At 40.9% G+C, this 72,089-nt stretch overlaps 2 protein-coding genes and 1 long non-coding RNA gene across 5 annotated transcripts; 2 read left to right on the top strand and 1 right to left on the bottom strand.

Annotated features, from left to right (window-relative positions):
* Positions 1-18,902: 18,902 nt before the first annotated feature.
* On the top strand, positions 18,903-23,495 carry LOC122564790 (V-type proton ATPase subunit G 1). Its single transcript, XM_043720025.2, has 3 exons — positions 18,903-19,057; positions 19,532-19,632; positions 22,545-23,495. The coding sequence occupies exons 1-3, from the start codon at positions 18,976-18,978 to the stop codon at positions 22,716-22,718; spliced, it is 357 nt and encodes a 118-aa protein (XP_043575960.1). The 5' UTR covers positions 18,903-18,975; the 3' UTR covers positions 22,719-23,495.
* A 152-nt stretch (positions 23,496-23,647) lies between these two features.
* LOC122564788 (transmembrane protein 268-like) lies at positions 23,648-56,807 on the top strand. Of its 3 annotated transcripts, none has more exons than XM_043720024.2 (8): positions 23,648-25,839; positions 33,209-33,318; positions 33,780-33,887; positions 36,271-36,417; positions 37,554-37,664; positions 46,264-46,350; positions 52,896-52,976; positions 56,426-56,807. In XM_043720024.2, exons 1-8 carry the CDS (start codon positions 25,761-25,763, stop codon positions 56,600-56,602), a joined length of 900 nt encoding a protein of 299 aa, XP_043575959.2. In that variant the 5' UTR covers positions 23,648-25,760; the 3' UTR covers positions 56,603-56,807. The 3 variants fall into 3 exon arrangements, with proteins under 3 accessions (XP_043575959.2, XP_043575956.2, XP_043575958.2); XM_043720021.2 differs by having other exon boundaries at positions 52,896-53,076; XM_043720023.2 differs by having other exon boundaries at positions 52,896-53,087.
* A 7,055-nt stretch (positions 56,808-63,862) lies between these two features.
* Positions 63,863-69,834, bottom strand: LOC122564791 (uncharacterized). Its single transcript, XR_006316000.2, has 4 exons — positions 69,816-69,834; positions 69,339-69,442; positions 67,919-68,020; positions 63,863-65,232 (listed from the first exon to the last, which is right to left on the bottom strand). It is a non-coding gene; the product is annotated as an uncharacterized LOC122564791 (long non-coding RNA).
* Positions 69,835-72,089: the final 2,255 nt, after the last annotated feature.

Here is a 72,089-nt window from a genome sequence, read left to right as displayed (position 1 = left end):
AGCTGTTAAATGTTCTTTTAAAACAATCACGACACATTTACACAGCATTGCATTACTTTTTTTTACTCTGTCCATAATTTAAATTGAAAGAGAATATTTTCAGTTTAGCAATGAATAATCAATTGGAGTGATTTGGTTGCCATTATTTGAAATGGTATAAAATGATTTTGACTGGGACTGTTCACTTCTAGATGGAATTGAGATATATGAATATTCCCTGACCATGTGTTGTGTGTGGAGGCAATCTTTGGTGAAGTTATAGCTCACAGTAACTGGCAATTTGTCTCACTTTAACATAGATCTCCCTGAGGAAGAAAAGATAGATTGAGCAGCTTCAAGTATCACATATGTGTGATCTCTCCACAAAGTTGCCTGCTACCTCATCTATTACCAACAAGCAATGATCTCAAAAAAACCTTATTAAACATCTTCTTTGAGAGAATGAAATTGCTTATATTGAAACTGTCTCCTACAAAAGCTTTTATCTGCACTGTTTAAAGCTGCCAATCTTGATTCATTTGGCATGATAAGAACAATAAATGAGGATTGGCTGTCTGACAGAAGGCAGAGAGTTGGGATAAGAGGTTCTTTTTAGGAATGGCAGCCGGTAACAAGCGGTGTCCCACAGGGTTCAGTATTGGGGCCACAGCTGTTCACGTTATATATTAATGATCTGGATGAAGTCACTGGGGGCATTCTAACGAAGTTTGCCGATGATATGAAGTTAGGTGGACAGGCAGGTAGTACTGAGGGAGTGGGGACGCTGCAGAAGGATCTAGACAGTTTGGGAGAGTGGTCCAGGAAATGGCTGATGAAGTTCAATGTGAGCAAATGTGAGGTCTTGCACTTTGGAAAAAAGAATACAAGCATGGACTACTTTCTAAACAGTGAGAAAATTCATAAAGCCAAAGTACAAAGTGATCTGGGAGTGCTAGTTGAGGATTCTCTAAAGGTAAACATGCAGGTTGAATCCGTGATTAAGAAAGCGAATGCAATGTTGTCATTTATCTCAAGAGGGTTGGAATATAAAAGCAGCGATGTGCTACTGAGACTTTATAAAGCTCTGGTTAGGCCCCATTTGGAGTACTGTGTCCAGTTTTGGGCCCCACACCTCAGGAGGGATATACTAGCACTGGAGCGTGTCCAGCGGAGATTCACACGGATGATCCCTGGAATGGTAGGTCTAACATACGAGGAACGGCTGAGGATCCTGGGATTGTACTCACTGGAGTTTAGAAGGTTAAGGGGAGACCTAATAAAAACTTACAAGGTAATACATGGCTTGGAAAGGGTGGACGCTAAGAAATTGTTTCCGTTAGGCGAGGAGACTAGGACCCGTGGGCACAGCCTTAGAATTAGAGGGGGTCAATTCAGAACAGAAATGTGGAGACATTTCTTCTGCCAGAGAGTGGTGGGCCTGTGGAATTCATTGCCGCAGAGTGCAGTGGAGGCCGGGACGCTAAATGTTTTCAAGGCAGAGATTGATAAATTCTTGATGTCACAAGGAATTAAGGGCTACGGGGAGAATGCGGTTAAGTGGAGTTGAAATGCCCATCAGCCATGATTAAATGGCGGAGTGGACTCGATGGGCTGAATGGCCTTACTTCCATTCCTATGTCTTATGGTCTTATGGTCTTATCATGTCTACTCTGGACTCCAGGAGAGGTGGGGGAGGAGGCATAGTGGCATTATTACAAGACTATTAATCTAGAAACCCAGGCAATATTCTGAAGATCTAGGTTCAAATAGCAGGTGGTAGAGTTTGAATTCAATAAAGAAATGTTTCTGGAAGTAAGAGTCTACTGATGACCATGAAACCGATGCCATAGAGTCATAAGAGTTGTACAACATGGAAACAGACCCTTCAGTCCAACCTGTCCACGCCGACCAGATATCCCAACCCAATCTAGTCCCACCTGCCAGCACCTGGCCCATATCCCTCAAAACCCTTCCTATTCATATACCCATCCAAATGCCTCTTAAATGTTGCAATTGTACCAGTCTCCACCACTTCCTCTGGCAGCTCATTCCATACACGTACCACCCTCTGCGTGAAAAAGTTGCCCCATATTTTTATATCTTTCCCCTCTCACTCTAAACCTATGCCCTCTAGTTCTGGACTCCTCGACCACAGGGAAAAGACTTTGTCTATTTACCCTATCCATGCCCCTCATAATTTTATAAACCTCTATGAGGTCACCTCTCAGCCTCCGACGCTCCAGAGAAAACAATCCCAGCTTGTTCAGCCTCTCCCTATAGCTCAAATCCTCCAACCCTGGCAACATCGTTGTGAATCTTTTCTGAACCTTTTCAAATTTCACAACATCTTTCCGATAGGAAGGAGATCAGAATTGCACGCAATATTCCAACAGTGGCCTAACTATTGTCCTGTACAACCGCAACATGACCTCCCAACTCCTGTACTCAATACTCTGACCAATAAAGGAAAGCATACCAAACGCCTTCTTCACTATCCTATCTACCTGCGACTCCACTTTCAAGGAGCTATGTACCTGCACTCCAAGGTCTCTTTGTTCAGCAACACTCCCTGGGACCTTACCATTAAGTGTATAAGTCCAGCTAAGATTTGCTTTCCCAAAATGCAGCACCTCGTATTTATCTGTATTAAACTTCATCTGCCACCTCTCAGCCCATTGGCCCATCTAATCAAGATCCTGTTGTAATCTGAGGTAACCCCCTTCGCTGTCCACTACACCTCCAATTTTGGTGTCATCTGCAAACTTACTAACTGTACCTCTTATGCTCGCATCCAAATCATTTATGTAAATGACAAAAAGTGAGTTGTCAATTGTCAGGAAAACCCACCTGGTTCGCTAATGGCCATTTGGAAGTAAACTGTTGCTCTTACCCAGTCTGGCCTACATGTGACTCCAGACCCACAGCAATGTGGTTGACTGTTAACTGCTATCAGAACAATTAGGGATGGGAAATAAATGTCGACCTACTCAGTGATGCTCACATCTCATGAATGAATTTTAAAAAACACACAAAGTGGAAAATGGGTTCATCTGTTGCCCAATTAATTAATGTTTTAACATCTGGTCAAATATATTTGGTACTAGAAGTTTTGAAATCTTATCATTGCATCTTAAATAGAACTCATAACAATTGTTTGATAAGGCAGAACTTCAGAATTGCTGAGAGAAAGACATTTTGTTAAGGTTTTTCATTCATCAGAAAAATTTTCAAAAATATCAATTTAAAGGAGAAGTGACATCTATACTGTATGAAAGGAGAGTGCCTATTGATTAGCAAGTATACACTGAGTGATGGAAAGGTTTTCATGCAGAATGCACCAGTTAATGATGACTGACAGTTATCATGGGATCAATGACAGAGCTACAAAAACAGATGGAAATGCTCAGCTCAAACCAATTTGATTTTTCTTGTCTGCACATCATGCAGACCCACAGCAGATTAACTGCCAGGCAAATTCACATTGTATGCACACAGCACATGGAGTCCTGAAATGTGAACTCTTTTAAAGGAAAGTCACATTTAATAGGAGTGCCAGTAATGATGGTGCTTTTGAATCCTTCTCCAGGGGAGAATGGCTGAGTTTCCTTGTGTTCAAGCTAGAAATTAATGGGTATTGTACTCAGACCATAGGTCCATAAGGAACAGAGTTAGGCCATCCCGGCCCATCTAGTATGCTCCACCATTTGATCTTGGTTGATAAGTTTCGCAACCTCAGTGGTTAGCACTGCTGCCTCACAGCGCCAGGGTCCCGGGTTCAATTTCTGCCTTGGGTGACTGTCTGTGTGGAGTTTGCACATTCTCCCCTTGTCTGCGTGGGTTCTCTCTGGGTGCTCCGGTTTTCTCAATCCAAAGATGTGCAGATGAGGTGAATTGGCCATGGTATTAGGTGCATTAGTCAGGGGTAAATGTAGGGTAGGGGAATGGATCTGGGTGGGTTACTCTTCGGAGGGTTGGTGTGGACTTGTTGGGCCAAAGGGCCTGTTTCCATACTGTAGGGAATCTAATCTAAACCTAATCAGGTGCCTTCTTCCCATAACTCTTGATCCCCTCACTAAACCTATCTGTCTCTGTCTCAAATGTATTCAATGAGTTGACTTCCATCTGCCTCTGTGGCAATGAGTTCCACAGATTAACTACCCTCATCTCCTCATCTCAGTTCTAAAAGTCATCCCTTCACACTGAAGCTGTGCCTTTGGGTCATTGCCTCTTCTACTAATGGAAGCATCTTTATCACGTCTACTCTATCCAGGCATCTCAATATTCTGTAAGTTTCAGTGAAATCCCCCTCATCCTTCTAAACTCCATTGAATACAGGCTAAGAGTTTTCAACTGCTTTTCATATTACAAGGCTTTCATTCCTGGGATTTTTCTTGTTCATCCCAGTTCTTCCTGTCATACCCTTTAAAACCGTTGTACATTTCACTGAGGGCACCTTTGGTTCTTCAAAACTCTGAAGAATACAGCCCAGTCTACTCAATCTAGAACAATCCTGCCATCCCAGTGATTACACTGCTGAATCTTCTTCTAGGTGTTCCTTGGATCAAAAGACCAAAACCAAACACAATATATAGGTACAGTCCCACACAAGTTTGGTACGTTCATATAAGACATCTATATTTCAATCCCCTTGCAATGAAGGCCATTATATCATTTTGCATTGATCTGTGAACAAGAACGCCCAGCTCCCTTTGAACAACAGCAGTTCGCAAACTCTCACCATTCAAGAATTTTTTTAACTGAAGTGGATAACTTCTCATTTATTCATATTTATTCCATTTGCCACGATCTTGCATATTCACTCAGCAAGTCGACTTGAAGCCTCATTTTTTTCACAACTTACATTACCCAGTGTTCAGTCATCAGCAATTTTTGACATACTGTATTTTGTTTGCAGCCCAACTCCCCCCACTATCCGAATCATTTACATAATCATTCAATAATGTGGAGTAACTGTATCAAGCATGGCATGAGCTGACTCTTCCCTGCAGGTGCTTTTGCTGACATTGTTGACATCTACTATTACAAAGGCAATCGTTGAAACACTGATGCAATTCTGGCATTCCAGTAGTTGCAAATTTATCCTGTTTATGTAGCAGAGCAACTTCAGGAGCAAATAAACAATTAGCGGCATGCTCTTTTATTCTGGCTGAGCTTTCAACAGAGCCAAGGTAAGGTCTGTACATGCCAGGAGTAAAAGAAGCACAGCATACACCAGTGCAGGCAGATGAGTGTCTCAGCTGGTTATGATGTGGAGGTGCCAGTGCTGGACTGGGGTGGGAAGGTCAAAGGTTACATGACATCAGATTATAGTCCAACTGGTTTATTTGAAATCACAAGCTTTCAGGATGCTGCCTCTTCGCCAGCTGAAGTGACTTCACCTGACGAAGGACCAGTGCTCTGAAAGCTTGTGATTTCAAATAAATCTGTTGGACCTGGTGTCATGTGACTTTTGACCTCAGCAGGTTATGTCCAACATCAAGCACTGTGAGGATTTAATAACAGTGGACCGTGTCAAGAGAGAAGGTGGAGGGGTAGAGCTGGGTGTCATCAACATGCATATGGTGTTCAGGGTTGCTTTTGCTTTTACTGGGCGGCAGGGTGGCACAGTGGTTAGCACTGCTGCCTCACAGCGCCTGAGACCCGGGTTCAATTCCCGCCTCAGGCGACTGACTGTGTGGAGTTTGCACGTTCTCCCCGTGTCTGCGTGGGTTTCCTCCGGGTGCTCCGGTTTCCTCCCACAGTCCAAAAGATGTGCAGGGTCAGGTGAATTGGCCATGCTAAATTGCCCGTAGTGTTAGGTAAGGGGTAAATGTAGGGGTATGGGTGGGTTTCGCTTCGGCGGGTCGGTGTGGACTTGTTGGGCCAAAGGGCCTGTTTCCACACTGTAATGTAATCTAATCTAATCTGAGGGGCAGCTTGCAGATGAGAAATCAGAGGGGACCGTGAGGGATGACAATGCAAGAGTGAGAAGGCAAGCCATTGTGGCTGACGCTTATACATTTTGATGGATTGGATTAATATCTCTCATGTAAAACCAGAGAATAAAATGTTATTATTGTTGATCATGCCTACAACTTTTCTCTATGTTAATAAATATTTCTGCAGTATTTAAAGATTTGCACCCAAACTACATCCAACAAGTCTCTCCAAAGCTGACATTTGTGTAAAGGTTCAGGGTACTCTCAGATTGCAAATCATCAAAATCTCAAAAGTCGTGTTTGTGGAGTAACATTTTATCACAATAAGGTTAATTATACCCAGCATCTATTATATTCTCAACTGTAATCCTCAGGAACTCCAGTAGGGATTAGGGATCAGGTGCAAGTTTGAAACACACAATCATTTTAATCACTTGGAGACTGAATTTCCATATGGTGAATTGCAGTACTTTTACAACAATAATTTTAAAAAGATTTGCACCATCAGTTTCCTGACTTGGGCTTATTTGGAGACTGAGAATCACAGAATAGTACTTCACAGGAGGCTAGTTGGCATATTAAGTCCGGACTAGCTCATTTGAAAAGCACCCTTCACCCACCCTTCACCACCCCCCCCCCCCCCCCCCCCCGATGTTAAATGGGTGTTAAAGAGTTTTGTTGAAGTTAAAGTGAGACTTTTGAAAGGTGTTTCTGCTTGAACACATCAGCAGCAGACTAGGGAGAGAGACAAAAAGGACTGCAGATGCTGGAATCCAAGGTAGATAAGCAGGAGGCTGGAAGAACACAGCAAGCCAGGCAGCATCAGGAGGTGGAGAAGTCAACGTTTCAGATGTAACCCTTCTTCAGCACTGGGGGTGGGTGTCAGGGGAGCTGCAGATAAAGGGGTGGGGGTGAGGTGGGAGTGTGTTTGGATGGGGAAATGGGCAGGGTGGTGAGGTAGGGATAGGTGAACATGGGTAGAGGGTATGACCTGGTTGGTTAAAGGGAGGAATGAATCCAGTTGGTAGCTGGAAGGAAGGGTCAGTCAGATGAATAGAAGGGTGGGGGAGGGCTGGAAAGGGATTCAGGGGATGAGAAGGGAGGATATTTAAGATTGGAAAAATCAATGTTGAATCCTCCGGGTTGTAGGCTGCCAAGGCAGAAGATGAGATGTTGTTCCTCCAATGTGCAGTCTGATTCACTGTGGCAATGGAGGAGACCAAGGATTGTCATGTCGGTAAGGGAGTGGTTAGGGGAATGAACTGGGTGGTGAATGGGAGGTCCCATCGAACCCTAGGGCCCGGTTGAGATGCTTGCTGAACCATTCACTAAGTTTACATTTGGTCTCTCTGATGTAGTGAAGACCACATCAGGAACACTGGATACAGTAAACTAGGTTGGAGGAGAGGCAGGTGAATGTCTGCCTCACCTGAAAGGACTGTTTGGGGCCCTGGATGGAGGTGAGGGGAATGGTGTACCGGCAGGTTTGGCAATATTTCCATTTGCAGGGGAAGGTACCTGAAGGTTTGTTGGGGGGTTAATGGGGAAAGTAACACAAACCAAGGATTGGCGAAGGGAATGGTCCTTGTGGAAGGCAGAACGGAGTGGAGAGGGGAAGATGTTCTTAGTGGTGGGGTCTAGTTAGAGTTGGTGGAAGTATTTAAGGATGATACGTTGGATATGGAGACTGGTGGGATGGTAGGTGAGGACAAGGGAGACCCTATCTTTACTGTGTTTGGAGGGGGGTTGGATTAGAGCAGTGGAGTGGTGAATGAAGGAAGTGTAGTGGAGGGCTGTCTGGATGACAGAGGAGGAAAAACATGTTGTTCAAAATATTTCCCACCTCTAATCGAGACAGCCCTCTACCACACATCCTTCATTCCCCGTTCCACTGCTCTAAACCTCCCTGCTAAATGCAATAGAGACAAGGTCACCCTTATTCTCACTTACCACCCTACCAGTCTCTGCATCCAACGTATCATCCTTAAACACTTCCACCAACTCCAACTACACCCCATCACCAAGAACATCTTCTCCTCTCCACCTCTCTCTGCCTTCCGCAAGGACCATTCCCTTCGCCAATCCTTGGTTCTCGCCACACTCCTCCACCAACCCCCCCCGAACCACCAGGTACCTTCCCTGCAACCGGAAAAGATGCAAAACCTGCTGGTACACCACTCTCCTCACTGTATCTAGTGCTCCCGATGTGGTCTTCTCTATATCGGAGAGACCAAACATAAACTCTGGGCACATTTTGCCGAGCATCTCAGCTGGGACCGTAGGGGCCAAGTGGGCCTCTCAGTCACTGCCCACTTTAATTCCCCTTCCCACTCCCTTTCCGACATGACCATGCTTGGTCTCCTCCATTGCCACAACAAACCAAACCGCAAATTGGAGGAACAACACCTCATCTTTCACCTGGGCAGCCCACAGGCCAGAGGACTCAATATTGAATTCTCCAACTTCAAATAACCTCTCTTCCCATCTCCCGACTCCTTTCCCAGCCCTTCCCCCTCCCTTCCATTTCTTTGACCAATCCTTTCTTTCTGCTACTGTTATGAAGGTGCAGAGGTGTACTGTACCTTTAAGAGAGAGAGGAAGCTAGCAAGGACTGACTGAAAGCACAGAGTGTCCTGAACAAGGTAAGAATGTAACACTCGGTCGACACAAATAGCTGGAGATGTGTTGCCATAGAACAAAAACAAATTCAAATTTGGCCAATCAGTTTAAATTATGCCCTAGATACCAAAATCCAATCGAATGTAAATTTTACTGTTTGAGATGACATCAAATCAATGAAATGATCTGATGTTTTGAGGTATAAAATCAGACATTTTGAACAGTTAGGGAGATAACTGCCAAATCACCAACATACAGACTGCCAGCAGAGCAGCTCTCTGCAAGATACTTGTCTATAAGAAATTTGTGCAGCAGAACACCATAGTTGACCAAGGGGAAATCTACAGAGAAGGTTCGACATCTGAAGACTATACCTGGGTTTGAAATTGATTTTGCTGTAAATTGTAGAGGAATTTATCAGACCAGTATTGTAGAGTGGGGGGTAAAAGATAGGTTTAAGAGAAAGGAGTGGGACAGAGCTGGTGTTTTAATGTTCTCTGTTGGACATTAAAGAATAACATTGTTAATTTTTACTTTAAATCGTGAAATCTGGGATAGTTCTTTGCCTCTTGAAATTTAACAGATTGTGGTGTGAAGTGAGCTTCTCTGTGTGTCGGGTTTAAATTAGCAGAGTGGTTTACCCAATGTTGTAACACTACCAACCGGATTGATCCTCCCATCAACCAACTCGGTCATACCCTCTACTTGTGTTCATCTATCCCTACCTCATCACCCTGCCCCCTCCACATCCAAACCCACCCCAGCCCTTTTATCTGCTGCTCCCCCTACACCCACCCTCAGTCCTGAAGAAGGGTTACCCCATAACGTTAACTTTTCCACCTCCTGATGCTGCCTGGTTGCTGTGTTCTTCCAGCCTCCTGCTTGGCCCCCTAGGGATAAACAGACAATTATGGGTTTCTGATGTGCTTCTAAAATGTCTTATAAACTTACCATTGGAACAACTCACATTTGTGTCTGCAGGCTTTGTACAGCTAATTTTTCTCATTTCTTTTCTGATTGCCTTATTTATCCATTAGGGGCTTCTTTTGGGGCTTCCATTATTAATCTACAATTCTATTTGTCTTTATTGTGCCTCACTGGGCTTTTGACAGTATCCCATTTGTCCTGAGCTGAGGTGTTAATAAACAATTTCCCAAGATAATTTATTTCAGCTATTCCTGCATCAATTTCTAGTAGGCCTTTTAAAAATTGTATTCAATCACTGCGATTGCTTCTGAAAGTCAATATGCTACACACCACATGCATGTGTTGCTGAATTCCCAGCGGTTTTTCAGGACAGACTATAGATCTATTTGATGCATCCTTTCAGTAAAATATATTCATGTCAAACTGTTGTATTCCTTAGCTGAGAACTACTACCACCTCCTGGCGGGATACACAACTTCTACTTTAATATTGAGGAATGGTAACAAGTTACAGAGTGTTTAGTACATGAACTTAGATAAACAAGTTTTCGAGGAGAAGGAGAAGGAAAATGTTCTACTAAGTCTATGTTTATGATGCTGGTCTCATTCTGTCTGAATGGACATTCAATAATATTTGCCATCACTACCAACCTGTTGTCGTATTCTTGTAATTCATTTATCAAGTCTCTATATAAAAACAGTCTCCAATCAGAACAGATCTTCATAGGAAGTCAGATATCTTATGTACTCCACATATCATCAAGTCATTTCAGAAAGTGACATATATGTGAAGCAGCACTAAATATTCTTGTACTGTTCATTACTTCTCTAGAAACACATTCCATTATTAATGACAATCTCCATGTATTGTGAAACTGAATGAATTTATATTTACTAATAAATGGGTTGGAAGTTATGCCTTGTCCTTAGATTGCAAAAATGATGCTATTAAATGTTATTACTTTTTAAATATCTTAATTTATAGACTGAACTGTGAATGATTTTCAATTAGTTGCCATTCAGTTGATAGCTTGTCTTCCTGATTATGAAATATTCTGCCAGGGTTGCAAGTCATCTTCAGAGTTCATTAAATTTGCTTCAATGTGAAAACCAATAATATTCTAATCTAATGTTTACGTTAAACCCTTGACAGAACTTGTACAAACTGCTTCATATTGATTCTCAACTCCATGGGGTTTAGTTTGTTGAAAAGCTGAAAAAGGGAGTTTAATGGGTGCTGATTAAGAAGACATGACCTGCTTTTATGTGATTTTAACCCTACTTGTTGACTATCAATTTTAACTTGCCTGGAAATGCAGGTTAAGGTTAACTGCTCTGCAGAAGGATCATTGGACCTGAAATGTTAACTCTGTTTTCGCTCCACTGATGCTATGAGATCCACTGAATTTCTCCAGCATTTTCTGTTTGTGTGTGTTTTACAGGCTAAGTAGACATGGTTTCCAAAGAGTAGTTTATGCAAGTTCCAAGCACTCACTTTAACTGAAGTTTGTGAAGTGGGTTGACTGACACAGCATGGCAGGTTTCAAGGTGCCCCAGGGATCAGGTGAGAGGGCACACAAGTTTGTTGACAGTGCACTGCAGTTGCTGGTGGAGAAGGTCCATGTAGCTGGGAAGGTGTCCACTTCCCGATCCTGTGTCTCCCTCCTGCAGAAGCTAGTGCTACTCTCCTGGGCTGGTGTCCCCTTTCAGATCAAGGACAATACCTACCAAGATACCCATGATCAAGAACTGCCTTTTTCTTGGAGACTCCCATAGGTGTGTACTAAAGAAGATTAGCACAACACTTTCTTGTTTGAGGTGAATTCCTCAAAGAATTTTCATGATAGATGTTGATAGAGAGCTGGTAAAATCTTAATGAAGTTGCCCATCTAGTCTCCTTTAGTGTGTTCAACCCTCAAACAGCAAATCAATGGTGAAAGTTATTGTTGCTTTAATAGCATTCAAAATTCTCAAAACAAAACTTCCAATCTGCTGGTTGCTGTTAGGAATGGGGATTTAGCCTAACAATGTATAAGGGCTCTCGTGCTCTGACGTAGGCTCAAATTCCTCCTGCCCTAGAGTTGTTAATGACATTCCTGAACAGGTTGATAAGAAAATATCTCGTCAAGAAGTGTATCTCGTCATGCAGCCCTATTAATGAATGCTAGTAGGCGATTTAAAGTGGCAATCGATTCCTTAACAATATTTTACGTGGCAATTTCCACCCTTTTCACCACTGGGTGAAAACCAGTGTTTCAGCACAGTATATAGTTAGACCACTAGAGCCTCGAACACCTTAAATATCCAGGGGAAAATCTCCTTCTGACACATTTTAGTAAGACTAAAAACTCAACATATAATTATTTAAAACTATGGTTACATGTACTGCAATGAAAGGTTAACAATGCCCATCAACAATACAAAAAAATATTGATTTGCACAGAATGGTTTCAATATTTTTGAATGTAAAAAACATTCCCTTGAGTGTGGAACCAGGCCATTCAGCCCCTCCAAAGACTTCCTCAGCCAGAGCCACTTCATCCCTGCATTTCCCATGGCTAACCTACCTAGCTTGGAGGAGAAAGTGAGGACTGCAGATGCTGGAGATCAAAGTTGAAACTTTATTGCTGGAACAGCACAGCAGGTCAGGCAGCATCCAGGGAACAGGAGATTCGACGTTTCGGGCACAGGCCCTTCTTCAGGAATGAGGAAGAAGGGCCTGTGCCCGAAACGTCGAATCTCCTGTTCCCTGGATGCTGCCTGACCTGCTGTGCTGTTCCAGCAATAAAGTTTCAACACTAACCTACCTAGCTTGCACATCTCTGGATACTATGGGAAACATACCACCGCCAATCCACCTAACCTGCACATCTTTGGTCCGTGGGAGGAAAGAAGACCACCCAGAGGAACCCCACACAGATATGGGGAAAATGTACAAACTCCACACAGCCAAATACTAGAGGATGTAATCAAACCTGGGTCACTGGGGCTGTGAGGTAGCAGTGCTAACCACTGAGCCACCGTTTCACCCAGTCTTTAGTAAGGCTTCAGATCCAGTGCACAATGTCATACAATGCCAAAGTTATTGAAAGAAACACACCAAAGTACTACACATCAAAGCACGAGAGTTCAAGGAAAAATAGTTTAGCAATATACACTTTCAAACACCTTTTCACCAAATAAACAATTACACTCGAGAGATCAAATAAGTAAGAGAGATCCAATGCCAAAATAAATTGGACATAGCTTTATTCCCTGATTTATTATTCAAACAGAATTAGGATCAAGTGTGAAAAGGCTGGATGAAAAGAATCATAAATGCTTTAGTTAAAATGTGATATATTTTATAGATAGAGTTAAAGTTAGGATGGATATCGCTATTGGCAAGGTAGGTTTTTGTCAGAGCACTTTAACATCGCACTTGTCAGTAAAAAATTCTTTCAGAACTTCAAAAGCTTTGTTACTTTTGCTAGTCCAAATCATCCGAGAATTATAGTTCAAAGTGGGAGAGAGGCAGAAGCAGAGTAAATGAACAATAAGAAAATTTATAACTTAGAGCAAATTAAAAATGAATATGACCTGTGAGTAATTGGCATAAAATCATCATAATATCTCCTGAAAAGTAAGTTGTAATTGAGTTATATTAACTTTGAATCGAAAACAAATATCAAATACATACACAAATACAGAAAATAATGTTTTAAAAGAGAGAGGGTGGACAGAAAGGTGATTAATACAGAAAAGGATAATAAAAGCAAATGCAACTACAGATCTTAAGAGCTGCTTGTGTTATGAGAATGAAAAGAGTTCAATGGTTTTGCTGCTTTCTTGATTCCTCTGTAATGGTGAAGCTTCTGATCTCCTGAATTGGAGTTCTCTGTAAATGGTTGTTGTTGTTTTGAGTTGCTTTTCATCAGCCAGTTTCTGAACTTATGAAATTGAGAGGCTGGGAGGTAGAGAAGAGTTTTCAGTATCTTGCTGTTATCAGTCCATAGTGATTTCTCTATCTTTGTTTTGCTTAATGGCTACTGTTTAAATACCATTCCTTTGTATATTCTGGTATCCATATCATCGTTTCATAGTCATAGAGCATGGAAACAGATCCTTCGGTCCAAGTCGTCTGTGCCAACCAGACATCCCAATCTGACCTATTTGCCAGCATTTTGCCTGTATCCCTCTAAAGCCTTCCTGTGCATCATATACCTACTTAGATGCCTTTTAAACATTGTAATTGTACCAGCCTCTACCACTTCCTCTGGTAGCCTGTTCCATATACATACCACCCTCTGCATGAAAAAGTTAACCCTCAGGTCCTTTTTAAATCTTTCCTCTTTCAACTTAAACTTATGCTGTCTGTTTTTGAACTCCCCCATCCTGGGAAAAAGACCCTGGCTATTCACCCAATCTATACCTCTCTTGATTTTATGAACTACCATAAGGCGATTCCCTCAGATTCCAATGTTCCAGGGAAAAAGCCTGGAACATTTGCCTATTCAGCCTCTCCCCATAACTATTTTGATGTCAGCTGCAAACGTACGAACCACACCTCCTGTATTCACATCCAACTCAGTTATATAAACAATAAAAAGCAGTGCACCTAGCACCGATCCTTGTAGCACACCGTCACAGGCCCCAGTCAGAAAAGCAACCTTCTACCACCACCCTTTGTTTCCAACTTCCAGCCAATTTTGTATGCAATTGGTTGGGTCCCCCTGGATTCTGTTTGATCTAACCTTACTATGTCTACCATACAGAACTTTGTAAAATGCTTTGCTGAATCCGATATAGACAATTTCAACCCTAAGCTGGACAAGTTGGAGGCAATCTTTCATCTCTTAATATAAGCATTTACCATTTAAGTGTAAATAAATCAAATGATGCACATTTCTTGATTCCTATACTATGGCTTTAAGAGATATGTTTTGTCCTTTTTTTAATAAGAAAGGTTGAGACAGAGGTGCTGAACAGTATGTCCAAGCCAATAAACAGCTTGTGATCCTTTTTTAAAAGTTGAAACAATAGAAACAGCCTGAATGGGTGCTGACAAGCTCCTACAGAACCAGGATTTTAGTTTAACTTTCAGCAGTTACTGGGATCTTGAAGCTGGATGTGGAAGCTCCTATTTCTCTCTGTGTTATAGCTAAAAGCTGGGGTTCTCTTCCTCCTGCTAGAATTGCACGTGAAATAATCTACTTAACTAAAAGTACCTTTGTTGAGGGTGTGTTTATGAGATGTTATTATATTGGAACAGCTGCTGTTTAGTAATTAAATAATCTGTTAAGCTATTGTTCTGTTAAATTTTCCAATGGAGTTAAATATTCCAATTCTTTTTTTTCTTTTGTTTGTATTTTAACTGTAAAGTCATAGAGTCATTGAGTTTTACAGCACAGAAACAGACCCTTTGGTCCAACTCATCCATGCCGACCAGACATCCTAAATTCATCTCATCCCATTTGCCAGCATTTGGCCCATATCCCTCTAAACCCTTCCTATTCATGTACCCATTCTAATGCCATTTAAATATTATAACTGTACCAGCTTGCACTACCTCCTCTAGTAGATCATTCCATACACATGTAACACTCTGTGTGAAAAGGTTGCCTCTTAGGTCCCTTTTAAATCTTTCCCCTCTCACCTTAAACCTCTGCCCTCCAGTGTTGGACTCCCCCATCCTGGGAAAAAGACCGTGGCTGTTCACACTATCCACATCCGTCATGACTTTATAAACCTCTGGAGGGTCACCCCTCAACTTCTGATGCTCCAGGAAAAATAGCCCCAGCTAGTCAGCCTCTCCCTAGGCTTCATCCCCACCAAGCCGAAACTGGATAGAATTACAGAATCATAATTTTGTGGGTCCTATGTGGTGCCATTGGATTCTAGTGAAAGGCTTTTGTCACAAGAATCAAGGTCTTTTGGCCTTACACTGTAGCAATAGGACAATAACAACAGGCTGCGTTCATACATTTCTGAAGATGGGTCACTGAACCCGAAACATTAAATCTGCTTTCTCTGCATGGACCTCCTGAGTTTCTTTGTTTTTGTTTCAAATTTTCAGCATCTCCAGTTCTTTGTTTATATTGTTGCATTCATATATTTAAGAAAGAGAAACAGTTTCAACATAGTTCACAGAGGTGTAAGTAATGAGTAAATGCTGAGCCAAAAGAGGAGATGATAGAGAAATAAAAAAAAATTGCTAAACAAATAGATAGGTTTTTAAGTAGAGGGAAGTGAAGAACTGGTGGAGTTCAGGAAAGCAATTCCACTGCAAAAGGCAAAAAAACTTTGAGAAAGTTAAGAAGCCAGCCAGCTCAAAAAGAAAAGGAAATCTGAAGCAGCTGAGCAGTGGTTTCTGAAATGGCTTGAGCTCTGCACATCGTAATTGATTAAAGCTAGGAGGTTCAAAACTCAAGAAACCTGGCAATTCCTGTTTTGAAAGTCACAAAGAATATCCTGTCCTTAAAATGTGACTGATTGGCTAAATAAGGTCATTTACCATTGTTTAGAATATTAATTAGAGCAATGCATTGCATTTCTGGAAAATCTATACACAACTCATTGCTTGTTAGTTATTCATTGTCATCTGGGATTACAGCAAGAAACTTGAAAGGGTTCAGAAAAGATTTACAAGGATTTTGCCAGGGTTGGTGGATCTGAGCTACAGGGAGAGGCTGACAGGCTGGGGCTGTTTTCCCTGGAGCATCGGAGGCTGAGGGGTGAACTTATAGAGGTTTACAAAATTATGAGGGGCATGGATAGGATAAATAGGCAAAGTCTTTTCCCTGGATTGGGGAGTTCAGAACTAGAGGGTATAGGTTTAGAGTGAGAGGGGAAAGATATAAAAGAGACCTAAGGGGCAACTTTTTCACGCAGAGGGTGGTACGTGTATGGAATGAGCTGCCAGAGGATGTGGTGGAGGCTGGTACAATTGCAACATTTAAGAGGCATTTGGATGGGTATATGAATAGGAAGGGTTTAGAGGGATATGGGCCGGGTGCTGGCAGGTGGGACTAGATTGGGTTGGGATATCTGGTCGGCATGGATGGGTTGGACTGAAGGGTCTGTTTCCATGACTCTCTATGACTCTAAGATATTCTTGACCATGCCAAAGCAATCAAAGTGTAAAAAATTCCTAAAGCAAGTTAAAGCAATTACTTAAAAAAAATTAATTCCAAGCGGCTGTGCAACACCAAAGCACATTGCAAAGCAAGACTAGAATTCAAGAGGGCTTTGAACTCAAATCATTCCTAAAACATTCAGGGTAAGAATAAAGTGTGTTTTGCTTCAAGCCTGGTAGTCTGACCAATCAAATTGCAACCAGAAGACAATGTCTTACACTGGCCTTTAAAAATGTAGAGTTTAAACCTTCTTCTTCACATATTTTCAGGGGGTTTGGTCTGGTCCATAACACAGTGAATCCTAACTAAAATGAATGCTTCTGACGCAGCCAGTTGATGCACTCCAGATGGGTTGGCTGGGCTTGTCAGATGATCACTGCAGCCATTTTTGTTCAGCAGTGTCCTTCTTAAAGCTATTTCTAGTCTGTAATATTTCAAGTATTAAAATTAAATGATCAAAGTTGAATACAATAGTTCATTTTCACTATAATTGTATCACTAATCAGTATCCTGCTTGCAGGCTGACTCAACAAAAACTTGCCCCTGTGTTTTTCACAGCCGCAGCATTTTCTGTTTCTCTCTAAATGTCTTTGTGTTTGTATGTCTCTGGGTTAATCAATCTGGAAAAATGTGGAGGTTTTAGAGAGTGCTCAAAAGGCAGGAACCCAGTAGGCTGAGTCATCTCTTTCTGAGCTGTAACCATAATACGCTTTTAGAATATCAAAGATTTAACCTTTTAGTCAGGTTTCTATATTCCCTCTCTCTCCTTTATAGAGCATGTGTTAATCTGCCATAGTCAGTTTAGATTTTCACATAATTTCTCCTTCTTCACCTTGTTCTATTCCTTTGACACCAACTTACTTTCCCTTTTGTGCTGCCTTCTCCATTGCCATTGCTACCACCTAACATTATCTCTTTAATAAAAAGCACATTGCTTTAAACCCTAACCACTGTATCAATAAGACATCCCATCAGCACATTAGTCCCAGTTTTATCCCTTGTGCTCAATTAAAAAATGAACATTCAGTGATGCTTGATGCTGTACCACAAGGTACAAAGTATTTTGTGCACCTTAATAATAGAATCTAATTTTCATGGGGATGTTACCCTTTTCTGTTAGTAGCATGCATTGCTTCTTTTAGCAATTTATTGAGTGGAATTCAGGCAGGACTTTATAGTTGGAAGTGTTACCAAACACAGAGACCTTGGGATACAGGTTTATAATGCCTTGAAAGTGGAGTTGCAAGTCAACAGGACAGTGAATGAGGCTTTTGGTACACTTGCATTTATTGGTCAGTGCATCGAATATTGGAGTTGGGAGGTCATGTTGCAGCTGCACAGGACATTGGTTATGCTGCTTTTTGAATACTGCATTGAATTTTGGCCTCCCTTCTTTCGTAAAAATGATGTTGAACTTGAAGTAGTTCAGAAAAGATTTATAAGGATGTTTCCAAGGTTAGAGGGGTTGATCATAGGGAAAGGCTAAATAGGCTGGGGCTATTTTCCTTGGTGTGTCAGAGGCTGAGGGGTGACCTTATTAGAGGATAATAAAATCACGATGGCGTGGATAGGCTAAATAGCCAAAACGGTCTTTCGCCAACAGGGAAGTCCAGAACTAGAGGACATAGGTTTAAGGTAAGAGGGGAAAGATTTAAAAGGGCAATGTTCTCACAAACAGGTGGTGAATGCACTGCCAGAGGGAGTGGTGAAGGCTGATGCAATAACAACGTTTAAAAGGCATCTGGATATACACGAAGAGGTTTAGACAATTATGGGCCAAATGCTAGCAAATGGGAAAATATTAATTTAGGATATCGGCAAGAATGAGTTGGATCAAAAGGGTCCGTTTCTGCGCTTTACATCTATATCACTCTATGGCAATTCTACATTGACTAGAGGCAGATTTTGTTTTCTGACTCGACAACGCTCCTTTTGGAGGCAGCATTTGGAGGTGCTGGTGTTGGACTGGGGTGGACAAAGTTAAAAATCATACACCACCAGGTTACAGTCCAACATTTAATTGGAAGTAGGAGCTTTCAGAGCGCTGCTTCTTCATCAGCTAACCGACGAGCTAGTGCTTCCAAATAAACCTGTTGGATTATAACCTGGTGTTGTGTGATTTCTAACTTCTCCCACCCCAGTCCAACACCAGCTACTGCACCATCATAATAGAGACCAGCAGGGCCTAAGGCACCGCTTCCGCATTCAGGGGAAGGGCGGAGCCTGAGGCACCGTGGCGTCACATGGGGGGGGGGGGCGCGAGCTGTATCACGTGGTACACGCGAGGGGCGGACGGTATCAGGTGGTACAGTCACCTTGGACGGACGGTATCACGTGGTGCAGGCGGTAATAGTCACGTGGGGCAGTGTCCGGGACGCTCGAGCGTAGCAGTTGGAAATGGCGAGTCAGTCGCAGGGGATTCAACAGCTGCTTCAGGCCGAGAAACGGGCGGCGGAGAAGGTGGCTGAGGCTCGGAAACGTGAGTGTCTGCTCTCTCCTGCAAACTACCTCAGTACAAAGCCCCGAGGAGGGGAGGGTCATTTTATAGAAATAAAAACACACGGGGGGGGGGTGTTTGCTGAGGGGGCGGGCTCGGACTCGGTGCCCGAGCAACCCAATCCCCCCCCCCTGCCTGCCTCAGGGCCAGCTATATCCCAGCGCACGCTCTCACTCACTGCTCTGTCCTGTAACCCCTAACCTTCATAGGGCTTGTCCCCTCCTCGCGCTGTTACTCCCACTGCAACCCCCCCCCCAACCCGATTGTCACCTCTACCCTTTTCCCCCCTCTGCAGCCTCCTCTCTTTCTCCCCCATCCTATTCTTCCGCCCCGCCCTCCTGCTGTCTTTCTCCCCCACCCCATTTTCACCCACTCTGCTCAGTCTCCTATCCCCACCCCACTTGTTTTACTTGTTTGAAAACTGATGGAACTGTGTACGCTGCTCTTCAATTATAGGAAAGAATCGCAGATTGAAGCAAGCAAAAGAGGAAGCTCAAGCTGAGATTGAACAGTATCGCCTGCAAAGAGAAAAGGACTTTAAAGCTAAGGAAAATGATGTATGTAATATAAGTATTGTTATTAAACTTTAAAAATTGCTGCAAGTCAACTGAAATCTGCATCCTTGCACAACTGATGCAATGTTTTCTAACCTTAGTGTGCTCTCACTCTGGGGCTAGTAGTAATCATAATGATTAATGAAGTTTTAAACTTGTTAATTGTCACTGATTTCTTGAGGAAACAAATGATTGACTCTTGACCTTTTGTGGGAATCAGTTAATTTTGACTGCCTTTGTTTAAAACTGAATGAGGCCCACCATTGTTTCCAAAGCACCATTCAGACTTTATGCAAGTGTATTATTGATTGGCAGGTTTTTAATTTTTTTTTGACTTGGCTGATTTAAAATAAATTTTGGGTTTGGCTAGTAATCTCATCGCACTTAATTTTGTTACATGATAAATAGCATGTTTCTGAAGAAAGGTTCTTCATGGCATTCCATCTTGCTATATACCCTGATCCTGAAACTAAAGCTTTGAAATGAAATATTTCAAGATACTGGTGAGAATAGGGCATATATCCAGATGCTCATTTGTACAGTATCAATACCTCTGGAGATCCTAAGTATCCATAATCTGTGAAATTCTGTTTCTAGTGTAGTTATACTAGAATAGGAAGAAGTCACATAGCCACTTGTGCCTGTTGTACCATTCAAGAAATGGTACCTGATCTGTTACTACACTTTATCCAGAACTTCCACCTGAGTTAGAAATCTTCTCCACTCACTTTAATCCCTCTCCCTTTTGTTTATTGCAAGCAGAATAGAATACAAGATTTCTTTTAGCTTTCCTGATTATTTTTCTATCTGCATTGTAACCACCTGTAATTCATGTTAGGTCACCCAGATCACACTGCATCTTTAATCCCTTTCAGTTGAGGCTGTATGCTTTTTTTTATTCTTCCCAACAAAGTGAGCAATTTCACATTTTGTTGCCTTTTACACTTTTCTAGATCTTTGCCCACTTAACCTATCTATACCCTTCGTAGCCTCACTATGTTCTCAACTTTTGTTTTACTTTGGGTCAGCTCATTTAAGACCTATAGAGAATCAGACCCTTCAGTCCAACTTGCCTATGCCAACCAGATATCCTAACCTAATGTAGTCCCGTTTGCCATAGTTGGCCCATATTCCTCAACCTTTCGTATCCAACCAGATGTTTTAAGTGTTGTAATTGGCTAGGCCAGTTTTAGAGGCTGATACAATGTCCTGTACAGCTGCAACATGACTTCTCAACTCTTATACTCGATGCTCTGTCCAATAAAGGAAAGCATACCAAACACTGCCATCACTATCCTATCTACCTGCGACTCTACTTTCAAGAAACTGAATCTGCACTCGAAAGTCTTTGTTCAGCAACATTACCTAGGACCTTCTCATTGAGTGTATAGGGCCTGCCCTGATTTGCCTTTCCAAAATGTAGCACCTCACGTTTATCTGAATTAAACTCCACCTGCCACTCTTCAGCTCATTGGTCCATCTGATCAAGATCCTGTTGTACGCTGAGGTAACCAGCTTCCCTGCACCTCCAAATTTGGTGTCATCTGCGAACTTACTATCTCCTTTGTTCACATCAAATCATTCATAGAAATGATGAACCTTGTGGCACACCACTGGTCATAGGCCTCTAGTCTGAAAAGCAACCCTCCTCCACCATCCTCTGACTGCTACCTTCAAGCCAATCCTTTATCGAAATGGCTAGTTCCCCCTGTATCCAATCTTGCTAACCAGTCTCCCATGAGAAACCTTGTTAAATGCCTTACTGAAGTCCATATAGATCATGTCCACCACTGTGCCCTCATCAACTTTCTTCGTTACTTCAAAAAACTCAATCAAGTTTGTGAGAAATGATTTCCCACGCACAAAGCTATATTGACTATCCCTAATAATCCCTAATAAGTCCTTGCCTTTCGAAATGCTTGTAAATCCTGTCCCTCAGGATTCCCTCCAACAACTTGCCCACCACTGATGTCAGGCTCACCGGCATTCTGTCCTTTTCATAGTCACTTATATAAACTGTAAATGTTGAGGTCCTAGCACTGACCCCTCTCACACCACTTGTTATAGTTTGGTAACCAGAAAATGATCCATTTATTTTTACATTTTATTCCCTGTTGGCCTGCAATCTTCTATCCATGCCAAGTGAAACTCCCTACATTGGATCAAAACTTAAGAATATTGAACAATAACAAAGCAATCATTCCTTACCTGTCTAAACTCCAAGGATTACAATTTTGTATCTTTTTTTTCTATTTTGTCTTGTGTTCAGGTGTTATCTAAGTAATTCCATGGAATCTTCCTCTAAGGCTCAATTCCTTTTCTAAGATACGTGCAGAACTGCTCACAGTATTTGGTAAAATGATACTGCTTTGTATAGCTGTAACATAATTTCCACACTATAAAATTTTTAACCTCTATATAAAGGCTAGCATTCCATTGGCCTTTAAATTATTTTATTCACTTTTTTTATCTACCTAGTCCTCTTCAAGACCCTGTTTCTAGTTTTCACTTTTAGAAGCTAACCTTTTTAAATACCAAAGTTGCCTGTACTGAAATGCATTTGTTATGGCTTTGTCAGTATAATTAATCAATATCTCATAATACCTATGCTTATATCAAGTCACTTCTATTTTGTTACCTGTGACATATCCTATTTGAAAGCTTTGTTATTTGCTTAGTTAGATCTCAGTCTAGGGCAGAAGTGAAACACTTTAATCAGAAAGGAATTGTTAGGCTCTGATATTAAAAAAAATTCATTTGCTGGCAAATTTTAAATGCAATTTTATGTTAGGACATGTGATGGCTATGACCTTTGACAATCTGTAAAGCTTTCTGAAAGGAATGTGACTTTATTTCTTCAAGATGATTTCTTGTTTATAGAATTGAACATGCTTGATGTTTATATTCCCTTTCAGGCACTTGGTTCACATGGTAATTCTGCAACTGAAGTTGACAAAGAAACCCAAGAGAAAATTAGGAAAATTGGAGCAAGCTATGAAGAGAGCAAGGAAGTTGTCTTGAATACTCTTCTTGGTTTGATTTATGACATTAAACCAGAAATTCATGTAAACTTTCGCATTAATGGTTAGAACTGCAATGTAGTTTTGCCTTAAGGAATAAAAACAACTGTTGGAATAGCAATATTTTGTAATATTACCATGATTATGCAAACTTATTTGTGCAGCACTTCTCAATAAAATCTGCATCAGATGAACTTTGAAAAAGGGCAGTTTGAGTTTCTATTATAAAGTGTCCTTATTAATGCTGAAACCAAGTATTCCTTGTTTCTATTAGATTTTTCATTTAAAAACTAAAGGTGCTATAACTGTCATTAAGCAAGATACTACCTTTAATAACAGTAGTAATTTTATGGTGGGTTTACATGAGAACAAAAACCCATTGTGTGCACTAGAAGTATTGCATCTAAAAACAAATGCTGGACATTTTCTAAAATTGAGAACAGGGAATTTATTATTACTTTGTCAATTGGTTCTAAATTGGTGGACCAAGTTGCAACTGAGTGAAGTCTTCTGCAATTGTGCATCATTTAATGTTCCAAAAATGGTATAACTGTTCTTGATGGAGCAGTGTACCTGTCATTAAAATCAGATTTAAAAGTAAGGGCTTGCTATATTGAGTTTTCTTTCAGAATCAAAGCTGTTTAACAGTTCAAATGTCTTCTAGGTTGTATCGGTGTTTGATTTAGTGTTATGCAGTGTGATGTTACAGCGCAGTAGTTTGGATCAGTTCTTTATAATTTCATTTGAACTACCTCCTTTTTGTATGTTGTGCTACCTTTTTTTTGTTTTCTGTAAAATTTTATTCAAGTATTTTAGCTCCAAATAAATCTATAGAATAAAAGTCTTCTCCATTTGTATGTATAGATTTGTTTGCTCGAAGGTATTTATCAATAAGTTTTTTTTTTTGTGATGCCCTGTTGTAGTATCCCAACCTAGACAAGAACTACAAGTGACTTACCCTCAAGTCAAAAAGTTTTTTTAAAAAAACTCTTACAGTCCCATGGGAAAAAAAAACTGATGGGACTGTCATTTGCCCATGGAGCCACAGCATAGCAAGGAGAGGGGGGTGGGGAATCATTATTGAAATGAAGTTTATACCTTGTTATTGTTACTAACTGCTTTCTGCAGTAAAATATACTGATTTTAGAAACTTTAGTCTGCAAATACCTTTTACAGTGTTTCTTCACTTTTTTTTTGAAAACAACTTCCCTACGTATGACTGCTGTTATCATTTCTCTCAATTGCAGACACTAGTTATAGAACAAAATTAGGCTATTTTGTCTATTGTGCATGTCTCAGGCATTCAACCACAAGTTGAAATAGTTCCACACATCTTACTCCACTGTCTCATTCTTCCTCTTTTTTTTTTCCCCCCCTCAAAACAAAAGTTTGTATAGTACTTGACAACTGTCTGTGATGTTCTCAAATGTTGAACACATTAGCCCCTAATACCTTCCACATGTTAATAATTTATAAAAGGTACTCAAACTAATGAACACCCCAGGCGTTCTACAATGGTCCTAGTATTCCAGAATAAGACTATTGTATCCAGCAGCTTTATTAACTAAACAATAGTAGCTCACTCTAAAGAGATAACATGATTTAGATTAAGGAGGTTTTGGTCAGATTGCCCTATTTGCTCCTGGCAACTTATGAAAGCTGTCTTGATTGATTTTTACATAGCAGGAAGTGGGATGGGGGCCAAGGATGAATTGTTACCTGGCAGTAAAGGAGGAAAGCTGGAGAGTTTGAATTGTACCTGTTACAACCAGGTGACTTGCTTGGCTTTTTAAAAAAGCAATTAAGTGCATTTGAATTTTACTAAATGCCTATGTAATTCTCCAAGTGAAATCTAACGTCTGTTAGAATGCAAGTAATGATGTTTGGCTTGTCACAAGCACTTGCGCGATATTCAGTGGCAAAACCTAAGTATCCTTTTCAAGAAAAAGTAACGCAGATTTGAATTGAGTTAATTCAGTTTATCTTGGTTTCAATCCCATCATAATTTTTTTTGAGAGTGTTTGTTAGCGTTTTCAGAGGTGACCTATTAAATAAATTAAACAGATCCAGTGTGTCTGTTGCATTGTTTTTGAAGATTGGAGCATTATATGAAGATCGTTGCGGATTGTTTCCAGTATCCTAGATAGCATTGCGCCCTCCTTCATGAAACACCATTATTTTCTTCCTATTTGTCGGCGAATGGACCATCAGTCACGTAATATTACAGCAGTTGACTAATTAAATGGATGTGGCCATATTGAGGACATGGCTGTAACCTATACAAAATCAATATGTATGTAAGTAATTGGATAGGTGCTTAAGCTAGGGCAAATGTTCGGCACAACATCGTGGGCCGAAGGGCCTGTTCTGTGCTGTTATGTTCTATCCCTCCCTGCCTTCTGCCTCCACTGGCAGCTAGCTATTAAACCTGATGTGAAAGAAACATATTTGAATGTTATTGAATAAATGGTTGAATAGTATACATGCTGTTAAGTAGAAATTGGACAAACTTATGAGGGAGCTGGTAGGTTTAAATGTGAAATTATGGTGCTGGGGCCCGTGTGGATTATAAACACGAGTGCAGAATAATCAAGCTGATTGTCTATTGTCTGTTTTCGGTTTGAATACCCAACCTCAGATCGGTCATTCCACCGTATTTCATACAGCAGTTTGGAGTCATGATTTGGAGGTGCTGGTGTTGGACTGGGGTGTACAAAGTTAAAAATCACACCACCAGGTTATAGTCCAACAGGTTATTTGGAAGTACTAACTTTCAGAGCGCTGTCACAACCACTGATGAAGGAGCAGCGTTATGAAGATTAGTGCTTCCAAATAAACCTGTTGGACTATAACCTGGTGTTGTGATTTTTAGCAGTTTGGAGGACAGTGCAGTGAAAGCACTTAATTTAAAAGTTTGCCTCTATTACGATCTGACATTATTTTCTGCATTTTGTTACCGGGCAGGTTTGATTATAGACGCATTCGTGGATTAATGAATACTCAATCCTTTCATGACTAGGAGTGGGCATGCCAACAGACTGGTGGGGGCGGTGTTCAATGAACGGTCGTTGATGAGAATGAGAAAGACTGGTCTTATCCATTCGGAGAAGTATGGCTTACGGAGCAGAGCACAATTTTCATACTGTTTTACCAAGACATCTTCCAGCAGAACCGGACGGCTGGTTAAAAGGTCAGCTCTGTGTACTTTCCACAACAGTTCTCAGCTGTAATTGACCTTGAGATATTACATCTCTTGTTGCGTATTTCAACCTTGATCGGGTTAAATCTAATTTTAAAAACTTAATTTGGGACAGTTTATTTGAAGTTTGTCTGAACTGTTTAAAATGTAATTGTATTTAACTGACAATGCTCATTACAAACTATTGGGTTCTAAAGCCGAGTAGCAGGAATGAAAAGAATTTTGCCACTTGTTCAGGCTGGAGCTTAAAAAAGGGTTATACAGACTTTTCTTTAAGTAGAGGATAGGGTAAGAACCTGAGCAGTTAACCAGGTGATTCACCACAAATTACTAAACTTAATCTGTTGTTTAATATTGCCTTTGATATGTAGGTATCCCTCCCTGCCTTGTGCGTCCACTGGCAGCTAGTTATTAAATCTGGTGTGAAAGAAACATATTATTTGAATGTTATTGAATAAATGGTTGAATAGTATACATGCTAAATGTGCTTGACAGTTACTCTCATTGGATCAGAAGGCTGGATATTCAGGCCCTGCTCTAACACCAAAAACTTGTTTCTGATAGTACCTTTTAAATCTAACAAAATCCTTCAAGGAATGTCAAAGAACATTATCAAACTACAATAGATGCTAGTTTAAGCTAAGGGCATATTACTACAGGTTGAACAAAGAGGTAGGTTTTAAGGAATTTCTCAAGGAGAGGAGAGAGATAAAGAGGTGATGGGGGGAATTCCAGAGCTCAAGCCTTCAAATATTTTATCAAGTGAAGGGCATGTCAGGCTGTCACTGCACTAATCCATGATAGCACTACTTAATATAAAACTTAATATAAATTTTTGTTTATTCATGGGATGTGGGTATTGTTGGCTAGATCAGCATTTATTGTCTATCTCAAATTGCCTTGAAGGAGGAGGTGGTAAGCTATGTCCTCAAAAAATTTCAGGTCTTGGGGTGTCAGGACACCCACAGTTCTATTTCTCATATTTGCTCACAGGATGCCTGTGAGCAGCAAGTTGTCCATCCCCAATTGCCCTTGAGAAAGTGGTGATGAGCTGTCGTCTTCAACCACTGCATTCTACTTGGTGTTGTTACATGAAAAGAAAGGTTTGGAAGGATATGGGCCAAACGTTGGCTATTTGGAAGGGAATCCCAGGATTTTGATTAGTGACTGTGCAGGGAACAACAATACAGTTCCAAATCAAGATGGTGAGAGGCATGAAAGGGATCTTGCAGGTTATTGAGTTCCCATGTATCATCTGCTCATTCCTTCGAAGCAGTTCTATCAATCACAGAGTCATACAGCATGGAAACGGACTCTTTGGCCCGACTAGTCTATGCTGACCATGTTCTCAAACCAAACTAGTCCCGCTTGCCAACGTTTGGCCCATATCGCTCCAAACCTTTCTTGTTCATGTACTTATTCAAATATCTTTCAAATATTATGGAGATTGTTTCTGGAGAAACAATCAGTGGAGCCTAGGTGAAATTCTGCACTGCATCTTGTAAATACTTCATACTGTTGCAGCTGAGTAAAGGGAGTGAACGTTAACGATCTTTGATAGGGTAAAAACAATGACTGCAGATGCTGGAAACCAGATTCTGGATTAGTGGTGCTGGAAGAGCACAGCAGTTCAGGCAGCATCCAAGGAGCTTCGAAATCGACATTTCGGGCAAAAGCCCTTCATCAGGAATAAAGGCAGTGAGCCTGAAGCATGGAGAGATTTGCTAGAGGAGGGTGGGGGTAGGGAGAAAGTAGCATTGTAGCAGAGAGTACAATGGGTGAGTGGGGGAGGAGATGAAGGTGATAGGTCAGGGAGGAGAGGTGGAGTGGATAGGTGGAAAAGGAGATAGGCAGGTAGGATAAGTCCGGACAAGTCATGGGGACAGTGCTGAGCTGGAAGTTTGGAACTAGGGTGAGGTGGGGGAAGGGGAAATGAGGAAACTGTTGAAGTCCACATTGATGCCCTGGGGTTGAAGTGCTCCGAGGCGGAAGATGAGGCGTTCTTCCTCCAGGCGTCTGGTGGTGAGGGAGCGGCGGTGAAGCAGGCCCAGGACCTCCATGTCCTCGGCAGAGTGGGAGGGGGAGTTGAAATGTTGGGCCACGGGGCGGTGTGGTTGATTGGTGCGGGTGTCCCGGAGATGTTCCCTAAAGCGCTCTGCTAGGAGTCGTCCAGTCTCCCCAATGTAGAGGAGACCGCATTGGGAGCAACGGATACAATAAATGATATTAGTGGATGTGCGAGTAAAACTTTGATGGATGTGAAAGGCTCCTTTAGGGCCTTGGATAGAGGTGACGGAGGAGGTGTGAGCCCAGGGTTTATAGTTCCTGCGGTGGCAGGGGAAAGTGCCAGGATGGGAGGGTGGGTTGTAGGGGGGCGTGGACCTGACCAGGTAGTCACGGAGGGAACGGTCTTTGCGGAAGGCGGAAAGGGGTGGGGAGGGAAATATATCCCTGGTGGTGGGATCTGTTTGGAAGTGGCTGAAATGTCGGCGGATGATTTGGTTTATGCGAAGGTTGGTAGGGTGGAAGGTGAGCACCAGGGGCGTTCTGTCCTTGTTACGGTTGGAGGGGTGGGGTCTGAGGGCAGAGGTGCGGGATGTGGACGAGATGCGTTGGAGGGCATCTTTAACCACGTGGGAAGGGAAATTGCGGTCTCGAAAGAAGGAGGCCCTCTGGTGTGTTCTGTGGTGGAACTGGTCCTCCTGGGAGCAGATACGGCGGAGGCGGAGGAATTGGGAATACGGGATGGCATTTTTGCAAGAGGTAGGGTGGGAAGAGGTGTAATCCAGGTAGCTGTGGGAGTCGGTGGGTTTGTAAAAAAGTGTCAGTGTCAAGTCGGTCGTCATTAATGGAGATGGAGAGGTCCAGGAAGGGGAGGGAAGTGTCAGAGATGGTCCAGGTAAATTTAAGGTCAGGGTGGAATGTGTTAGTGAAGTTGATGAATTGCTCAACCTCCTTGCGGGAGCACGAGGTGGCGCCCACCTCCAACACACTGCATCCACCTGGACACCCCGCGCTGGCCTATTACCTGCCCTCAACCTCTTCATTTCCAACTGCCGCCGGGACATTAACCGCCTCAACCTGTCTACCCCCGCTCCTCCACTCCAACGTCTCACCCTCACAACGCGCAGCTCTCCAATCCCTCTGCTCCAATCCCAACCTCACCATCAAGCCAGCAGATAAAGGGGGTGCAGTGGTAGTCTGACGCACTGACCTCTACACCACTGAAGCCAAATGCCAACTCGAGGACACCTCTTCCTACTGCCCCCTCGACCATGACCTCACCCCCCCACCACCAAACCATCATCTCCCAGACCATACAGAACCTCATCACCTCAGGAGATCTCCCACCCACAGCTTCCAACCTCATAGTCCGGGAACCCCGCACTGCCCGGTTCTACCTCCTTTCCAAGATCCACAAGCCTGACCACCCTGGCCGACCCATTGTCTCAGCATGCTCCTGCCCCACTGAACTCATCTCTACCTACCTCGACACTGTCCTATACCTCCTAGTCCAGAAACTCCCCACGTTCGAGACACCACCCATGCCCTCCACCTCCTCCAAGACTTCCTTTTCCCCGGCCCCCAACGCCTCATCTTCACCATGGATATCCAATCCCTCTACACCTCCATCCGCCATGACCAGGGCCTCCAAGCCCTCCGTTTTTTCCTCTCCAGACATCCCTAACAGTACCCTTCCACCGACACTCTCATTCGTTTAGCCGAACTGGTCCTCACCTTTAACAATTTCTCCTTTGAATCCTCCCACTTCCTCCAGACCAAAGAGGTAGCCATGGGCACACATATGGGCCCCAGCTATGCCTGTCTCTTTATTGGCTACGTAGAACAGTCAGTCTTCCGTAAATACACCGGCACCACTCCCCACCTCTTCCTCCGCTACATTGATGACTGCATTGGCGCCACCTCGTACTCCCGCGAGGAAGTTGAGCAATTCATCAACTTCACCAACACATTCCACCCTGACCTTAAATTTACCTGGACCATCTCTGACACCTCCCTCCCCTTCCTGGACCTCTCCATCTCCATTAATGACGACCGGCTTGACACTGACATTTTTTACAAACCCACCGACTCCCACAGCTACCTGGATTACACCTCTTCCCACCCTACCTCTTGCAAAAATGCCATCCCGTATTCCCAATTCCTCCGCCTCCGCTGTATCTGCTCCCAGGAGGACCAGTTCTCCAACGCATCTCGTCCACATCCCGCACCTCCGCCCTCAGACCCCACCCCTCCAACCGTAACAAGGACAGAACGCCCGTGATGCTCACTTTCCACCCTACCAACCTTCGCATAAACCAAATCATCCGCTGACATTTCCGCCACCTCAAAACAGACCCCACCACCAGGGATATATTTCCCTCCCCACCCCTTTCCGCCTTCCGCAAAGACCGTTCCCTCCATGACTACCTGGTCATGTCCACGCCCCCCTACAACCCACCCTCCCATTCTGGCACTTTCCCCTGCCACCGCAGGAACTGTAAACCCTGGGCCCACACCTCCTCCCTCACCTCTATCCAAGGCCCTAAAGGAGCCTTCCACATCCATCAAAGTTTTACTCGCACATCCACCAATATCATTTATTGTATCTGTTGCTCCCAATGCGGTCTCCTCTACATTGGGGAGACTGGATGACTCCTAGCAGAGCGCTTTAGGGAACATCTCCGGGACACCCGCACCAATCAACCACACCGTCCCGTGGCCCAACATTTCAACTCCCCCTCCCACTCTGCCGAGGACATGGAGGTCCTGGGCCTCCTTCACCGCTGCTCCCTCACCACCAGACGCCTGGAGGAATAACGCCTCATCTTCCACCTCGGAACACTTCAACCCCAGGGCATCAATGTGGACTTCAACAGTTTCCTCATTTCCCCTTCCCCCACCTCACCCTAGTTCCAAACTTCCAGCTCAGCACTGTCCCCATGACTTGTCCGGACTTGTCCTACCTGCCTATCTCCTTTTCCACCTATCCATTCCTCCCTGACCTATCACCTTCATCCCCTCCCCCACTCGCCCATTGTACTCTATGCTACTTTCTCCCTACCCCCACCCTCCTCTAGCTTATCTCTCCATGCTTCAGGCTCACTGCCTTTTTTCCTGATGAAGGGCTTTTGCTTGAAACATCGATTTCGAAGATTTTTGATAGGGTGATAATTAAGTGCATAGCTTCCAACTTTGTCTACAAGGCCTTTATATATTTCTTGGATGATTATTCATAGAGTCCTACAGCACAGAGACAGGCCCTTTAGCCCAAACTGGTCCATGCCAAAATATCCGTCCACATTAACCCCATTTCGCTGCGCTAGGCCCATATCCTTCTCAACCTTTCCTCTCCTTGTATTTATCCAAATGCCTTTTAAATGTTGTTAATGTACCCATCTCAACCATTTCTGCTAACAGCTCATTCCATATGTATACAGCCCTCTGTATAAAAAAGTTGCCCCTCGGGTTCCTTTTTATTCTTTTCTCTCTAACCTTAAACTGATGCCTCTCGTCCTCGATTCCCCAACCCCAGGGAAATGACTGAGTACATTCACCCTATCCATACCGCTCATGATCTTATACATCTCTATAAGGACTCCCTCAGACTCCTACACTCTAAAGGAAAACGTCCTAGATTGTCCAACCTGCTCCTATAACTCAGACCATTGAGTCCTGGCAACATCCTTATAAACCTCTTCTGCACTTTTTCCAGTCCTTCCCATAACAAAACTGAAAACATACTGCAAGTGTGGCCTCATCCTGTACAACTGCAGCAGAACATCTCAACTTCTATACTCAATGTCCTGGCTGATGAAGGCCGCTGTGCCAAAAGCTTTCTTTACTCCCCTATCTACCTATGACTCCATTGTCAGAGAACTGTGAACCTGAACTCCAAGATCCATCTGATCCACTGCACTCCTTAAGGCCCTACCATTTACCATGATTTTGTTGGGGGAGTCCAGAACAAGAGGGCATAAGTTTAGGTGAGAGGGGAAAGGTTTAAAAGGAGCCTAAGGGACAACTTTTTTCAAACAAAGGGTGGTGTGTATATGGAATGAGCTGCCAGAAGAAATGGTGGAGGCTGATACAATTACAGCATTTAAAAGACTATCTGGATAGTTACATGAATCGGAAGGGATTAGAGGGGTATGAGCCAAATGCTGGCAAATGGGACTAGATTAATTTAGGATATCTGGTCAGCATGGACCAAATGGTCTGATTCCATGTGGTATATCTCTATGACTCAATGACTTTCCAAAATGCAAGGCCTCATACTTATCTATATTAAACCCAATTTTCCATTTCTCGGCCCACTTCTCCAGCTGATCAATGTTCCACTGCAATTTCTGACAACTTTCCTCACTCTCCAAGATATCACCTATTTTAGTGTCATCAGCAAACTTACTAATCATGCCTTGTACATTCTCATCCAAATCATTGATATAGATAACAAACAGTAATGGGCCCAGCATTGATCCCTGAGGCAGTCGAATAGTCATAGGCCTCCAGGCTGACAAGCATCCTTCCACTAGTACTCTCTGCTTCCTACCATCAAGGCAATTTTGTATCCAATTTGCCAGCTCCCCCGGATTCCATGCAGTCTAACCTTTCCAGAGCAGCCTGCCATGTGGAATCTTATCAAAGGCCTTACTGAGGTCCATATAGATTAAATCTACCGCCTTGTCCTCGTCAACCTTGTTGGTCACTTCATCAATAAACTCTAACACATTGTGAGGTATGCTCTCCCACTCACACAACCATGCTGACTACTCCTAATGAAACCCTGTTTTCCTAAATGCATGTATATGTTATCTCAGAATCATCTCAAATAACTGCATGAGTAATTAAATTCACACTGCATGAGAAATTAAATGTCTAGTGTTATAAAAGCTAGCCTCAATTCAACACTCAGTGGTTTACCTCTAATTTATACCTCTAATTTATATTTTATGCATCTATATTTGTGACAGAGCTATCCTGTAACTAATATGCCATATATGGTCATTATCATACAAATGATTTTTAGGTTTGTTACAAATTGGTTTCAAGTGGCTCCAAATTATAATTCTTCTTGATGAATGAATGACAGATTTGAAATCATTGGATCAAAAATTTGGAGTGTATAGCAGCCAGACTTTGTAGACTAGTCAATCCTATGAGCCTTTTGGAATACAGTGCAAAGCCTATAAAATCAGTGTCAGATAAACACATAGCAAATAGTGCAGTTTAATAGAAGAACTAAGTAGATCGTCCTGTTCAAATGTTAAATATATTTATTGGTTGGGTAGCATTGAATTAACTTTCTGATGTTCATTTTAGTCACCATTTGATGATACCTTAATTTTTCATATTTTAGTGCCTCAAAATGGTCAAGTGATTCTGTCTCTAAGCGGTGACAACTGCTATTGGTCCCAAGATTTTGATATGGATGCCTGTGCTCGGAGGTTGGAAGGATTTGGATTTCAGGTACAGTAGTTTATTATAAACTAATTTCCTGTCCTAATCCTTATCTGTTTGTCACATGATTCAAGATTATTTCCATTTTTGAAATGGAAATGCAAATAACTGAGAAGTCTAATTACAAGTATGTGAGTATTGAATTTTTAGTATGACAAATGCTGAATTCAGTGGCCTATGTTTTGGCTCTAAGTATTGTTTTTATTTTGCTTTGAGGGTGCAATGAGTTCAGTTTGCAGCAATTTCCTTTAATCATTTTATTCTTGTTGCAAATTTCTAAATGTATGACAGATATTGACTGATGAGCTACAAAGGTATAATCTTTAATCTGAATGATGCATTTGGCATGTGGAAAGCAGTGCCACTTCTTCTACAGCATTTCATAATAACAGGGAGCAGCCTTTTACATTTCCTTCAATAACTGACATTCGTCACTTGTCTAAGGCTGTTCTTTCTTTTCCTAACTACAGATATCTTCAGGCACCTACAGAAAGCAAATTGCAAGTTCTCTAAAGGATTCAGCAATACGAAGATACATGTTCTTTAACTCTCAGGCTTTCAGGCTGGTGTTGGTTACAGTAAGTTTTATTGGACTGGAAAGGGGAAACAACATAAAGACAACACAGTGGAATTTATTAGTACTAGTTCAATGAAAGTACTTTTAATTAGTTCGTCCATTAGAAAGAGATTCTTGTCAAGGTGGCCCAGGAGCCATTGAAAATACTAAAGTAACTCTACAACATGAAATTAAACACATTTGTTTTTCACGAAGCAACTGAAAATTCCACAGGATGGAAAAAATAAAAAGCAGAGTAGTATTAAAGGGGTGGTCATAATTTTGCTGCCCATTTCTCCTGAAGTCAATAGAAATAAATCAAAAGCAGGATAAATTGATCAGTCAACTCACTTTCACTCATATTACAAGATCATTCAGAATCACACCCTGATTGTCTGACATACTTTTCAATACAGGATTTGTGAGTGCTTCAAGCTTCAACTTTAAATTTGACTTGTTTGCATAACCTTTACGAATGTAAGATTGGTTCCTATATCTGGCACATCTTGCTTCTAAGTGACAAATATTGGCAGAATGTTTGAAGTGCATGGAAAATTCCACTGCAAGGGATTACTAGGACAGCTCTCATTAGGAGACAACTCTCTGGGGATGAGAGTGGAGACTAGATTGCTTATTTTGAAGCTTCATCCTCACAGTTATGAGGAATTTGTAGCCCCGTTTACATATTGATCTTTGAAATGTTTGACCCGCCACCTGATTACGCTCTGTGCTTACCTAAGCCCAGTCAGAAGTCACACCTAGGATATAGCCTTTAATAGGCAATTATTTGAAAATTTGGAAGCTTACTCTATTATTGATAAAAACAAGTGTGTGTAGTAGAGTGGGCTGAGGTTTGTGAAAATTCAGTAAGTTTATTTTTAACTACTTTATATGGGGAGAAAAACACCTGATTTACCTTTAAATGTCTTCCAGTTCAAGTTCTATTCTCATTAACAGATGGAAATATCCTGGCTTAAATTTCTGTATAACTATGGGGTATTTAGCTCAAGTCTCCAAGGACAGGGTTAGATCTGGGTTTAAGTCTCACCTGCTCCAGTGGTGTGTATTAACATTTGTGAACAAGTTGATTAGAAAATATCTCCAAGGACAGGATGAAATTGTTTAGAAAGTTGAACTGCCAGAGTCATTCATGGAGGGTTCAGAGTAGCATATTTCAGTCCTCTCAAATGTCCTGATGCTCTTGTATGTTCCCATATTTGCACACTGCTGGAGTCCCAGCAGTCAATATGTTTACCTTGCAATTGGGTCAATAGAAATGTGTACAGGGAGCATGGCTAATGATAAAATAACATAACAAAAACAAATAGTCAGAGATATTAACCCTGTGTAAATCATTATAAAAATCATTGCTCAATCAGAATAAAGAGCTGGGCAAGAGTTAGAAAGGAGAGCAAATAGAATTTGTCACCAGTGGACATTAGTACAGGGATAGTCCTGTTGTGTTAAATGACCAGGTATGGGCAGGAATCTAAAAATCTATTTACCCACTTCTTGGTCTTTGACCCACTCTCTAGACATTTTTGGTACTCGCACATGAACAACAACCCTTACAAGTCTTTGTCTTATTTCTGATTATTAAGATAATGTAAAGTGATGATGAAAACTGATACTCAGAATTCATGCCCATTCTGCCTTCCTGATGCTGACAGTAATTAATATCATGTACACATGTTCCCACCTACACTAAGATGCTGTAGCTGAGGAAGAAGTTTAGTGAAGTTGTGTTAGTAGCTATTCTTCATTGATTACTCATCCTAAAGGAGCATAAATAAGGAAACGTTGCTGTGGCATCCCTTGTGTATTATTTATTAGTTAAGTGTTTCAGATTTGATGAGTGCAACTTTAAAAATTGTGATCTCAAGTCTCTTTTTGGCAATGTTTAAGTTCTTTACTACCAAGCAGATATGTGACTTCCTTTAATGCCTTTTCAGGTAGGCTATTTCATTAAGTTGGGGAGAAAGTGAGGTCTGCCTTCATTCCTGAAGAAGGGCTTATGCCCGAAACGTCGATTCTCCTGTTCCCTGGATGCTGCCTGACCTGCTGCGCTTTTCCAGCAACACATTTTCAGCTATTTCATTAAGTTGACTTCTTTAAGGATAAAATTGGGTCACTGATTGTTTCCAGGTAATGATGCAAGGCTGAAAAGTATCCCACAGAAATTGACAAGGGCAATCTGCAAAAAACAAACCTAGCTACTCCAGTTTTACGTTGATATTCTGGAATGATATCTCCCTGTTTTGTATCTTTCTAACCGTTGTGACTCTCTACATCATAAATGTGTTGAGCTTTTGATTTATTATTTTGTATTAAGAATATCCCACCAAAGTTTAGATTTCACAAATATGAGTACTATCTATATGTATTTACAAAATTGTTTATTGCAGATTTTCTATTTAACTGCTTGGGGAAACATATACTCCACCTTTCATCAGCTCAGCATGAACAGTGTACTCTTCTACCTTCTTGTGAGCCTGGGTGCAACAGTTATCACCATCATTATTATACTGATCCTTGATAGATACACCAAAAAGGTATGGGGAACAAAGTTACCATTGTTCTGTCGTTAATTGTAGGGGCATCCTAATTTTAATCCAATGTTTGATGTCTATGACTGCACATCTTCTGAACTTCTCAATCTTATCTGCAGTGTTACATGAAGATTATATATGAAATTCAATGGTCCCTCAAAGGAATAATTGATAGTTGAAACTCTAACCATTTAGCAAATGAATGATAATTATATTCAGGATGTGGTGGGTATTGGGAGTTCAACCGTAGAGGAGTGCGAAGCTGGTATATAATATGCAAAATATGTATTGAAAATAAAATCTTAAGTATATAAAGACTAAGTTCTAACATTTATTGTCTGATCATCTGAGACTTCTAGAAAGCTTCCATCCAGTGGGTGAAATGCAGAATCAAAAATTGCCTCATAGATTATTTACCCCAACACTTTTGGTTAAGAAATTGTCTGTGAGATATGAAAGAAGAGGGAACTTGAATTAATACAGCATTTTGCAATTTATTAAAGTAACTTTGTATTGTTCAAATAAAATCGGAGATGTAATCAGTAAAACATTTGACTTTAATTTATGTTTTGAAGCTCATGGTAGTTTGATTGTTTATAACTTCAGAGTTTGCATGATAAAATTCTAGATGACAATGTTTTGGGAATCATTTCCTATTTGTTTTCCATTTTCATTTTTTTTTAGGTGGGTGAAGGGAGTAGTCTTTTGCTTGTAGGAATGAGAGATGCTGGTGCTAGGAAGGAACACTTCTGCTTTGTAGAAATACTTCCAAGCAAAACATAGGCTGAATAGAAGGCAAGGTTCTTCCCTTTCCCCAACAATGTGCCTTAACCCAACCACAGATGAGTGTTTTCTACTAAACTAATATGAATTTTAAATTTTGGCCATGTCGTCAATATGGGACTTGGAATGAAACTGTGGGAATTTTAACTTGTCTGCTTTTGTCTTCACTTAACAATCCACTGGTTTGTTGCGAGCTAAATTCAGCCCAGAGGTGAAATTTACTGTCCAGACTGGATTGAAGTTAATGGTGAAAGTGCAATGTAATTACTCTCCCAGCTCATAGATTTCTTTCTTTAACAGATAAGTGACTTGTTCCCCATTTAATATCTTTTGTTGTTTTATCTATTTTTTTTCAGGTAAATATTAACACAGATATGCGTCTCACTGCTGTGAATGAAATGCTAATGAACCACAATCTGTTGGTGGGGGTCACCGATACCATGGAGGGCTTCAGAAGCATACTTCAAGTATCCCTTTTACCATTAAATTCTGAACATGTTAACAGATTTCTGTTAATAGTTGCAACAGAATTAAATGGTTAAATCTACGATTGTTTGGAGAATAAGAATTAGGATTTACCATTTCTGTCTTCAGATTAAACATGAAAAGCCATATTTAGCTTAGTTTGGATAGTCAAGTGTAATTTGATTAATATTAAATTTGATTATTAATTATACCATTATGTTTTTACCAGGACAAAATGCAACTTTAAGTAAGGAACATTCAATGAATAAATTGATATCCATTTAACTCTTAATACCAAATAAGTCACTTTTAAATAGGTAAAAATATCCAACATTTTGTGCATAAAGAGGTTCTTTAAACAGTAAATGAATATTGAGATAATCTGAAAGTGTTATTATTAGTTCACCTTGTACTCTTGTAAATAATGCCATGATCTGTTTGAAGTACTGCAATTGTTTGTACTGATATGCTGAAATAGAAAGCCCTTAGAGCCGCACTGAAATGTCATCTCAGATGTCTTCTAGTCTAAGAGACCAATGAGATGAAAGTGCTACCAATTGGGCTAGGGCTGACATTTTAGAAGGTTAAGGACCAAGTGAATAACTGTAATGTTGATAACTGCTTTACTTTTTCATTTCAGAGCATGCAATATTATTTAATCATAAAAGGAGTAGTTTCAGAAGGTGGTTAGCTATCAATTCACAATAGCGCAGTGTCATTCAGCTCTGTTGAGATAGCAGTACCATTCATTCTGATTTAAAGTCATTGCAGTCCTTGATAACATGACATTCGCCACTAGTGAAAGGGCACCTTTATCAGGTGCATTAACAATTGTTTGTTTATCATCTAAAAATGAAAGAAATGAAAAAATGAAAGAAAAAGTGAAAAATGGCACTTTTGTTTCATTCTGGCAGTCTTAAGAATAAAGTTGCCATGCAATTTTGCCTGTGATCCAAAAAGGTGGTTGGCAATATCTATCTTTTTTTCTAATAATCAACTGCAAACTACTTCAGACAATTTCGTCTCTGCTTTATATTCAAAGCATGTCAAATTTTCTTTCTTTTTTAGTTTTGATCTGAATGGACCTGCTGTTGGATTTGGCCTAAATCAATCTCTGTAACTCTTGCAAACAACAAGGCAGTTTGACTCATTTTTTGAAACACCAATGGTTTGTAGCAGTGTTTTGTTCTTTTGTTTTTTTTTTGTCCTGTTTTCTTTTAAAATCTCTGCAGGGTTTTTAATTCTGTTTCATGCCTTGTTCAGGCTTCTCTAACAATCTGATTTTCCCACATTGCTTTCTTTTTCCTTTTGCTGAAAAGCTGTTGCTACTTTTAGTCTCCATTATTAAAGCCTTTAAATGGTGCTGCTTTTTCTGATAAAATATGTATAACATGCTATATTTTTGGAATTTGGATTTAAGATTGAGGCAGATGGATGTGACTCAATTCTGTTAATTTATTTTAACCGAATCAGGTCATTTGGAACAACAGCCTAGGTATGTGAACTTTACAAAAGTATGTGACTGCAGTCAAGTGTTTGGGAGAACCCTCCTCATGTTAATGGATAAAATGTTCACACTGTTGAGCTAATGACAGAGGAAACACTTTAAGGCTTTTAGTTTAGTTTTGACTTCAAAACAGAAGGTTCAAAGTTTCAGTTCAGAAGGTAGAGGAGTTTTCAAATATTTAGTTCAGAAGAGCCAGTCACATCAGCCAGCATGTTTTGGTTTGTGGAGTTTCTAAACTAGAAGACCGAGGATGTAAATCTCCAAGTTGTAGAACAGAAAAAAATTAGGTCAACAGAATTGTTAAAGTTTCAAGCCAGCAAGCTCAGAAAAGAATCATAAAATTGTTTCCACATTTTACTCTGCCATTCAATCATGGCTGATATGTTTCTAAACTCCATTCTACTGCCTTCTCCCTATATCTCTTGATCCCCTTACTAATCAATAATCTATATCTTAAATGCACTCAATGACTTGGCCTCCACAACCTTTCTATGGGAATGAGTTCCACAGAATTACCACACTTTGGCTGAAGAATTTTCCTCTCTTATCGCAGTTCTAAAGGGACATTGCTTCACCTTGAGGCTTACACTTGGGGTTCTAGTCTCTCCTAGTGGAAGCATCTCCTCCACATCTGCTGTATCCAGGCTTCTCAGTGTTCTGTAAGTTTCAATAAGATACACCCTCATCCTTCTACACTCCATTGAGGAAAGACCCAAAATCCTCAACCACTTCTCAAATGACAAGCACTTCATCCCAGGGATTTGTGAAAACCTGTATACCTTCTCCAATGCCAGTACATCTTTCTTTAGATATAGGGCCTAAAAATGCTCACAATAAACTAAATATATTCTGACCAGAGCTTTATATGGCCTCAGCAGTGCATCTCTGCTCTTTTATTCTCACACTCTTGAAATGAATGCTAACATTGTACTTGCCTTCCTAACCATCAACTAAACCTGCATGTTAACCTTAAGAGAATAATGAGCTAGGCCTCCTAAGTCCTTTGTGCTTCAGATTTCTGACGCTTTTCCCCATTTAGAAAATAGCCTGTGCCTTTATTCTTCCTATTGAAGTGCATAACCTCACATTTTCCCACATTGTTTGACATCTGCCAATACTTTGCCCACTCTCCTAGCCTATCCAGGTCCTTCTTCAGCCTCCTCAGTCCTCAACACTGCCTGCATTTGCAAATGTAGCAAAAATGCCCTCCGTTCCTTTGTCCAGATTGTTAATATATGAAGTGAGCTGTTGCGGTTCCAACGCAGACCCCTGTGGAACATCACCGGCTGCAATTGTGAAAGGAAAACCTTTATCTCCACCCTCTGCCTTCAGCCAGCCAGTCAAATTTCTTCACATGCCAGTACCTTGCCTTAATACCATGGGATCTCATCATCTATTATTATATAAACAGCATAGCCTTGTCTGGATATGCTTCTGTGACCAACCATCACAATAAACAACTGAAAAATTAAAATTTATAATCTATCAACCTGGGTTTGTTTCTAGGATCAGACTTCCCCAGTTATATCACCAGCTGGATCATAACATTTTGTGTCTCTGCATCCTTTTAATTCAGCCTTATAAATCTGTAAGCAATGTATTGTATTATCACGTTCTGTGGCTCTCACTTGATGGCTTTGATCAGTGACACAATCGCTGTTCTATCTCAAATAATTATGTTTCCTGGAATTGTGTTATGAGTTGTCGGGTGGGGTGCTGCGATTGGGCACAGTTTGTGTCATGTTCTGCCCACACACTGATGTGAATTTGTCTTTTTTCCGGTGAGACCTTCAGAGCATCCTGAAAATGTTTTCCTCATCCTCTTGAGAATGGGTGTGTTTTAAAAAATTCTCAAGGTCAGGTTCGTAGGAGAGTAGTCTGACACAGAACAAGCGACCAAGAGGCGAGTCTGCTAGAATATGAGCATTTTATTCCCCGCAGCGTCGCCACAACCAGGTCTCATACTTACAACGGGTCTGGCTTATACTCACTCTACATGTTACCGGAACTGGGAGCCGTCAGTTCTCGTAGAGCGGTTGCCAACAACCCACGCTCGGCGGTTAAACGTAACCCCGGAGCAGACTCCCGGGTCTGGCTTATACTCACTCTACATGTTACCGGAACTGGGAGCCGTCAGTTCTCGTAGAGCGGTTGCCAACAACCCACGCTCGGCGGTTAAACGCAACCCCGGAGCAGACTCACCGAACTGGAGACTTTTCCAGCTGATATACTCTTTTCCAGATATAAACATTCATGTGAACAGCAGAGCAAGGCTAAAAAACACATTCCATTCTGAGATTCACACATGTATTGGGACATAATTTTACACCACATTCCACTGCTTGGCCCAATACATGTGTTACATTATGATTCACACATGTATTGGGACATAATTTTAACCCTTTCACCACATTCCACTGCTTGGCCCAATACATGTGTTACATTATGATTCACACATGTATTGGGACATAATTTTAACCCTTTCACCACATTCCACTGCTTGGCCCAATACATGTGTTACATTATGATTCACACATGTATTGGGACATAATTTTTAACCCTTTCACCACATTCCACTGCTTGGCCCAATACATGTGTTACATTATGATTCACACATGTATTGGGACATAATTTTTAACCGTTTCACCACATTCCACTGCTTGGCCCAATACATGTGTTACATTATGCTTAATTCAGTTCAATTCGTTTCAGTTAATTTCAGTTCAGTCAATTCAGTGTAGTTCAATTCAGCTCAGTTCAGGTCTGTTCAGTTCAATTCAGTTCCGTCCATTTCAATTCAATTTAGCTCAGTTCCATTTTGTTCCGTTCAATTTGATTCACTTCAGTTCAATTCAGTTCAGTTCCACTCAGTTCAGTTCAGTTCAATCCCATTCAATTCTGTTAACTCCGCTTCAGCTTTTTGGACATGCCCACATCCTCCGCTGTACCCCAGGCAAGGGGTTCTTCGGCAGGACTGGGATCCTCTCAAGGGTGGACAGCAGCGATCCTGGGGTTCCTCCGGTCGCCCCCCACCATTTCTCAAACAAACTGCCACGTCATGCCACGGTCCATGCCATCCCGGGACGGTCGGGACCTCCACAGTTTGTTCTTCTGGTTTCTTAGTCTTTTTCCAAAACATTGTTCTGTATCAAAATCTCTCCTCAATTGCGATTGACCCTGCTCGCAGCGCCAAAATGTTTTAAAAAATTCTCAAGGTCAGGTTCGTAGGAGAGTAGTCTGACACAGAACAAACGACCAAGAGGCGAGTCTGCTAGAATATGAGCATTTTATTCCCCGCAGCGTCGCCACAACCAGGTCTCATACTTACAACGGGTCTGGCTTATACTCACTCTACATGTTACCGGAACTGGGAGCCGTCAGTTCTCGTAGAGCGGTTGCCAACAACCCACGCTCGGCGGTTAAACGTAACCCCGGAGCAGACTCCCGGGTCTGGCTTATACTCACTCTACATGTTACCGGAACTGGGAGCCGTCAGTTCTCGTAGAGCGGTTGCCAACAACCCACGCTCGGCGGTTAAACGCAACCCCGGAGCAGACTCACCGAACTGGAGACTTTTCCAGCTGATATACTCTTTTCCAGATATAAACATTCATGTGAACAGCAGAGCAAGGCTAAAAAACACATTCCATTCTGAGATTCACACATGTATTGGGACATAATTTTACACCACAGGGTGTCATCCTTAAGTTGTGGAAAGTGGATCTGATTTGGAAGCAGGTTAAGTGACATGCAGTGGATGCAGCATCCAGACTAGTGCAGCTAAATTTGCACATAGTTACAATGCTGGAGGCATTTTCTTAATAGCACAATAATATATACTTTTACCTTCATTTTTAAAAAATTCATTCATAGGATGAGGGCGTTGTTGGCTAGGCCAGCATTTATTGCCATCCCTAATTGCACAGAGGACAGTTAGAAGTCAACCACATTACTGTAGGTCTGGAGACACATGTAGTTTCAGACCAGGTAAAAACAGCGGTTGCTTGCCCAAAGGACATTAATGAACCAGATGGGTTTTTACAACAATCGACAATGGATTAGTGGTTGTCATTAGACACTTAATTCCAGATTCTTTACTGAATTCATATTACCCATCTGCTGTGGAAGGATTTGGGCCCAGATCCCCAGAACACTACCTTGGTCTCTGGATTAACAGGTCCAGCGATAATACCACTAAGCTGTTGTCTGCCCTAATTGTTCTATAAGATATTAGAACTGCATGTAGCAGGGAGAAATTCAAACTCATTTTATCAGCTCTTTCAGCAAAGAAGTGATGTTGGGTGGTGTTTTATGATGGATCCACAGCACAGCTTATCATGATGTGAGAGGTATCTGGTAGTTTTGCTGCCATTACCTTCTTTCCTAGTAGGGATCTCTAGGACCTGTTTGATCCAGTATGGTAGAGGAAAATCACCTGATAGTATAACCAGAAGAGATTCTTGTTTTAAATGACATGTTGGGGAATGTGAGGACTTGCAGATGCTGGAGATCAGAGTCCAGAGTGTGGTGCTGGAAAAGTACAGCAGGTCAGGCAGCATCTGAGGAGCAGACTAATCGATGTTTCAGGCAAAAACCCTTCATCATTCCTGTGCTTTTCCAACACCACACTCTCAACTTAAATGTGATGTAGTTTATTGCATGATAATAACTATTTACATGTTACTTTGGTATGATAATTGCCGTTAGTGAAACTGAATGAGACCTCAATGTTCAGTCTTACTTTGAATGCTTCCCTCCCCCCTCCCCCACCGTTTGAGCCCACATGCTATCACTATATTGGGCAGTACATAATGTAATCCTCAGCATTAGTCCATTCAGACTCCTATAGAAAATCTTCACCCTGAAGACTTTTTTCTATAATTTTAAATGCAAGTTTATAAATAATAATAATGTTCACTAGTACATCTGCCTCAGTTTACTGCCTTTCCAAATTCAGGGGTCTCATTCATTTTTTGGAAGATTAGTAGATCTCTGAGTTGAAGACGATTGACTCTGATTCTGTTTCTGATAGTGTATTGTTCTTTTGAACTGGAGGACTGAGTATTTTCTGGTCTGAGGTTGCTGAAATAAGCAATTACTCCATTATAATATCTGGAGGACCATTACATTCCTTCCTGGAAGACTGCTGTCCCGTTGAAACAGGTATTTTGTTTCCTTGCAGAGTAGGGATTTTTGAGCCAGGTAATTTTTTTCTCCACCTGTTCTGAACCGGCGAACATTGGTCATTCCATCTCAGTATTGATTTCCATGGAGTTGCATGTACCACATCTTCAACCTACTTGAGCAGATTTTAACTCTCAACTTGCTGGTAAATCTGTGTTGAAGTATGTAGTCTCTTTGTTTCAACTTGCTCATTAGGTTCACACTTTCATTTGCCCTCTGATTGCATTACTGATCAAATCAACATGTTCACTTCCTCAGTCATACTATTTGAAGATTGCTTCCTGTTTGATGTGATCTCTGTCACTGGTACTGCTGATTCTTCTTCCAAAGTTTAAATGTTCTGGTTAAACTTGTCTTCTCAGCATTTGATATCAAACAAGATCCAGACTTCATAACGTATTCATCAAGCTATTTTGCAGTTTGAATGACCTTATTTAAAGATTTATCAATGAGCTCAGTTGGAGTATACATTATTCATTAGTTTTTGCATCTTTTTTGTTTTTTTGGAAACAACAATGTTGAAAGGAGTTGAAAACATTTCTGCTAAACTGATATCATTGCATATTTCCATCCCGTTCTCAGTATGAAACAATTCTCTATGCTAACAGATAATCTCAATGGATTCCATCTTCTATTTGAGTTCCAACGTAAGTCTAGCAATCCTATTAAATCTTCTGTAGGTTGTTTGATTTTGAAGAAGATGAGCTGTTGTGGCATAGTTGAATGTTCTTTGTGTGTTTAGCGAGCACGGCTGATTCTGGAACAGGTGGAAAATGGCAAGCTTGATCTGTCGCTTGAACGTTTGCTTTTGTGTCTAGTTTGGAAGAAAGAATTGTTTTCTCCAAAATGGCTAAGTCTGAATTTTATTTGGCCCATTGAAATCTTCCTGGCAATATTGGTTATGCTGACATGTTTTCCTGCTGTGATTATTTATTATAATTTATTTAAAGGCTTTTAATTTTGCAGTATTGCAATGCTGGTGCTACTATGTACAGCTCTATCAGCTGTTTTTTCTGCACTTGGGAATTAAAATGGAAGATTCCCACCTTTGAATAAAATGGATGATTCTCACCTTTTTTTGCAGCTTTCCTGTCTGAATCCTATTAATAGTGGCCCCAGTAAATAATTCCCTTTTCCTTACTTGATGTATTAAATGTATTTTTTTGCATGATCGCAACTAGATACATTGTTATGATTGATATTGCTTCTAAGAGTATGAGGGAGAACCTTGATGTTCAGTCTTACTACTTCAAGGTCTGAAGCTGTTCCCCTGTTTAAGTCCATATGGCCTTACAATCACACTGGGCTGACCTTAATGCACTCCTCAGATTCTTAGCCCTTATGCAACAGGCAGGGTTAGAGAAGGGAAGGTCTTTTGTGGCTGAATCTTGGTGCTGAAAGTGACATTTGGAGGGTACCCACATATATTTTTATTGCCTCCTCCCACCTAGAGAAAAATCTTACAAATTGCTGTCAACTGGGTTCTTGAAAAATCTCTGGTGGATTAGATCCTTAAAAGCCCAACAGGCAACCAATAGCTTGGTGTTGTATCTTACCCCTTTGATACTAATGAGCTCTGAAGTTCAATTTTGAATTGGTCTCAACTGGGCTTTTCTAACTCCATTAAATTGGCATTGTTTTAAATTTCCTCATCTCAAAGATGGATTGCTTTGGGTAACAAACATTGCGTACCATTCTTCTCCTGGCAAATCAAGGCAACTTTTTTCTTGCTTCTTTTATGAAACATGCAATTTTAAATGGAAATAATTAAAGCACTGCCTTATAAATTAAATGTTAATTACCGTATTTCATTTTCTTTGTAATTTTCTATTAGTGCATTGCAAAGTCTCATGAGGGACTACGAATTACATTGTAGACTTGTCAGCTGAGACCTTAACAATTCCTATCAGCTGTTGTTCGTATATTTTAACCTTGAGAAATGCAAGGAAGCATTGACAACCCTACTTGAGCAAAGGAAGATGGATATCTTCTTCCAGGTAATAAATGCAAGTTTGGCTTTTGAAGTGAATTTTAAATCGTGATTTGGAGTACTCAGTGTTGAGGAACAGATTCCCACCCCATACTAGCATCTAGCACCATCAGAGGTAGATGCAGATTAAAGAGATATTACTCACAGAAGAAAACTCCTTCAGGCATCAATTTTAAATTCACCAGAAAGTGCCAGGCTTCTGAGCTACTCTTCGGGCAACAGTTAGTTACTTATCACTTATTGGTCTGACTGTTGTCTGATCTTGCACTCCATAGAGACATAGACAGCTTCAGTATTGAGGAATCACAAACACTGCAATCATCAGTGAATAAAGGAGCTGAAGCTGCTGGAACTGAGGCTTACACCCTTTGGAGCCCTTGCAGTGACATTTTGGTCCTGAAACAAATGATTTATAACACCATAATTCTCTTCCTTTATGTTTGGTATGACTCCATCCAGTGGAGACTTTTCTGCCTGATTCCCATTGATATTAATTTTATTACATCTTATGGATGGTGAACTTCTTTTCCTATTCACTCATGGGGTATGGGTGTTGATAGCTGGACTAGTCTTTATTGCGCATCCCTAGTTGCCCTAGAGAAGGGAGTGGTGACCTGCCACCTCGAACTGCTACGATTTATTTGGTATAGGTGCACCCACAATGCAGTTAGGACTGGAGATCCAAGATTTTGAGCCAGGAACATTGAAGGAGTGGTGACATATTTCCAAGATAGATTAGTGAATGGCTTGAAGGGGAATTTACAGGTGGTTTCCATGTAACTGCTACTCTTGTCCTACTAGATAATAGTAGTTATGTGTTCAGAAATGTTTTTACAAATACATTAAGGACAAAAAGGTAACTAGGGAGAGAATAGAAGATCAACAAAGACGTCTTTGTGTGGAGCCGCAGTAGATGGGGGAGATACTAAACAAGTATTTTGCATCAGTGTTTACTATGGAAAAGGACTTGAAAGATATAAAATGTATGGAAATAGATGGTGACATCTTGAAAATGGCCATATTAAGGAGGAAGAGGAGCTGGATATCTTGAAACGCATACAAGTGGATAAATCCCCAGGACTCTAGAACTCTATAGGTAGCTAGGGAAGTGATTGCTGGGCCTCTTGCTGAGGTATTTATCATTGATAGTCACAGGTGAGGTGCTGGAAAACTGGAGGTTGGCTCACGTGGTGCCACTATTTAAGAAAGGTGGTATGGACAAGCCAGGAAACTATAGACCAGTGAGTCTGACATAGGTGGTGGGCAGGCTGTTGGAAGGAATTCTGAGGGACAGGCTGTACATATATTTGGAAAAGCAAGGACTAATTAGGGATAGTCAGCGTGGCTTTGTGCATGGGAAATCATGTCTCACAAACTTGATAGAGGTTTTTGAAGTAACAAAGAGGATTGATGAGGGCAGAGCGGTAGATGTGATCTATATGGACTTCAGTAAGGTGTTCAACAAGGTTCCCCATGGGAGACTGGTTAGCAAGGTTAGATCTCATGAAATACAAGGAGAACTAGCCATGATACAGAACTGGCTCAAAGATAGAAGTCAGGAGGTGGTGGTGGAGGTGGGGTGTTTTTCAGATTGGAGGCCTGTGACAAGTGGAGTGCCACAAGGATTGGTGCTAGGTCCACTACTTTTCATCATTTATGTAAATGATTTGGATGTGAGCATTAGAGGTATAGTGAGTAAGTTTGCAGATAACACCAAAATTGGAGGTGTAGTGGACAGTGAAGAAGGTTACCTTAGATTACAACAGGATCTTGATCAGATGGGCCAATGGGCTGAGAGGTGGCAGATGGAGTTTAATCCAGATAAATGCGAGGTGCTGCATTTTGAGAAAGCAAATTTTAGCAGGACTTATACACTTAATGATAAGGTCCTTGGAAGTGTTGCTGAACAGAGAGACTTTGGAGTGCAGGTTCATAGTTACCTGAAAATGGAGTCGCAGGTAGATAGGATAGTGAAGAAGGCATTTGGTATGCTTTCTTTTATTGGTCAGAGCATTGAGTACAGGAGTTGGGAGGTCATGTTGCGGCTGTACAGGACATTGGTTAGGCCACTTTTGGAGTATTGTGTACAATTCTGGTCTCCTTGCTAGTGGAAAGATGTTGTGAAACTTGAAAGGGTTCAGAAAAGATTGCCAGGGTTGGAGGATTTGAGCTAGAGGGAGAGGCTGAATAGGCTAGGGCTGTTTTCTCTGGAGCGTCAGAGGTTGAGAAGTGACCTTATAGAGGTTTATAAAATCATGAGGGGCATGGATAGGATAAAGAGACAAAGTCTTCTCCCTGGGGTGGGGGAGTCCAGAACTTGAGGGCATAGGTTTAGAGTGAGAGGGGAAAGATATAAAAGAGACCTAAGAGGCAACCTTTTCATTCAGAGGGTGGTACGTGTATGGAATGAGCTACCAGAGGATGTGGTGGAGGCTAGTACGATTGCAACATTTTAAAGGCATTTAGATGGGTATATGAATAGAAAGGGTTTGGAGGGATATGGGCCAGGTGCTGGCAGGTGGGAGTAGATTAGGTTGGGATATCTGGTTGGGATGGATGAGTTGGACTGAAAGTTTGTTTCCGTGCTGTACATCTCTATGACTCTCTGACTCTATGACTTAATGGTAAGGTCCTGGGGAGTGTTACTGAACAAGGAGACCTTGGACTGCAGGTTCATAGCTCCTTGAAAGTAGAGTTGCAGGTAGATAGCATAGTGAAGAAGGCATTTGGTATGTTTTCCTTTATTGGTCAGAGTATTCAGTACAAGAGTTGGGAGGTCATGTTGCGGCTGTACAGGAAATTGGTTAGGCCACTTTTGGAAAAATGTTGTGAAACTTGAAATGGTTCAGAAAAGATTTACAAAGATGTTACCAGGGTTGGAGGATTTGAGCTATAGGGAGAGGTCGAATAGGCTGGGGCTGTTTTCTCTGGAGCGTCAGACGTTGAGAGGTGACCTTGTAGAGGTTTATAAAATCATGAGGGGCATGGATAGGATAAATACACAAAGTCTTTTCCCTGGTGTAGGGGAGTCTAGAACTAGAGGGCATAGGTTTAGGATGAGAGGAGAAAGATATAAAAGAGACCTAATGGGCACCGTTTTCATGCAGTGCATGGTGTGTCTGGAAAGGGCTGCCAGAAGAAGTGGTGGAGGCTAGTATAATTGCAACATTTAAGAGGCATATGGATGGATATATGAATAGGAAGGCTTAGGAGGGATATGGGCCAGGGACTAGATTGGTTTGTAACATCTGGTCAACATGGACGAACTGGACCGAAGGGTCTGTTTCTGTGCTGTACATCTCTATGACTCTATCTAAGAAGCTATGGTAGTTTTTCAGCAATGCTACCTCTCAATGGTATATACTGCTGCTACTGAATATTGGAAGTGGAAGGACTGAATGTCTGTAGTCTGGCGCAAGTCAAGCGGGCTGCTTCGTCCTGGGTGGTGCCAAACTGCTTGTGTGTTGTTGGAGTTGTACTCATCTGGGCACCTTTCTCTCAATAAGGGGGTGGTGATGGCTTATAGATATTATTGCTGGACTGTTAAATTCAGAGAACTAGATAATCTTCTGGGGACCCAGGTTCGAATCCCACCACAGCAGATGGTGGAATTTGAATTCAGTAAGAAATTCAACAGGAATTAAAAGCCAAATGATGACCACAAATCCATTGTCGATTGTCTGGAAAACAATCTGGTTCACTAATGCTCTTTAGGGAAGGAAACTACCATCCTTACCTGGTCTTGCCTACATGTGAATCCAAAAATGTGATTGACTCTTAACTGCCCTCTGGGCAAATAGGGATGGGCAATAAATGTTGGCCTAGCCAGCGATGTTGTCATCACATGAATAAAGAAGCAAACCCCTGTCTTGTGCCTTTTAAATGGTGAGGCAGGCTTTGGGGAGTCAGGATGTGAGTTACTTGCTCCAACTCTGCGCCCCCCGCCTCACCACCCCACACCCCCACCCCCAAACCTCACCCCCCCCCACACCCCCACCCCACGCCTCTGATCAGCTCAGATTGCCTTAGTATCAAAAGCAATCATTCTCACCTCACCTCACCATAGGCATTCACTTACTTCATTCAAGTTTGAACCAATTAGTTCATGTTGGGACCAAGGCTTTAATGATGTTTGGAGCCAGGTGGTCTGAGCAGGCGCAAACTGAGCATTATGATTGGATTAGTGCCACATGATATACTGTTCTGACCATTTGCTATAATGCTACTGTTCCTACAATGTACACAGTTTTGAATTCAAGACTTGAAACTTCTACCTAAAGTAGCTACAAATTAATTGTGAATATAACATTAAACTTCCTTAGTACATTTGAAGATAAAATATGACTACTTCATTCTGAAAGGTGGCTCTTTAAGAAGCAGTTGCAATTTGCCCAAATTCATTCAGCTGCATCATTTTGTCCAGTGTGCCCATGTCTCCTGTACGAAGCTGAGCAATAAGGGATTGCACATGGCATGGGGAGGCAGGATTGCATGCATACGGAGTTAAACCACCCGAAACCTGCATTGTGTCCTGACTCCGGCATCATTGGGCCCTCTTCTGGGTTTCTGTGTTGGGGATTGGTGGTGAGCAGGAACCCACTTAAATGAGCTGATTAGTTATTAAGGTAATTTGAAAATTCAGATTAAAAACTTTTAACCTGTACTATTGCATTTCCAAGTCAGAGAGCTGTTTCTGACAGGTGTCACTGAGATGGGTGCAAAGCATCTTTGGTGAAACAGACAGACTGAGAAGGCTTGAATCAGTGAAACTGAAGAGCAGCAGCCATGGCCATTGAGTGACTACTTCTCTCAGTGCATTTAACTGCTTGACAGGTGATTACCAATTTTTGAAAGGCATTTCGTTGTCTGGCTCCTCATTCACCTTCAGCTGCAATCCCTTGTTGCCAGCTTTCACTACGAGTATTGGAGAAACTTTTGTAATTTCCCCCTGTACCTCTGATCAGAGGCAAGATCAGAAGCCACACCACTGTGAGCAGCACCTTCCGATTTATCCTCACACACTTGCCCCTTCACAGGGCAGGGAATGGACACCGATTCAGCTCGTCGGTGGTGAGACCCATTACTCTAGGTCAGCAGGCAGAAGAACAGCTCTCTTGACGTGTATTCAGACTCTCATTGCTGATAACATCAGCTGCCTGGAGCCAGGTCCACTTCCCATTAGAACAGCTGGGCAGACCTTGTCACTGGCTAATGCAATATCCCACGCTACCTGCTCCTCTGTCTGTGTAAGCCCCTCTGGCTAAGATACATGCTGTCCTCCTGCAAAGAGAGAAAGTAGAGAGGTGTGAGTGTCGATAGTGTCCTGTGCAATGAGGAGAGAGAGGCTGCATTCATGGAGGCTGGTTGTGTGCGTATGGTGCGAGTAGCAAATCACTTCTGGATGTTCACATGGAGACATGAACCGGTGCCCAGAGAGAGGAACGAATGGAGGTACAACATGTGCTGTTCTGAGGAACGTTGTGCAGGAGAATCTGGGGAAGTCATTGTGGGATCTGGTATCAAGTAGTGTTATGCCACTTGCCATTTCTGCCCCCAACAGCTCCCCTGCCATCGAGACCAAGACCATGTCTATTTTGCTGCCCTTCACATTATCCTACTCTCCCTCTGTCTAGAATACCTGTGTATTGATACTGTTATCCATGCCTTTGTTACCCTTGACTTGATTATTCTAATACACTCCTGACCAGCCTCTTATCTTCAACTTGACTCAGACTTGAGCTCACACAAATCTCTAATTCTCACCAACTTTTGTTCACTGATCATTTCTGTGATTGCTGATTTATATGGACTTCCACTCTGGCAATGTCCTTCATTTCAAACCCCTGATTGCCCTGCCCTTCCCTTCCCCACGTCTATTATCTCTTGCAATACTGCAACCATCCAAGATTTCTACATTCCTCTAATTCTAGTCTGATACCTGATATTAATTGCTCTACAATTGGAGGTTATGCTTTCAGCTTCCGAGGTGTTACACTTTGCAATTTCCTCCTTAAATCTCTCCATTTTCTAACCTCTCTTCTTTTCTCCTGAAAACCAATCTTCCTTGATTAATATTTTGGTTGTCTAACCTAATACCTCCTATGTAACTTAGTGTCAGAATTCATTGGAAAGTTTTTTTAAACACCTTGGAACATTTTGCTGTACAAAGTATTAGCTAATTGCAAAATTATGTTGTGAAGATATCTTTGATTCATTGAGTTCCATAATTAAATTTTATATGAAAAACGGGTCTGAAAATTTGTTTAGATATGGTAGATCCTTTAGTGTATCGATGTGTTCCATTCCTTGTTTAACTTGTCATCTGCTGGCAATGCTAGTTTGCAGTACTGAGTAATGATGGCAGATAACTAAATAACATTGTTCTCAGCGACATTTCATTCCTATCAGGTCTGCTGCTTTAAAATGTCATGCATTACTGATTTGTTCCAATACCATGTTCTTGATATGCAAATAATTACTTCAAGTTGTAGCAAGCTTTGTGCATTGTACTGCACAAACTGTCTAATGCCTAAATGTATTCCTGATTTACAGTCAGAGTTACGAAAGCACTTGAACCATCTGTACATGATAAAGGGCCTCCCTGTGACTCTGCACGAGGAATTCCAGAGTAAGGTGATTGTCATATCTGAGGAACAACCCCTTTTGTCCAACAGTAGCAAGGTCCACAAATCTAAGTCTACCTTCAGTGAAGTGACCAATTTTATCACTAAAGGTACCTCCGAGGTAACATTAAAATGTATTATCTTCAAATGAAAGTGACATTGAAATGATGGATTTTTAAAATTCAGTTTAGTTTCTGTTTGATATTTTCCCTGTGCTAAGGAATTTTTGGATATCTGGAATTCATTGCCTGAAAGGGTGATGAAATCAGATTCAGTAGTAGCTGTTAAAAGGGAGTTGGCTCAATAATTGAAAGGGAACTATCATAGGACGATGGGAAATGAGGTGGTGGGAAGTGGGATTAATTGGACAGCAAAGAGTGGACAAAGGCATTATGGGATGCATGGCCTCCTTCAGTGTTGTATGATTATCTGTATGGTTGCACTGTTCCTTGAATTGCTTTTCTGTATTGGGTGTACAATATGAATGTAAGTTGATCCAAACTCTGACAATGATTCACATACAATCTCCAGGCCTCACAAAGGCTTAGCAATTCCTTTTCTACTATATTTAAATTTTACGTTACTTGTTTCTTCCTTTGAATTTTGTGGTCCTGGTGGTTTGGAAGGGTTTGTTCTCAGCATTTTGCCTTCTCTTGAAGTTTTAAATCTGAACCCTGAAGTCTCTTAGCATTAACATGTGATATTTGTAGTTGAACTGGTATGTCACAATGTTCAGAATAGTGTGTAACTATTGCCTTCAGTCCACTGCTTATTAATTCAGTGACAGCAGAACTGAAAGGGTTTGCAAGAAACTCACCACAAAAGTGTCAATGAGTGCAAGACCATTCCTATCTTTCATGTGGAATGTGTCAAGGCAATTGGATGGATACTTCAAATTATGTTGCAACCTGCTGTGTGCTGCCTTTACTGATACTTCACACTGATTTGAGTTCCTTTCCAGATCACTGGGCAAATGGGATTTGGAATAAATTAAAAAAAAAACAAATGTTGAATACATAGGCAAGAAATGTTTTTGAACTTGTGCAGGGCATTGGTTAATTCATGGCTGGAATTTTCTAAGAACTTGTGGACTTATTGTTATAGAGAGGCTATTAAAGCCATGGGAACAGCACAGTACAGGTTGACTTTAGAACAATGCCAAAAATGAGAATTGATGTTTACAAGCAACTGCCAGAAAAATTGGTACTTTTTACCTGAAACAACAAGGACCAGGTGGCAGGGTGAGTGTGTTTTAAAACCCTGAAAATTTTGCAGAGGGTAAATGATGAGAGATTGCTTTCCATACTTGGTATCAAAATGGTAACTATTGGCTAACTAATAGAAAATAGAGAATTGTAATCAGGAGAGCATTTTCACAATGCCATTTGTGAGGAGTGGGATGCCACAGGGATCATTGCTGGGAATACTTTTTTAGACAACTGGTGAAAGTGAATGTACTATTGCAACATGTGTTGATGACACAAAATCGGTAAAAAGGCTAGTATGACATGGAGTTCACAGTGGGAATACACAGTATAAGTGTGTGGGAAAAACCTTGCCAGATGAAAAATAATGTGGAAAAATGTGAGGTTATGCACTTTCAGAAGAATATAAGAACTGAATATTAGTTACATGGGAAAGACTGCAGAAAGCTGTAGCACAGAGGTCTCACAAAAAGCATACATGTTCAGGAGGTAATAGGGAAGGCAAATGGACAGTTGGACTTTAAAACGCAGGGAATGAAATTTAAAAATGGCGAAGTCTTGTTAAAACTACATAAGGCACTAGTCCAATCACATCTAGAATTTTATGAAAAGTTTTCTCTATCTAAAGTCAGAAAAGGTTCACTATGTTGATCTTGGAAATGGAGGAACTTTCTTATGAGGAAAGGATGAGTAGTTTGGGCTTGCACTAGTGGAGTTTAGAAGAATGAGAGGAGATGTTTGTGAAATATATAAGATTCTTAGTGTACTTGACAGGGTAGATGTGGAGAGGCTTTTTTTTTCTTGTGCAAGAGTCTAGGACCAGAGGGTGTAATCTCAGTAAGGGGTTACTCATTTAAAGCAGAGATGAAGAGGAATTTCTGGAGGATAGTCAACCTGTGGAATTGTTTACCACAGAAAGCTGTGAGGGTGGGATTGTTAAGTATATTCAAGGCTAAGATAAATGTTTAATCAGTAGGGGAGTCAAGGGTTTTGGAAATAAGACAGGAATGTGGAGCTGAAGGTCATTAGATCAGTTACAATCTAATTGATAGATGGAGCATACTTAATGGGCTGAATGGCCTACATTAGCTCCTACATGTTGAAGTCCTACAGTGTAAGCCAATGTCCCCATTCCTTTGACCCCTGATTTGTACATTAATCATAGTAGCATAGGATGTGGGGTCATTCACATATTAGGATACACAACATTTTAGACTTAAAAAAAATTGCAAAAATTACTTGCATTTCAGAAAGCTAGAAAGCAAGAAGTTTAACTTGTCATTTACATTACAATGTGGTCATGTAAATGAGAGGTTTGACGTTGTTGTAAATTGGTACTGCAGAAACTGCACGTTTACAATTTAAGGTAATTTGTCTAATTAGATCAATCTTTTAAACAACTATATCAAGGCACTTTTTAATGAATTTTCCTCATACAAAATGTCTACATCATACTTTTGTTTGTGGAGACTAAGCTAAGTGGAGTTCTATTACAAACACAATGTGCAAAACGCATACATAATAAATAACATTTTCATAAGGAAGTCTGGATGCTTGGAAACGCTTGTGACTCTCCGATATATTCACGGCCTGCAGCGATTCCGGGCTGACATTTAAATTCTGTTAACATATTCAAGATTTCACACTTAATGTTGTGCTTTATCTCATAATGTGGGAGGTAAATTTACTTTCATGCTGGTAGACAACTGTGAAAATTTCAGCTCCAGGAAAAAAACCCCCGCTGCCCCTAACACCGCACTAGCTGAAGTCAGTTTGAAATTTGCCTTGTATTCTGGAAAGATGTAGAAAGCAAGTAAAGCATTTACATTAGTATACAGAATAGAACAAAGGGTACCTTTGTAGTCTGGATCTGTAAGCCCCTTTCATTGTCCTTCAAGTTATTTCTGCCGCGTTAAGTTGTCAGCAGAGATCATAGATGTACATGATGCAGGTCAATGCTATGGAATTGGCCTCTAAGGAATGCATAGAATGGTTAAAGTGGCGTTTCTGTTACTTTTTGCTTTGACAGCAGCTACTCGCTGAAATAGATAAGCTGTTCTGGTTTTGCTTTGATCCAGCAAGGAAAGAGCAATCCTGTAGAAAGCCCAAGATGATCAAAATGTTTGTACTTCAAATCAGTGAGCAAGGCATATTACCTCGCACAGGCCTGAGTTACCTGGGCTTAAACGTTGAGATGGCTAAGGGACGGTGACTTCACTATTAACTCCTTTTATTTTTTTCCCTTACCTTGTAGGAAATCGCACGGCAGTTGCTGATCACATACAGTGGAGTTTACATCAGGCTTTTGGTGACTCGTCAGCTCCCTCCTTCTCCCATGCTTCACCAGGTTGCTCAGACTCCTGCTCCATGTCTTTGTCAGTTTATACAGCACACTGTACTGAGCCGCAAGAGCATCTACGAATATCACTAAAATTGAACATGGAATTACATAATTTGCATTTAAACTAAATATTTTGTGGATTTATTACATGAAAGTATCAGTGTGATTAGATGTTGTATGAATAATACTCAGTGAATGGTTTATTATCGTTGAAGAGTGAAATCAAGGTTTCTGCTTTATTTTCTGATATGATGTGTGGCCCTTAAAAGGTATTAAACTCAGTTTTATGACTTTATTGGGTTTTTAAAAATTCATTCATTGTTGGCAAGGCCAGCATTTATTTTCCATCCCTACTTGCCCTCAAGCCAGTGATGGTGCGCTACCATCTTGAATGGCTGCAATCAATGTGTTGTAATAATACCTATAATGCCATTAGGGAGAGAGCTCCAGGAATTTGAGCTAGTGACACGAAGAAATGGTGATGGATTTCCAGAAGTCAGAATGGTGAATATCTTGGAGGGGAACGTGCTGGTGATGGCATTCCTGCGTATCTGCTGCTCTTGTCCTTCTAGATGGAAGCAGTCACAAGTTTGGAAGGTGCTGTCTCAGGGGCCTTGGTGAATTTCTGTAGTGCATCTTGTCGATGGTATTCACTGTTGCTGCTGAGCGTCTGTGGTGGAGGGAGTGGATTTTTGTGGATGTGGGGCCAATTAAGCAGGCTGCTTTGTCCTGGATGGTGTTAAGTTTCTTGACTGTTATTGGAGCTGCACTCATCCAGGCACAAGGAGAGTATTCCATCAGATTCTGACTTGTGCCTTTTAAATCAATATTACAGACAATTTATAAAATTAATGAATAACAACATTATTGCAAAATGAGAATGGGTAACTTGGCTAGGGACAGCAATGTGTTGTGTAGGTTTTGGGCCTCAATCATACATCACAGAAGGTCATACAGCCCAGTGTGCCCTATAGCAACTCTTTGTAGGAGCTATCCGATTAAACCTTCTCCCTTTCTCTTTTCCATTTGTTTTACCTTTGTGTAAAATGCCGTGGACAGATTCATTGGTGTTATTCAAATGCAGCTGCCTCAACTTAGGTGTGTGATAAAGCAACCAGTGTCAGCAGGATATTAGCAAAAGCAAATTTTATTCTGTTCAGACTAATCTGATCAAAGTCTCACAAAGAGTGTTGGGATACTAACAAACTATAGTCACGTTGACTGACTCCTTGCATGTTGAACAAGCATAATCAGTCAAATGTTCTACCAGAATTCTGTATTCTAGGAGAATATTTCAGGGTGTATAGATTCTATTTTCTCTTCAATGTTCTTCCTTTTTGATTTCCTAAGTATTGTTTGCTCGCCAATCTTTGGGTGTCAGTACTGGCCCAATGAAATATCAGATAACTGAATTTTGCCCAAATATGCTGCACATTTGTACACTCAGGATTCTCAATCTAATTTTAAATCTGTTTTAAATTAATGGCCTAAATCTTCGGATCTTTGGATCGTCAGAGACCATGTAACCATGGAGGTGAAATAGACCCTGCTGAAGTCTCAATGTACTGCAGGGAAATGGCCTGAGAAGTTTCAATCCTAATTGAACAATTCCCCTACTCATTGAAACAACTGTATAAGTCTCAGACACTGTCAGTTGAGACGTGTTTACCTAAATTGTTCAAATCTGAGTCTAACTGCTGGGTAACTCCATTCTGGTACTCTGATCACTTACGTTTTATAAAAAAACATTAAATTCATGTCTGGATGAGCCCTGTCATGTGGACTGGTTTTACGTTTTGCATCTCCTTTGTCTCCCTGGAGATTAAATTACAGACAATTCTGGCAAAAGTAAAACTGATTTGATCATAAAGGAACATGTCAACAGGCAATCTGTTTGAAGATTGGCCTTACAATCAATTTTGGCTCTAAACCGCCAGGAAGAGAGGATGATGTTTTGTGTTCAATAGATTTTCATGCTGCATCAAAGATGGAAGACCATTTCTGTGTACCATGTTACCTGGTGTTCTGCAGTTATTGTGCAGTAATTATTCCAACTATTGTGAGTGGAACCCTACTCCTGTGTAGAGCATGTATCTCCACATGTATGTTTAGAATATGTAATGGGATGATTTATCTCCATTGCCAAAGAAATTTAGACAGGAGTGAATAGAACGAGTGAAGTAATGGTTTTGACCTTTTAAAAATGCTGTCTGTCTTGGCCTAGCCTTGAAGTAGCATGTAAAATTAGAGGAAAATGTTTGAATGGTTTTGAAAGACACATTGCAGTTTTAAAATGAATATATGCGGCCTAGCAAGGTGCATTTTATCGATTCAAGGATGGGTATACATATCCTTGTTCCAGCTTCCCAAGAGTGTGCATTTTTTAACAATATGCTGTCATTTTGGCCATGAATTTTATATATTTGAAAGGGTTTAGTACCATTCTCCACCATGAACACTGTTTTGCATCCTGATAGGGAAGTTACTATTAACTGACTATGTTAAGGAATTCTTGGAAATTCAAAGCAAAATATCGCACATAATCAATAGCACTAACAGGAGGTCAATGTAAAGCTAGAATCAAATCAAAGCTTTCAGATGATCACCATATAACGCAACATGATGGTTAATGATATTTTCTATAAAATTATGACTTTATAGTTTACAGTCTCTATATTAATGTCTTAGAAGTACAACCAAACCAAATTTTATAAATTGCTGCATATAGAGAAATAATATATAAGCTTATACAAGTCTGATCATTTGAGTTTACAATCTATCTTTACCTAGCTATGTTGCTGTTTTATCTGACAGAAAGATAAGATGATTAATCATTTACTTTACCTTAATGCTCATAATGCATCCACCTTGTTATGAATATTAACAGCACAGATTATTGCGAATGGATATGGTTAAGTAGCCATTACAGATGCATAGTTACAGGATGGTCACGACTGGGAGTTAAATATCCAGAGGTATCAGATGATTCGGAAGGACAGAGAGGAAGGTAAGGGAGGTGGTGTAGCTCTGAGATTATAGAGGAGCAAGTGCTGGATGTCTTGAAACGTTTAAAGGTGGATAAATCCCCAGGACCTGATCAGGTGTACCCGAGAACTCTGTGGGAAGCCAGAGAAGTGATTGTTGGGCCTCTTGCTGAGATATTTTTGTCATTGATAGTCATAGGTGAGGTGCCAGAAAACTGGAGGTTGGCAAACGTGGTACCACTGATAAAGAAGGGCGGTAAAGACATGCCAGGGAACTATAGACCGGTGAGCCTGACCTCGGTGGTGGGCAAGTTGTTGGAGGGAATCCTGAGGGACAGGATGTATATGTATTTGGAAAGGCAAGGACTGATTAGGGATAGTCGACATTGCTTTCTGTGTGAGAAATCATGTCTCACAAACTTGATTGAGTTCTTTTGAAGAAGTAACAAAGAGGATTGATGAGGGCAGAGCAGTAGATGTGATCTAAATGGACTTCAGTTAGGCGTTCGACAAGGTTCCCCATGGGAGACTGATTAGCAAGGTTAGATCTCATGAAATACAGGGAAAACTAGCCATTTGGTTACAGAACTGGCTCAAAGGTAGAAGACAGAGGGTGATGGTGGAGGGTTGTTTTTCAGATTGAAGGCCTGTGACCGGTGAAGTGCCACAAGGATCAGTGCTGGGTCCTCTACTTTTTGTCATTTATGTAAATGATTTGGATACGAGCATAAAAGGTACAGTAAGGAAGTTTGCAGATGACACCAAAATTGGAGGTGTAGTGGACAGCAAAGGGGGTTACCTCAGATTACAACAGGATCTTGACCAGATGGGCCAATGGGCTGAGAAGTGGCAGATGGAGTTTAATTCAGATAAATGCGAGGTACTGCATTTTGGGAAAGCAAATCTTAGCAGGACTTATACACTTAATACTAAGGTCCTAGAGAGTGTTGCTGAACAAAGAGACCTTGGAGTGCAGGTTCATAGCTCCTTGAAAGTGGAGTTGCAGGTAGATAGGATAGTGAAGAAGGCGTTTGGTATGCTTTCCTTTATCGGTCCGAGTATTGAGTACAGGAGTTGGGAGGTCATGTTGTGGCTGTACAGGACATTGGTTAAGCCACATTTGGAATATTGCGTGCAATTTTGGTCTCCTTCCTATCGGAAAGATGTTGTGAAACTTGAAAGGTTTCAGAAAAGATTTACAAGGATGTTGCCAGGGTTGGAGGATTTGAGCTACAGGGAGAGGCTAAACAGGCTGGGGCTGTTTTCCCTGGAGTGTCGGAGGCTGAGGGGTGACCTTATAGAGGTTTACAAAATTATGAGTGTCATGGATAGGATAAATAGGCCAAGTCTTTTCCCTGGGGTCGGGGAGTCCAGAACTAGAGGGCATAGGTTTAGGGTGAGAGGGGAAAGATATAAAAGAGACCTAAGAGGCAACTTTTTCACTCAGAGGGTGGTACGTGTATGGAATGAGCTGCCAGATGAAGTGGTGGAGGCTGATACAATTGCAACATTTAAGAGACATTTGGATGGGTATATGAATAGGAAGGGTTTGGAGGGATATGGGCCGGGTGCTGGCAGGTGGGACTAGATTGGGTTGGGATATCTGGTCGGCATGGACAGGTTGGACCGAAGGGTCTGTTTCCATGTTGTACATCTCTATGTCTCTATGACTCTATGGCATCAGGGCGGTGGTGAGAAATGACATAGGTTCTATGGGATTTTGATCAGATGGGCCAGTGGACTGAGAAGTGGCAGATGGAGTTTAATTTAGATAAATGTGAGGTGCTGCATTTTGGAAAAGCAAATCAGAGCAGGACTTAGACACTTAGTGGTAAGGTCCCGGAAAATGTTGCTGAACAAAGAGACCTTGAAGCGCAGGTTCATAACTCCTTGAAAGTGGAGCCGCAGGTAGATAGGATAGTGAAGAAGGTGTTTGGTATGCTTTCCTTTATTGGTCAGATTATTGAGTACAGGAATTGGGAGGTCATGTTGCGGCTGTACAGGACATTGGTTAGGCCACTGTTGGAATATTGCATGCAATTCTGGTCTCCTCCTTATCGGAAGGATATTGTGAAACTTGAAAGGTTTCAGAAAAGATTTACAAGGATATTGCCAGGGTTGGAGGATTTGAGCTACAGGAAGAGGTTGAATAGGCTGGGGCTGTTTTCCCTGGAGTGTCGGAGGCTGTGGCGTGATCTTATAGAGGTTTATAAAATCATGAGGGGCATGAATAGGATAAATAGGCAAGGTCTTTTCCCTGTGCATGGAGGGTCCAGAACTAGAGGGCATAGGTTTAGGGTGAGAGGGGAAAGATATAAAAGGAACCTAAGGGTCAACTTTTTCATGCAGAAGGTGGTGTGTGAATGGAATGAGCTGCCAGAGGAAGTGGTGGAGACTGGTACAATTACAACATTTAAAAGGCATCTGAATGGATATATGAATAGGAAGGGTTTAGAGTGACATCGGCCAAGTGCTGGTAAATGGGACGAGATTAGGTTGGGATATCTGGTCAGCATGGATGAGCTGTACACTTCTATGATTATATGACTGTATGGAGAATAAGGTTGAATCATTTTAGGTGGAAGTTAGAAATTCCAGGAAGAAAACATCATTGATCAACGTAGTCTACAGGCGACCAAATAATAGCATCACATTGGGGCAGCAATAAACAGATAACTAATGCCTGTAAAAATGGTACGGCAATTATCATGGGGGATTTTAATCTACATGTCGATTGGTTGAACCAGGTTGTCATGTTAGCCTTGAGGAAGAGTTCATTGAATGTATCTGCGATAGTTTTCTTGAACAATATGTAATGGAACCAACAAGGGAGCAAGATATCCTCGATCTGGCCTTGTGTGATGGGACAGAAGTAAGGAAGGAGCAATCACAGTATGGTTGAATTTAGAATACAGATGGAAGGTGGAAAGATAAAATCTAATACCAGGGTCCTGCGCTTAAACAAAGGTCACTCCAATAGGATGAAGGAGGAGTTAGCTAAAGTAGACTGGATGCAAAGACTTTATGATGGGACATTTGACAAGCAGTGGAGAACTTTCAAAGTAATTTTTCAAAGTACTCAGTGAAAGTATACACCAGTGAAAAGGAAGGATTATAGGAAAAGGGGTAGTCTTCCATTGATATCTAAGGAAATAAGGGAGGCTTCTAAATTTACAGAGAAAGCATACAAAGTGGTCAAGTACAGCAGGAAACTAGAAGATTGGGAAAGCTCTAAACATCAACAGAAAGCCACAAAAAAATCTATAAAGAAAAGTAAGATGGATTATGAGAATAAACTAGCTCAGGATATAAACACATAGCCAAAAGTTTCGACAAATATATAAAACAAAAAAGAGTAGCTAAAGTAAACATTGTCCTTTAGAGGATGGGAAGGGGGATTTAGCAATGGGAATATGAGGAAATGGCCAAGGCACTGAACAGGTATTTTGTGTCAGTCTTCACAGTGGAGGACATGAGTAGCATGCCAGTAATTGACAAAGAAATGAAGGTAGGTGAGGGCCTCGATGTAGTGTTGGGCAAGCTAATTGAGCTAACAGCAGACAAGTCTCTTAGCCCTGATGGAATGCATTCCAGGGTATTAAAAGAGATGGCGGGAGAAATAGCAAATACACTTGTAGTAATTTTCCAAAGTTCACTGGACTCTGGGGCAGTTCCAGCAGATTGGAAAACAGCAAATGTGACACCATTATTTTGAAAATGAGTTACACAAAAAATGAGGAATTATAGACTGGTAAACTTAACTTCTAAGTGAGGAAGATGCTTGAGTCTATTATCAAGGAAGAAATAGCAAGGCATCTAGTTAGAAATTGTTCCTTTGGGCGGATGCAGCATGGGTTCATGAAGGGCAGGTCATGCTTAATTAATCTACTAGAATTCTATGAAAACATTATATTCATTGGAATTTAGAAGAATGAGGGGTGATCTTGTAGAAACATAAAATTATGAAGGGAATGGATAAGGTAGAGGTAGAGAGGATGTTTCAACTGGCAGGTGAAACCAGGACGGGAGGGCATTACCTCAAGATTAGGGGGAGCAGATTTAGGACTGAATTGAGAAGGAACTTCTTGACCCAAAGAGTAAGTAGTTGAGGCTTCTTCAGTAAATGTTTTTAAAGCTAAGATCAATACATTTTTGAACAGTAAAGAAAGTACGAGCTATGCACAGGTAAATGGAGCTGAGTCTATGGAAAGATCAGCCATGATCTTATTGAATGGTGGAGCAGGCTTGAGGGATCAGATGGGCCTACTCCTGCTCCTAGTTGTTATGTTCATTATTTCCACATTTAATGAGCATTTAGAACAGGAACTTCATTGGCAGAATATTATACTTACAAAATCAATTCAAATTCAAGGGTTTGGAACACATTTTATTTTCATTTGTATGGTTTTTGGTTATTACATTTGTTACACGTTGAGCTGGCAAATATTTAAGATGGAAAGCAACAAAACATATTAGAATTACAATGGTTAGCAGCAAAAGAGTGGATTCAATATTTGACAGAATTTGTCAAGCAAACATTCAGTCTTGTACAATATTCAGCATTGTAAGCATAACAGATTTAATTCCACCAGAATCTGTTAGTGTTCATAACTTTGGGAATAGGATTACAAGAATGTCAAATTAACACAACTCTATAGGGCATCATGGAACCCTCTTCATAAACTTATTTCATTATGATATGAATATTTTAATTTGCTAAAGGAGTGTGCTTATCTTGCTGAATATCTGCCGTAATCATCTACAAAAAGCCAAAGTCAACTTGGATGGATCAGATCAAGAAAATTCATTTTCAATGATTTTCATTTGTTGTTTATAACTTTCTAAATGTAGTAATTTACTTTGGCCATTGGGCATAGAGAAGGATTTGAAGTCTGTATTTTGAAATGTTTCTGCTTTTTGAGGTAGTAGTGATAGCTGATATTTATATTAGTTTGGGGAAAGTATCAAATCAAATACAGATTGCTGTTCAGGGTAGGTGACCAGAATGTATTCGTGGTTTTAAACATGAACCTTGATTTTAACGGTTAGACTTTAACCAGGAAAGCTATAATAGGACAAGAAAACAAGTCAGGTTAGTGACAGAAATATTTGCTTGAAGTGTTTCTACAACTAACTACTAAGGAACCCATTAAACCTCTACTGTATTTTATAGAGGAGATTTTGGTAGGTGTGGTTTTTAAAACATGTCAATTTTCTGACTTCAAATGTCAGCATTACTTCAACCAAAGAAAATCAGAAGGGAAAGTGGAGATTGAATAAAGCAAGTATGATCTATGAGTAGCAGGGCTTGTGAATTAATTTTAAACTGAGTTGAAATGGTGCTACTGTTACCAGCAATGAGATTGAAAATAAACCAAATCTTTAATTAAGGGCATTATGCTTTCACACTAAGTTGGTAACAGAAAATTAGCATCAATGTAGACATTTCTAAATTCTGCTGTTTTAGAGGTACAAGTAAAATATCTTCAGACAAGTTCATTTCTACAATGAGAGGTTGTGAACAAGCCTTCATCAATCACTGTACAAGAACAACAGTTTCTCTTTCAGTTTGTTGTTGGAAAATTAGCCACATTTCCAAAATACACTGAAGTGGCTGAGGCCCCTTTACAGGAGCCATTCTTTACCCTCAGGGGCCACATTGCTGATTGAAAGGCCGAGAACGTGGCATTTCTTTGTGGATTGGCATTTGCATTTTTCCATGATCTACATTCGGATCTAAACAGAAATGAAAGCAAAAAATAAGGTGAAGCAGTTCATGGTGCAATTAAATAGCACACCACCAATCATTCACTACTGAATACTTTAACACATGTTAGAACTTCTACTCTCTCTTGTTAGGAGTAGTTCTGAAAACCTTCAAAGTTTATGTAGGGAGGTGTGAGAGGTATACTGTGCCTGAAGAAACTGAAAGGGAAAGCTGGTCATTTTAATCTCTAATCCTGGCTAGGAACACAAGAGTAGGAGGCTTTTATGTTATTCAGTCCAGCAGCCATCTTCCCCATTCTAAAATATGGGTGATCATCCATCAACACACCATAGTCCTAGACGACCTCCATATCCCTTGATGTTGTTAGTAACTAGAAACCTATCAGTTTCTTTCTTGAATTTACATAATCCCTCACCTTTCACAGCACTCTGAGGTAGAGAGTTCCAAAGATTCACCACTCTTGAGTGAAGAGATTCTTCCTCATCTTAATCCTAAATGGCTTGCCTTTTATTCGGAGGCTGGGTCCCCTGGTTCTAGACCCCATAATCAGGTGAAGAAAAACACAGACCACTCATTTCCGGAACCTGCCCTATGATAAATACTAGTAACAAGGAACTGTGACAATACTATGGGTTTAAGAGATATATTTTGTCCTTTTTTTTAATGAAGAAAGTTGAGACAAAGGTGTTAAGCAGTCTGCTGAAATCCAGTAGAGTAAACAGCTTGTGGCCATAGGGCTTTTTAAAAAAAAGTTGGAACAATAAAAGCAGCCTGAATGGGTGGGTTCAAGCTCCCAAAGAATCAGGATTTTTAGTTTTAGCTTTCTGGATCTTGAAGCTGGTTGTGGAAGCTCTTATTCCTCTCTCTCTGACAGCTAAAAGCTGGGGTTCTCTTCCTGCTGCTAGAACTGCATTTGAGACAATCTATTTTACTGAATTTGCCTTGATTAAGGGTGCATTTGTGGGATGTTATTATATTGGAACAGTCAATTAGTTGTAGTTAATATAGCTATTATTTTGATAAACATTTCAGGAATTACAGTTAAGCTAATTATCTTTTGTCAGTGTTTTAACGGTAGTGTAAAATTAAAGTATGTTCTGCTTAAAGTCAATTAGCTTGACCAATTGAATTACATCTGTAATGCAGTGCCTTACACTTTTGTTTAAAATAAGAAAAAAGTTAGGATCTAGGCTACCTTAATATATTTTGAGGAGGTTTGGTCTGGTCCATATCAGAGTCATGTATGTGATTATAAGTTTCAGTCAAATTACAAAGGGGTTTGCACTTTAGTTTATTAAAGCAACAAAACCAACGAATTTAACAAAACAAAAAACTGCCAATACTGGACATCTGACAGAAAAACCAAAATTGCTGGAGAAACCCAGCAGGTCAGGCAGCATCTATGAGAATAAAGCAAAGTTAACGTTTTGGGTCCAGATTACTGTTCAGACCAGGTGACCAGAATGTGTTCGTGGTTTTAAACATGAACCTTGACTTTAATGGTTAGACTTTAACCAGGAAAGCTGTAATAGAACAAGAAAAGAAGTCAGGTTAGTGACAGAATGTTTGCTTGAAGTGTTTCTACAACTAACCCCTAAGGAACCCATTAAACCTCTACTATACTTTATAGAGGAGATTTTGGTAGGTATGTTTTTTAAAACATCTAGGAGAAAGTGAGGGCTGCAGATGCTGGAGATCAGAGGTGAAAAACGTGTTGCTGGAAAAGCGCAGCAGGTCAGGCAGCATCCAAGGAGCAGGAGAATCGACGTTTCGGGCATAAGCCCTTCTTCTGAAGAAGGGCTTATGCCCGAAACGTCGATTCTCCTGCTCCTTGGATGCTGCCTGACCTGCTGCGCTTTTCCAGCAACACATTTTTCAGCTCTGGTTTTTAAAACATGTCAACTTTCTGACTTCGAATACCAGCATTACTTCAACCAAAGAAAACCAGAAGGCAAAGTGAAGATTGAATAAAGCAACTATGACCGATGAATAGCAGGGAATAGGCTTGTGAATTAATTTTAAACTTAGTTGAAATGGTGCCACTGTTACCAGCATCTGAGGAAGGGTCACTTGTCCCGAAATGTTAAATCTGCTTTATCTCCACAGATGCTGTCAGTTTCTCCAGCAATGTCTGCCAATTAGTTTAATGTTTGAGTCAAATCCCTGTTTGTTGTGTGCATTTTGTTGTTCTGTGGTCCAGGAATCATTGTGAGGAGAGAGGGAATGGAATCTCTTAAAGCATTGACAAGGCTCCAGTATTGCTCTTGTAATCGAGCTGAAATCTGACATTCTGCAAATATGCCCTGTCATTTTAATGTTCTCTATCTGAATACCTGGAGGCAAAATTTTCCTGTTGTCTTTCCAGTGAATCACCTGCCTACTATTTTGCTTAGATCAAAATAGTCATGTTACCAGGCAAGGTTTAAGGGAGTTCAACTTATCAAACAGGTATTTCCTGTTAATGGAATACCGAACTCTGCAAAGTCATGCTGACACTAACACAATGCAAGCACTTAAATTGTCGTCTGATTTATTATCTAAAATTCCTATGGTAGAGATAAACAGATCTCAGTAATTTACAATAAATTTTCAAAGGCACAACTTGAAGAGACTGCTTTACACCAGAAAAAAAAATGTTTTTTCATCATGCATTACGGTATTAAAAGCAACAAGAAATCTTAACGATGCACGTACACTTTGCCTGACTGACTGCAGCCGGAGTTGATACAGATACCGTTCGATCTTCCTCCTTCCTGCCACAAAGGGCAGAGATCTTCCGTGCCACATATCGGCAGGCTTGGGGAAAAAAGAAATTTACAAATAAAACTCGTTGAATCGCCAGCTATTACTTTTGTTACATATTCCGGTCAGTTATGCTGTTTGGAACAATACATCGGTTCCTGTTATAGGGTATTAGATTAAGTAACGAAACATTCAGGGATAAAGCCGCTTTTGACAGGCTCAGGTAAAGTATGCACACTGAAGCAAGTGTACAGATTATTTCTTGCTCACGGAAAGTAATGCAAATGATGAGGAAAGTAATGCAAATGATGAGAAAAGTGCAACGAAGCAAAAAAAAAGCACCAGGGGTCATTGAATACCAGCACAGAATTAACCCATCAAGTCTGGGTGCAAAGGATAGAAATTAATTTGTGCTCCAACTGAAATGAAAATGCAATATTGTTTGTGGAAATTATATTAGACACCTCCTGTTTGAACTTTTCCTCTGCCTTTTTGGTCCGCTGGTACATGTATTACCCATCATAGAAACATGAAAAATAAAAATAGGTGTAGGCTATTCAACCCTTCAAGCCTGTTCTGCTATTCAATATTATCATGGCTGATTATCCAACTCAGTATCCTGTTCCCACTTTCTTCCCAAATCATTTGATCCCTTTAACCGTAAGAGCTTATCTCTCTCTTTCTCTCTCTCTCTTGAAATCATTCAATATTTTAACTTCAACTGTTTTCTGGGGCATAGAGTTCCATGGGCTCACCACTCTCTCTGGGTGAAGAAATTCCTCCTAAATGGCTACCCTGTATCTTTAAACTGTGACTGCTGGTTCCAGACTTGCCCATCTTTGAGAGCATCCTTCCTGTGTTTGTTATGGCTAGTCCTGTTAGAATTTTATAGATTTCTGAGATTGCACCACCAGCACTATCTCCCACCCCCGCCCTCCATTCTTCTCAATACAAGTGAATGTGATCCTAACCAATCTAGTCTCTCTTCATATAGCAGTCCTGCCATCCCAAGAATCCACCTGGCAAAGCTTCGTTGAACTTCCCTCTGATAAGGAGACCAAAACTGCCACAATACTCCAGGTGTGGTCTCACCAAGACCTTACACAAAACAGAAAGGTATCTCCGTTCCATATTTGTCCTGTTTATATTTCTTAACATAGTGTTTGGAAATTTGCTTACAATGTTGATCGAAATGCATGTTGTAATAAAAAAAGTCATAACACAGATCATTTGCTTTTAATGCAGACTTTCCTTGTATGACTCATCATTTATTTGGAGCAATATGCAGTAATTACACTCAGTGAATAAGAAGCACTTATTTTCAGCCTGCCTCAGATTAAATGAAGTAAAAAGTGAGATGGGAGCACCTTACCATTAGTAATAACTCATACCATCTTGTATCTTCTTTTTCCACTCACAACTGATGGGTCTAATTTCTGTTAGAAATTGCCCACAGAACCCAGGTATGAATTTGACCTGCAGGGTACAAACCAGTAGGCATTGTGTTGTGAACTGACAATTAGTCCTACAACTTATACTGCAGTAAACTTCCTGCAAACAGTATAGAATAAATGTTGAGAGCCTATTACACAAAGGAGAGAATTTAATAACATCATCTAGCACCAGAAACATTATGCTGTTAATTGTGTATATACTAGTGTCTACAATATTAATAATTTTATCTAGAAGAGTGGAATTTAACCTGATAAATATCTGCTAAACTTGGATCACACAATATGTAATAACATTTTGGAATAGGTTGATTAGAAAATACCTATAATTTGTACAGAACTCAACACAGACTCAATGTTAAACTGTAACCATTATCTGCAATACAGCTGAAACTTACCCTTGTGTGCAGTTGCCAAGAATCAGCTGCCGAACTTTACCTTGAAGGTTTTTATAGGTAGATAGTAACTCCACCTTTTGTTACCACAACAACTATGTAACACGTGAACAAAACAGAACTAGCCAGTTGAAGCACGATGGAATATCAGTTCATGTAATTATTCAGATTTTCTAGACTTCAGCCAGTCAGGCTTTTCCAATCCCTGTTTATAAGACTCTGTTGATCAGTTTTTTATTTAAACGCTGCTGGAGCAGCTTCAAATGCTCCTTGACTGTTTTTCTCTGGACTGGACATTGGAACTGTGTGCAATTTAGATAATAAGTGAAAATACTGTTTTACAGGAACTACTGTTTGTTAAAGAGGACTGCAAATGAAAAATATGATATGGACATAAAGCAGAGTTAGAAGTAGCATTGGGAGGTGCGTGTGTGATGGAATATTCTGAATCACGTCTGCAAACAGGTCTGGGGATCATGATGCTACCTGCTACTTTAAGTAATAGTAACCCTCAGCCTAGTGTTTACAGCCAGCTGCAGATCCACATTTGTGTGTAACTTACTACACTATTGAAAGCCAGCCTGTATCTCTTGCTGGATGGAGAACTATCCATTACCCAAAGGGATTCTCACTTACTTAAACGGCCAAATCTCTAAAGGAATATCTTATGTTCGGTATTTCTTGGTCAGCCTGACCCTGGGGATCTTCAAGGTGAGTTTGAGGATTTTAACAGGTCTGTCAGTGAATAAGTTGGCCAGCAGAGATGATCTGTGATTTCAAAAGGTATGTTGTAACTTTTGCTGATCTTGAAAGCCCTACACCATTACAGATTCACGGACGCTCTTTCAAATTCACATTCAAGTTAAAATACCCCCACCAGGCCGTTATTAACTACCTCTAGGACCCACTCTCATTGCCCCACTCCCACATCACCCCAAGCCTCAGTCCTGGCATTGAAATGCCCCTTTATTTTGTTTTGTTAAGTGTGGGTCGGTGTGAACTAAAGGTGTAGTAGGTGTTGGAAGAGGGAATTCTCCAAGGTTCTCTAACTTTGCACTAGAGGCCATGGTACAGGAGGTGGACAGGACAAAGATGGCCCAGTTCCCAGGTGGGGGAGAAGGTCCTCGAGACAGGCACTGAGTAGGCAGATAACCATCATGGTCAGTGCATACAGGTAGCCCCAAGGTCCTTGTTGTGATTCAGGAAGAAATTTAATGATCTTGCGAATGTACCTGAAGTGGCCAGCAGAGATGATCTGTGATTACAAAAGGTATGTTGTAACTTTTGCTGATTTTGAAAGCCCTCCACCATTACAGATTCACGGACGCTTTTTCAAATTCACATGTTTTAATGTTATATCTTCATAAATAGACCAGTTGCTTTACTTACTGCCCTGCTCACCTTCTGCCCAATTCTCAACAGCCTGTATCAGGCACAACTCAGAGCTAACTTTCCTCACATCACCCTCAAATACTGAGGAGCTCTCAAAGTCTCATAGCCACATCCCACAGCCTCACAAACGCTACTGGCTATTCAAATATGATAGATAAATTATTCCGACTGATTGCACAGCAACAAACCTCCTTTTCTCACACATGAAAAGATGGTGCCCACAATCAAGACCTCAATGAAGGGGGAAAGGTACAACTGTATGACCTTACCCTCATTGAGGAGATGATCACTGTTAGTTATCTCTGTACAAGTCACAACTAAGGGCAAAACCAACAGTGGAGTTTGAAACCATTGATAGCATCCTCTTATGCAACCCTCCTTCTGACAATCAATATACCCCTCATCCTGCACTGTCTTCTGATTCACAGTCTCCAGATGGTCTAGGCATACAATACTCACTTTGCAATACTTCACATACAGTAAGTCATTTTGCAGGAACACTTCAAAAAGGGCACCAGCATTTGTTCAATCTATCCATTAATCTGGAAAATGCAGAAGAGATATTGGCTGATGGAATTTTTCTGGCAGTGGTTACGTATCATTGAGACACAGTCCAGTTCATTCTGCCAATCAAGAGCTTGGTGGTGACCGCTGTACACTAGGACTGTGTTGACTTGTAGAGATTTTTTTGTTGTCAAAATATCACGGATCCAATCTGTAGAAGGTTGAGCTGGAGCGAAAATCCAACGGAGAATTAACCGGCAATGCTGGCCTTTTGAAATTGGTGGCTACTGAATAAGGGGAAGTGCACAACCTATTCCAAAGACTCTCATTCGACATATGTTGGAGATGGAATATTTGCTGACCAGGTATGGATTGATGAGT

The sequence above is a fragment of the Chiloscyllium plagiosum genome, unplaced genomic scaffold (assembly GCF_037043375.1).
Source record: "Chiloscyllium plagiosum isolate Xiang-an unplaced genomic scaffold, Cpla_swu_hap1 HiC_scaffold_21, whole genome shotgun sequence".
Taxonomy (NCBI): Eukaryota; Metazoa; Chordata; class Chondrichthyes; order Orectolobiformes; family Hemiscylliidae; genus Chiloscyllium; species Chiloscyllium plagiosum.
The sequence above is the reverse complement of the archived record's forward strand: the minus strand, read 5'-3'. Positions and strand labels throughout refer to the sequence as shown.

Bases quoted from the DNA above. Each gene is read 5' to 3' on its own strand.
- LOC122564790 (XM_043720025.2), top strand. From the start codon at position 18,976: ATGGCGAGTCAGTCGCAGGGGATTCAACAGCTGCTTCAGGCCGAGAAA. The intron at 19,058-19,531 runs GTGAGTGTCTGC...CTTCAATTATAG, and splicing joins GGTGGCTGAGGCTCGGAAAC to GAAAGAATCGCAGATTGAAG. The intron at 19,633-22,544 runs GTATGTAATATA...ATTCCCTTTCAG, and splicing joins TTAAAGCTAAGGAAAATGAT to GCACTTGGTTCACATGGTAA.
- LOC122564788 (XM_043720021.2), top strand. From the start codon at position 25,761: ATGGCTTACGGAGCAGAGCACAATTTTCATACTGTTTTACCAAGACAT. The intron at 37,665-46,263 runs GTATCCCTTTTA...AATTCCTATCAG, and splicing joins GCTTCAGAAGCATACTTCAA to CTGTTGTTCGTATATTTTAA. The intron at 46,351-52,895 runs GTAATAAATGCA...CCTGATTTACAG, and splicing joins AGATGGATATCTTCTTCCAG to TCAGAGTTACGAAAGCACTT.